This window comes from Helianthus annuus, chromosome 13 (assembly GCF_002127325.2).
Source record: "Helianthus annuus cultivar XRQ/B chromosome 13, HanXRQr2.0-SUNRISE, whole genome shotgun sequence".
In the NCBI taxonomy this organism is placed as follows: domain Eukaryota; kingdom Viridiplantae; phylum Streptophyta; class Magnoliopsida; order Asterales; family Asteraceae; genus Helianthus; species Helianthus annuus.
This window is the reverse complement of record NC_035445.2, coordinates 9,891,741-9,963,829: the sequence shown is the minus strand read 5'-3', so window position 1 is coordinate 9,963,829 and position 72,089 is coordinate 9,891,741. Positions and strand designations below refer to the sequence as shown.

Genomic DNA, 72,089 nt, shown 5'->3' with positions numbered 1-72,089 from the left:
GTGACTCCACACCCCGAGCTTGCTCCCTGCAACCATACCGCCTGCCCTAAATATGTTTGACAGGTGTTTTAATCATCCATGATTCTATCCAATGTTGAATATTAGGGGAGGGGTGGTGATCCCTCATCATTCACTCATCACTCACAACATCCAATCAAATTTCGTTATGTCATCAACTATTATTTCATCACTCACAACCTTTTTTAGCGGAAATGGTCATCACTCACAACACCAACAATAAACCCTCACAACCCAACAAATCAAACAACACCTACCATTTACAAAATCGACGGGTGATAGTCGATTATGACGGTGGTGTTTCACGCATAATACTTTCATCACGGAAATTTTTTCTACCACCCCGCTTGCCCTTACTACAGTTCACTTTGAGGCAGTAGATGTAAAACTTTTGGATTTTCTAGATGATTTTTATAAACAAAATAACAGCAATTAGTGATGAATTTGAAAATTTCTTTTTTTTACCAGTATTATATATTATAAACTAGGTTATAACCCCGTGTATTACACGGGTTGAATAAATACATTTTATATACTAAATAATATATAAAATTACATTTATTCAAACTTTAACTTCTTATTATTTAATATATAAAGTTATACTTATTCAACTCGTGCAATAAAGTAGGTTTTTAAATATATATATATATATATATATATATATATATATTTATAATTTTATTATTTAGTATATAAAATTTATTTATTCAGTCCGTGTAATACACAGGGTTATAATCTAGTAATATATATTTAAAAACCTTCTTTATTGCACGAGTTGAATAAATATAATTTTATATATTAAATAATAAAAAAGTTATATCTATAAGAACAATGAGATGGTTAATCATGCATCATGTGCACTAATTTTAACGTTATTTTACTAATTTCGTGAAAATAACGTTAAAAGATGGGATGGTTAATCATGCATCATGTGGTAGCGTTGATAGCCAAAAGACAAAGGGGTACATGCACTAATTGGCATTTGTCTCAATTGCTGAGTGTTATGTGTCTTATGTCCAAGGCTTGATGCAAAATTACAATCGAGCCGAGGGTCTTATTGGAAGCAGCCTCTCTATTCATACGGGGTAGAGGTAAGGCTGTCTACATCTCACCCTCCTCAGACCCTACCTTAGCTTTGCTATTGGTGGGATATACTGGGTATGATGATGATGATGATGATGATGATGATGATGATCTATAAGAACAATATTGTACAAGTTGAATAAATGTAATTTTGTATACAAAATAAAAAAAGTTATATTTTTAAAACCACATGTATTACACGAGTTGAATAAATGTAATATTATTTACCAAATAATAAAATAATACATCTTTAAAAAACCTCCTTTATTACACAGGTTGAATAAATGTAATTTTATATACCAAATAATAAAAAAATTACATCTTTAAAAATATGTGTATTACACGGTTTTTATAAATGTAATTTTCTTTACTAAATAATAAAAAATATATATATCCTTAAAAAACCTCGTGTATTGTACGAATTGAATAAATCTAATTTTATACATCAAAAAATAAAATTACGATTTTCGCCCCCGTGGTTATATCACTTTTACCCTTTTAGCCCAAAAAATAATTTTTTAACATCTAAGTCCCCAACGTTTTTTTTCTAACCTTTTTGGCCCCTAACGTCTTTTTCTAACCCTTTTGATCCCTAACATTTGATGGATGGGGTTAGTGTTAGGGGCCAAAAGGGTTAGAAAAGAAGACGTTGGGGGCTTAGATGTTAAAAAATTCTTTTTTGGGCTAAAAGGGTAAAAGTGATATAACTATAGGGGCCAAAATCATAATTTTCTCTAAATAATATTATAAATAAGAAGAAAAGATTAAACTAAATAATAATTATCCATAAGATATTAAACTAAATAATATTTAATAGAATAGTTATCTATAATTAATTAGAAAAGATTAAATTAAAATAATAATTATCTATAAGAGATGCTCTATTATGATGACAAGTGTCTCAAAAGTGGTTTCTTTTATTATATAGTATAGATTCTATATTGAATATAGTTTACGAAGGAAGGACATAAATATTGATTTTAAATTTATAATAATATATAGTTTTTTCATATTTTATTATTTTAATATTATAATAGTTTATTATTATATATATTTTACTGTTTATTCCTTTAATAAAACTATATTTCTTTTATTATTTAATTTTTGTTTTCAATAAATCATTTTTTAAATCATATTTCCTTTATCAGTTAAGTTAATTTGATATTTCTTTAAACTTACGTTCGTTAATCTTTTTTTTTATAAAAACTTAAGTACGTAGTTTTGGTTATTTTTTTCTCTAGACATCCTGGTATTAGTTTTTTTAAAAAGAAAGTTATATTCAAAATAGAGTATTTATTTGGTATCTTAGATGATAAACTAAACCAATTCTAACGGTTTGGCTTTCTAAACAACATGTTTTATTTATAAATAACATTTTTGTTCCGTTTCGCCGCAACACGCGACCGTTAACAAACCTAGTTACTTTTAAAAGGTGTCCGATAAATTAAAATCACTCAACTGTTCAGGGCTGTTTATTTTCACATATGTTTTAGGTACAAATGTGTGATGATATTCAAGTATGATACACATAGGAATGAACTCATGTCGTAGGTTTGCTTGTATTTGATTTATGTTTGGAAAACAACACAATTCGATAAATCAATAAAATTAAACTTTAGTACCATGTGTTGTGAACATTTATAATGTGACTCTTCGACGTTTCCGCCACAAGTTTCCACATGGTCAGGGTGTTACACATGTCTTCTATTCAACAGCCAAACCCAAGATCTTTCATAGCTAATCGCGCCATCACACATGCAATCGGATTCATCTGGGTTTTGATGAATGAGCCTGTCTGTTTGGAGCTGCCAACGATAAATATCGGTGGTGGTGAGAGTGTGGATGATGAAGATGAACATGGAGATGTTGGTGAGTCCATCAACTTTTTTTTATCAATTATATATTTTAATCATTATTTTAAACGTCGTTCATCATGTTTTATTATTTCCTTTTTTATTGGACAATATAATCATAATCTTATACCATCTTAACCGGAAAACTTATCATGGCATATAAATCGTAGAGATAAAACATGTAATTTAAAAAAAAATGAGAATTATTGGAGAAATACTGGACAAACCCCTTTATTTATTTATTATTACTAGTTTTTCCTTGATGTCGCGCATTGCGGCGAAACCGAGCAAATGGTAATGTAAAACAAACATGATTTGAAAATAAAACATGTTGTTTAGAAAGTCATACTATTAGAACAATTTAGTTTACCATCGTACCGTTTTATAATACCAAATAAATACTTTATTTTGAGTACAACATCGTTTTTAACAAAACTTATAACGAAATGCTTGGGAAAAAATCAAGCACGACTACGTACTTAAGTTTTTAGAAAAAAGTTATAAACGTAAATTATTAAAGAAACTAGTAAGGAACCCCGCGCTTCGCGACGGGTTTCGTCTGTAATAAGAGCGGTTGGTATTCTCGTGTTATTTTCAAACTAATTTGCTAATACAATCAATATATCAATGAACAGTGAACAATCGACTACACACAAACGAATTGACCTTAGAATAAGTAATTAAAAATAAGCAATTTTGAAAACCACATTTTAATAAAATTCATCAATATAAAGAGTTTGAAATATGATTTATTTTGTATTTATTTCAAGAAAAGAGAATTTATTAGAAACACAGGATTATAAGGTTTTTTTTTTTAAAAAAAAACGGCTTAAATAACGTCAAATCCGCATTTGGTGATGTGACACCCGGCTATTTAGGCTGTACCGAACAAATGTAACACGTGTCGTGAATGAATTAAAAGGCTGTATTTGACTGATATTAATGTTTATGTGTGATATTTGATGTGTTGGTAAATCCAAACTTTGATAAAAATTATGTTGGCAATAATAAGATAAACGCTTATCGCGTAACGAACAGAATGCGAAACGAACGTCGGTGACCGCTCGATCAATGTTAAAATCCTAAAAATAATCTGTTATGATTAGAGTAGTAATTTTAATCATGTTCGGAAGGAAAAATAAATTAAAACGCTAGGAAACTCTATTTTTCGAGTTTAAGCGCGTACTGCGCGTACTGTCAACGCAAGGCAACTGATAATTGTTTCAGTAATATTTGGCGAGTTTATTTTTATAGAATAATAAAAATAATTTAAAACGTCATAAAACATGATTAAAACGCTAGATAAAATATCCGGTGACCAGTAAAATACCAGTTTTTGGCTAACAATTCATATATATATGTATGTATACGATTTGTATGTGTGTGTGGGCAAGAGGTGGTGGCCCTAGAGGGCTCCCTCTCTCTTCTCTACTCCATGTGTTGGCCTTGGAGATCACCCATGATGATTACAACTTTACAAAATCCTTCTAAAATCTACCAAATCCAAGAAACCATTTCAAATCAATTCATTCTCTCTGTCATACATAGCAGCGGCCGAACACCCCTATATCCATACATTTTCAAAAATTTCAAACCATTTCTTGAAGATTTGAAGGCATTCCAAGGTGTTTTCAAGCTTATATGAAGGTTTAGAGGTGATTCCAAGGAGATTCAAGCAAGAACAAGGCTTCATATCATCATTTTTGTTAAAGCCCACTAAGAATCTTGAAGGTATAACATTTCATTTTTCAAATCTTATTCATGATTCATGGTGATGAAGATGATAGTGAAAGTTTGTCTTGTTCTTGAACCTAAACATCAACTTAAAAACTAAAACAAATGGGGTTTTGAATAAAAATGAAATGGATGAATAAATATATATGTGGGTATGGCCGTATGTATGTATGTGTATATATATGAGACTGAGTTTTGACTTTGAATGTTTTTTATTGATGTTATTCATAAGGGATTTGATGCATGTATGATCAAAAGTTGATTTTATAAAGGTTTATATGATTAAAGATGAATATGAAAAGTGAAATTTTTGTAAATATATTGAAATTAAAGTGTGGCATTTTTGTAAATATATTGAAATTGGGTCTTCTTTTGCAAGGTTTTCACAATTTCCCTTTGTATATACACGCCTGTCACACCCCAACCGATGGCGGAAACATCGGAGTGAGACGAAGACAGATTGCTCATTACACATAACGCTAATCGTGACAATAGAATTAAAGATAAATTGATTTCATTCATAAATAAATGTTACAATACATGAAATTTGAAATACAACATGTTAAATACAAGAAAACAATACAACAACAAATATGAAATTTATACAACGTATTTGACCTAAGACGTCTAAATGTGTATCCAAGCATCAACACTACTTCGATTTCAAAGCATTGTCATCCTCAACCTGTAACATGTTTAAAATAAAGTTCAATGCAAAAGCAAAGGCGAGTATACAAGTTTGATACGTACATAGCATAAAAAGATGATTAGACAATTCCTCATAGCAAGCATGTGACACAAGATAAACCTTAAATTTGGCATGTGTCTAACATATTAAACCAATGATGAAACGCAATATGCTCATGACATAACCACAAGTCTACGGGCGGTGCGTTAATCCTATAGCACTATATATGTCACGGATAGGACCGTACGAAGTTAATGATAAGTCTAACACAAGATGTTATTAACCCAAGTTTAAAGTATCAAGCAATCACGTATACAAGCATGTTATAGGAATCTTTGTGCATTTAAGTAAAATGTTCATGTGTAAGTTTTGGTAAGTAAACATGTTACACCCCAAAAAGTGGTAAATGTAAAAAGGAGGATTCGAGTATACTCACAAAGTTGCATATGCTTTCCGATTATCCTATGTGATGGAGTTGTTGCGATTAGAGTGTTGAGTATGTTCGATTTGGAGTTTAAGAGGGGTTTACATATGGTTTAGCCGTTTAGGGATTCGAAGCTTAAGGACATGAAAGTAAGCATATGAAAATAGTCATCTAGCACATATGATACTTGTTCTTGACACTAGGAAACTCCATGGAGTTAAAATGTTTTGATGGAACAAGGTTCCGTTAGAATCGTGACAAGTTATCAAAGTCTAAGATGATATAACCTAGTACCTTGACATATGAACACTAATTCATCATCAAAGGTTCGATTATTTGGATAATATAATAGTATTATATAATGTTCATATAGTTATATAGGTCAAGCATGAGGTAGAAGATTAAAGTCTTCATTTAGGCACCTCTAAGTATCATGGAATTCATACATGAGTAGGAAGAACAAAGCTTCCATTTAGGTACCTCTATTGTTCACCACTACACTTGTTGTTATGAACAACAAGGAGGGTCACGAACTTACAAGAAACAACAGAATATGAACAACTAATCTATGAAAGAACATCAAGCAATGTGTGGATTTTCAAGTAGGTTAGCCCAAGCTAATCCTAAATCACACAATAATCAAGTCTTGAACTTGAGCATCACTTGTGGGTTAAAACCCTTGAACAAAACAGAAAGTTTGTGAGGTTTATACCTCTGATTTTGAATGTCTCAACCTTGTTTTTAATCCTAACTAACCATAGAAGTGGCTATAAGCATAAGGACATAGGTTTGAGATGAGTTTCCTCAAGTTTAAACAAGTTAATCAAAGTTTGAAACAAGAACAGAAAAATCAGTCCACTTTGGAGCCCTTTTGGCAACATTCCAGGCTCTGGTTTTCTAGGGAAACCCCATGGAAACGTAGCTGAGGTCAATACAAAGTAGTAGGAAAAAGAATCGAGTGAATCAGATAAGAATTGAGTGAGTTGTGCTCACTTTAGTGAAGTGGTATAAATTTGCTCAAACTTCTGCAATCAGCTACGGTTTGGAGTGTTTGAGAGTGAATGGAGAGTGTTTAGAAAGTGAAAAATACTTGGAGGAGGCTTGGGTTATATAGGGGATGGATTAGGGTTTCATTGGGTTGGGCTTTGGAAGTGTTTAGTAGGCTAAATAACTCAAAACAAGGAAATTAAGTGGGTTGATGCAAGGCTGTTAACAGCCCTATAATTTTTATTTTATTTAATTTTTTGACATTAGAAGGTATATATTTGATGTTTAATAAAGTGTTACATGGTGTCTAGTATGTATGTAACTTGTAACAAGGTCCAAAATGCATAAATGATGTGTTTTAATTTAGCAAAAAGTGTTATAACATAGGTGTGTATAACACATGAAATGTAACAAGTATGTATGGTTTATAGTTTGGTATGATCAAGTGAATAAAGAACATATAACTTAATCTTATAATCGAATAACTAAGTGTTTAAATGTATGAAGATTTAAGGATTACGAATACACGATCATTGTTTACGAGTTAAGCTTACGTTTATACGAATTACGAACCATGTATCAAACGAGTGCACGTATCAATGTATAAACATGTATAAATGATGTATAAAAGATTCGTTTCATTATGATCATAGTCTCGGATTTTACAACGATACAACGAAATACGATTACAAGGAATACAAGATTTCAAAAAAAAAGAATTTCAAGCAATGGTTTCTAAATATGGAAAGTATGAAAACGCAGGGCATTACAGTCTCCCCTGCTTTAGGAAATTTCGTCCCGAAATTTATTCAAGAGGAAGACTTGAAAAAGTTTTGGCAAAATTGAGACTTGGAAATTTTGGAACGGTTTGAAAAGTACGAAACTTTGGAGAACGACAAGGTAAATTTGTAAGGGAGTTCGTTGTCTAAAATAATTTGAGGTACCAAACATAGTTGAAAATGTGTAGCTGCATATATAGGTAAAGTGAGTCTAAACAAGTGTAACACCTCGAAAATTTATGTCCAATAATGTATCGACACGTGTCCTGAGCTTTAAACGTGTAAAAGATTGTGTATGAAGGACTAAAGTTGACAAACAGAGAAAGTATATGAGTATAAGGGTTCAAAATGTCAACAATGAATTAATATACTTTAAAATAACCCTACATGATGTTTATACCCTTGAACGAATAAATCATGGATCATACAAAGCTAATTGTGAAAGAAAGTGAGAGATTACAAACTACAGGGGCTAAAAGTGTCAACATGTTTAAAGTATACCTCTGAGTGACCTTTTAGCAAACCCGAAGCTTTGTAAAGATTAAATATGCTCACTAGAATAAGTGATAAAAATTTCACAAAGTTTCGTTCTCGTATGAGAAAGTTATGACAATATTCGTATACGAGGGGTTAAAAGCGTCAACGTTGAAATTTAAGACTTTTCGGTGATCGTATGATAACCGGGGACTTAACAAAGTTGGTTTATGACTTGGGGTCCTTAAAAGTCAAGTTTGGGGGATAAAAGTGCAAGAAACCTTGTTAAAAACGAGTTTAGAAGGACCAGGGACCAAAATTGCAATAATTAAACTTGCTGACCGGAGAGCCACCCTCACACGGGCAGCGTAAGGTCAGGCCCAATCCTTACGCGGGCTGCCTGAGTCCCCCAGCATCAGAAAATAAGCACAACTGCCAGTTCAGTCCGTTTAACCGACTTATGAGCATGGTTTTTCGATTCTAGGGGCATGTTTGATGGTTTTTCATGCCTAGGGACACTTGTAATGATCTGGAATCATCCGTTAGGCTTGTTTGGCATGATCTTGTGGGATTAAAGTCCCTATATAAGAACTTCTATGTTGCAATATTTTGGGCACTCACTTGAAATCATTTAAACTCACTCTTTGAGGATTCCTGGAGCTCAAGACCTCTTCCTAGTGATCATTAGTCGTACATAGGACCTTGCTAAGTATTCTTAACCTTCCTTAATTCAGTTTAGCTTAGTTTGTTAGCGTAGAGTCAAACCGTCGTAATTAAGATTTGACTTCGTCATTAATCCTAATTTGTCCAGTCAAATTTCAAATTGAAAGTACCAATGAGTTGGTAATTATGTGGGTTAAAAGGGCACCCTCTGATTCCCAATCTAACTAGGTCAATTGTCGAGTCAAAGTTAATCTCAAAAAGTCAACAGAAAGTTTATTTTCAAATTAATGCATAATTAGCAATGTAGAAGCTATGCAACCTGTTTTGTCATTATTATAACTTGGTAATTGATGTAAGAACATGTCTAAACATGTTCAACTCGACAATTTTCAGTTTAAGCTCGGTTCGGAACCGAAAGTCGCAAAAGTAGACTTTTGCTTTGACTTCCAGTTCTGACCCATTAGAGCATAGTTTAGAAATGTCTTAGAGCCTTATTAGGATCAGGTTTCATATAAGTATAACCCTCTGTGATTATACAACTTGGTTCATTAGTCATCTGATTCATATGCATGTTTCCGTTAATTAGGTAAATGTTGACTATTATGTCCTTTTCACCTTAAAACGTGATTTTTGAAAATATAAAAGAATAGAAACCTTAGTTACTGATTTATAAACTTGTACCTAAAATTTGACATCAGTTTGAGGTCTAGATTAAGAGTTATGCTCATTAGCGTAATTAGAAAGTTTTTTGGTAATTAATCGGCGTAATTAGCATATAGCCTATCTAAACCCGATTTTTGATACCAAACTTTTTACCCACTGATATAAAATAATATTTTGGGATTTTTGGAGATTTTTATTTATTTTAGGGCTAAGCATAACATAGAGTTCTAAGCTTGATCCGGTAATTGTCGGTTTTGCCATTTTAGGCTATAAAATGAGTTTTACCAATCCTTTTGATACCAAACCTTTTTCTATTGATCTAGTATGATAAATAGAATATTTTAAGCCTTCTGGAATAATAAAAATATCAGCTTTTCTTATAAAACCTGAAAATCGCTTAAAATCGCCTTTTTACACGTTTTAAGCGCATAGTATGTATTAAAACTATTTTAGATATATAAGACTTGATACCTACTGATGTTTCAAGTGAATTTCTACACTTTAGCAGTAAGCAAAAGTTTTAAACTCAGATTTCCAGATTTGACCTTTAAACCTTAGGTGAAATTACCAAAATGACCTTTCGGTGCATAGTATGGTTAGAAATGATAAATTTCACATATAGGTAATACCATACTGATATAACTTAGTAAATTAAGTATTTTTACTGACTATGTCAGACCCGAAACTCAGAATTATATTTAAACCCTTTTATAACCTTTTTAAATGACCAAAATGCCCTTACGGGGCATAATTTGAGTTTAAATCCGTTTTGGGTATAATAGAAGATATCTTACTGATGTCACAACATATTTAAGGCATATTAACTTAGGAAACCTGCATATGACTCATTTGGTTACCCGTTACGCATTTTCGCGTTCGCTCCGGCTTATGTGACTAGTTTGCATAAACTAGCCGAAACGGGTCAAACCATATCGTTTTCATCTCAAAATCCAGAATGTGTTTAAGTTACCCATATTAAACAAGCATACAAGCTTATCGGGTCAAAACCACGTCCTAAACCGGTCTTCGCCTTATCATGCGTTTGAACCGTGTCTTCCTTTTGAAAAACTAACCGGTCTAAGTTTAAGCTTAATTAAAGACCTGTTAGGATTCTAATAGGTTATTAATAACCTTCGTTCCAGATTAGGAGCCCAGTAAAAGCTACGTGCACTTGCTGTATTTGATTTATACTTTGCTCAGGTAAATACTCTTAACTTATTTTCCCTATACGGGCTTGGGATACAGTACTATAAAAGTACCGCTTAGTCGGGTGTGTAGTCGTTTAAATCGGATTGTGATTAATGTATTTACATGACCCTTTTAATATGTATTATTTGGTGTATGGCCTTTGGGGGTTAAATGACCATGTCCTGGATATCCTTGGCATCATTCAAAGAAATGGCCACGACCTAAGCACGGGGTGTAGGCGTACACCTGACAGATGCATTATGTAAAAACTGGTAATCCACTTAAAGGAATTAACCTTGTGGGCATTATACCTGTGGCGTGTCAGTTAATCTAGATCGGCCCTACAAACCGGCCCTGATGGACGACAAATAAGTAAAACTGTATACAAGATTATTTTTAAATAATTGTCCCAAGTTATAAAAGATATTTTTGCCTAAGGGCATTCAAACTAATTTTCAAACTCTTTTCAAAAGGAGTCAGTTAAGTTGTATTTACCAGTGTAAACTGACGTATTTTCCAAAAAGGCTAAGTGCAGGTACTATACGTAATAGGCTGGCTACTCCAGGCATCAATAATCAAGTCTCGCAAGCTCTAGATGTCAAAGTCTGTTGAACAGTTTTCCTTTTTATTTGATCCGCCTGTAGATCTGTTTCAACTATCTTGTGATACTTAATATTACAATTTATTCAGTTGAAATAAATCTTTCTTTTGCTTCCGCTGTGCATTTAAATTGTGTTGTTTGACTATGATGATATCAACTACGTCACGATACTCCCCACCGGGCCCACCGGTAATACGTGGAAATATCGGGGTGTGACAGGTTGGTATCAGAGCCAACACTGAGTGAATTAAACACTAGCCTTTTGTGTTTAATCTCAGTTACACAATTGCACGTTCCTCGATTCTCGAGTCTAGACAAGAACTTAGGACTAATCCTAATTCATTTTATTTTGTCCTTTATTTGTTTCCCTTGTTATTTTTCTGATTAGCCCTTGCATGGGCAAGTCATTTTGGTTAGAAGTCCCGTTTTGGGCAACCATGTACTTGTCTAAATTTTAATGGAACGGTTAGATTTAAAATATCATTCCTATTATAAGATCTACCACTATAATAAAATGGCAAAATCTAAAAAGGACAAGACCTAGCCATGTGTCACCTAAAGACAGGGCCAAGATGGTAGTTCCTCAATTAGATTCAGATCCTTATTAACATCTCAATTTAGGATTGTTCTGCGTTAAATATTAAACAAAATCTTAAAGGTAAAACCTAGCCTAAATGTCGTTGCAGACATGGCCAAGATGGTAAAACGTATTCAAAAGATTCAAACCCTTGTTAACATCTGAAGATATGTTAACATTAGTGACAAAGATGTGATTCGATAAAATTGCATAAGTCATCCTTAAATTGGATTACTCCAATTTTCCTTATTAAAATAATCATCCCTCTAAAGATGAAGAGCCTACGGGCTATAATTAACGTCCTTGAGACAAAAGACAGTAGTAGCCTACAACTCCCTGTCAAAAAAAGGTAATGAACTTTGATTCAGCCTTAATACCTCGATTTTGTAAAAATCCTGGTTTAATAACTAAATCTGTCCATGTGACTTGCCTTTTTGTGCTATTATTAAATTATAATTAGGGATTACAATAAAGATCCTGAATATGTATATGTTTAGCAAATTAACCAAAAATAGTTATTAAAACCATGGTTAATAAATCGTCAAGAACGATAGTACTGTATAGGCTTCTATATAAACTCTGTCCTTATTTCTTTATGTAGAAATTAAAGCTACATGGCTAGGTCAGAAGAGGGAAACAGTCATCCGGTAGAAAATCATGAAAATACTAAGATACATGTGACCAGAGCAGAAATACAAGCACTGATAGATAATGCTGTTGCAAAAGCTATGGAGCGACAGTATAATGAATCTAGTGGGATGCATAGTAGAACCTCTTCGATACCCCACTCTAAATCTGTCCCTAAAACTCATTCTGAAACTCACAGCAAGCCACCCTCTAAGAAAGATGAACCCAAGAAAGAGGATGTTCAACATTCCTCAAACCAACACAGTGTTCCATCTAAGAGGATAGTGTTCGATGGTGAACCGCGTACCAAGTCCTGTACCTATAAATACTTTGTTTCCTGCAAACCCCGGGATTTCACTAGGGAGAAAGGGGCAATTGATTGTATGACTTGGTTAGATGAAATGGACACTGTTGTTGATATCAGCGGTAGTGCTGAAAGGGATATAGTGAAGTATGTATCACAATCATTCAAGGGAGAGGCATTAGCTTGGTGGAAGTCTCTTATTCAAGCTGCTGGGAAGATTCCACTCTATAATCTGACGTGGGATCAGTTTGTTGCTCTCATTAAAGAGAATTACTGCCCTCAGCATGAGGTTGAAAGGATTGAGTCAGATTTCTTGTCATTGGTGATGAAGAATTTAGATTGTCAAGCTTACCTCACCAGTTTCAATACCATGTCTAGACTGGTTCCGTATCTAGTAACCCCGGAACCCAAAAGGATTGCTCGCTTCATTGGGGGTTTATCCCCAGAAATCAAAGCCAGTGTTAAGGCTTCAAGACCCGTTACTTTTAGGTCGGCAACTGATTTATCCTTATCCCTCACCTTAGATGCGGTCAGGCTAATCGCTCAAGAACTCTGAGGAGAGTAAGAGGAAGCGTGAGGATGATACCTCACGAAGATTTGAGAAGAAGCACAAAGGTAATGCGGACCACAAGAAAGAGTCTGGGTCCAACAAAGGCAATCAGCGAACAGAGGAAAAGACAAAGTGCACGACTTTCCAAAAACGCCACTTTGGAAAATGCAGGCTTGAGACCAAGTCTCAATCAGGACCACCTGCATGTGGGTTATGCAAGTCTAAAGAGCATAAGACTGTTGACTGCAAGAAGATTAAGGATGCCACGTGCTATAACTGCAATGAGAAAGGGCACATTAAGACCAACTGCCCTAAATACGCCAAGAAGCCTGAGAAAGCCAAGAAGACCAATGCTAGGGTCTTCCAGATGAACGCACAGGAAGCGATTCAGAACGACAATGTGATCACAGGTACCTTCCTCATAAATGATGTCTATGCAAGAGTGTTGTTTGATTCAGGTGCTGATAAGTCGTTCGTAGATAATAAGTTTTGTGAGTTGTTAAAATTGCCTGTTAAAACCTTAAGTGTGAACTATGAGGTGGAGTTTAGCTGATGGAACCATAGAAACCGCATCAACTGTATTAGATGGATGTGTTATATCCATTAGGAACCACTCTTTTCCTTTGTCCTTGCTTCCTTTGAAGTTAGCCGGTTTCGATATAGTAATAGGCATGGATTGGCTATCCTATAATCAAGCTCAGATTGTGTGCAACAAGAAGCAAGTAGTAGTCAAGACTCCGTCTGGTGAGTCACTTACCATTCAGGGAGATACCCAGTATGGACTGCCTGAGCAAGTGTCTATGCTCAAGGCATCTAGGTGTCTGAAGAAGGGTTGTGTCATTTATATGGCACAAGTGACTGTTGATGAGCAGAAGCCCAAGGTTGAAGATATTCCAGTCATTTCTGAATACCCTGAAGTATTTCCTGAAGAACTACCTGGTTTACCACCAGATAGGCAAGTAGAATTTAGAATTGACATCATCCCTGGAGCAGCACCTGTTGCGAGAGCGCCTTATAGGTTGGCACCAACAGAAATGAAGGAGTTGAGGACACAACTAGATGAGTTGCTAGCCAAAGGTTTTATTAGGCCTAGTTCGTCCCCATGGGGAGCGCCAATATTGTTTGTCAAGAAGAAGGATGGATCGATGCGTTTATGTATCGATTACCGTGAACTTAATAAGGTCACTTTCGAGAATAGATATCCATTGCCCAGGGTCGACGATCTGTTCGATCAACTGCAAGGAGCTAGTTATTTCTCCAAGATTGATTTGAGGTCAGGCTACCATCAATTGAAGGTTAGAAATGAAGATGTACACAAGACTGCGTTTAGGACTCGCTATGGTCATTACGAGTTCCTAGTGATGCCTTTTGGGCTCACTAATGCACCAGCAGCATTCATGGATCTCATGAATCGTGTCTGCAAGCCATACTTAGACAAATTTGTTATCGTCTTCATTGACGACATTCTGATTTATTCAAAGAGTCAAGCTGACCATGAGAAGCACCTCCGTTGCATTCTTAGACTGCTTCAACAGGAAAAGCTCTATGCCAAATTTTCAAACTGTGAGCGTGGTATCCAAGTAGATCCCGCTAAGATTGAAGCTATTATGAACTGGCAAGAGCCGAAGACGCCTACGGAGATTCGCAGCTTTCTAGGACTAGCAGGATACTACAGGCGATTTATCGAAAACTTCTCAAGAATTGCAGCACCCCTGACTCTTCTCACCCGCAAGAATAGCAAGTTTGATTGGGGGCCTAAGCAGCAAGAATCTTTTGATATTCTGAAGCAGAAGTTGAGCAACGCTCCAGTATTGACGTTGCCTGATGGAATTGATGAATTTGTGGTATCTTGTGATGCATCACACACCGGTATGGGTTGTGTGCTTATGCAGAAAGGCAAAGTTATTGCCTATGCTTCACGTCAGTTAAAGGTGCACGAGAAGAACTACACCACCCATGACTTGGAGTTGGGTACCGTTGTATTCGCACTAAAACTGTGGAGGCATTACTTATATGGAACTAAGTGTGTGATCTATTCTGATCACAAAAGCCTTCAACATTTGTTCAATCAAAAGGACTTGAACATGAGGCAGCGACGATGGATGGAAACTTTGAATGATTATGATTGCGAGATAAGATACCATCTAGGCAAGGCGAATGTAGTCGCTGATGCGTTAAGCAAGAAGGAAAGAGTGAAGCCTATAAGAATCAATGCCAAGAGCATTGAGATAAAGAATAATTTGAATGAAAGGTTGTTAGCTGCGCAGAAGGAAGCTATCTTGGAAGCTAACTATCCTGATGAAAAGCTAGGAGTAACTGAGGAGCAGTTATCTTATGGCAAGGACGGAATTCTGAGGTTAAATGGACGAATATGGGTTCCAGTTTATGGAGGACTTCGGGATGTTATCCTCTAGGAAGTCCACAGTTCTAAATATTCCGTTCATCCTAGAGCTGATAAGATGTACCAGGATCTGAAGGCGAATTATTGGTGGATAGGCTTGAAGAAGTCTACAGCTGCCTATGTAGCTAAATGTTTGACATGCGCGCAAGTCAAAGCTGAACATCAAAAGCCGTCAGGTCTGCTACAACAGCCTGAAATTCCCACTTGGAAATGGGAAATGGTGACAATGGATTTCATCACCAACTTGCCAAAGACCAAGAAAGGAAATGATACTATTTGGGTGATAGTAGATAGACTGACTAAGTCAGCACATTTCCTACCCATTAAGGACACACTCATAGCTCCGACATGTTAGCCCAATTATACGTGGATAAGATTATATCGCTTCATGGCGTACCAGTATCTATTATCTCCGATAGGGATACTAGATACACATCACATTTTTGGAAAAGTTTCCAACAGTCTTTGGGCACGCGCTTAAATTTCAGTACGGCTTACCACCCTCAGACGGACGGACAGAGTGAGCGTACAATCCAAACTTTGGAAGACATGCTTCGTGCATGTGTGATTGACCTAGGTGGTAGTTGGGATAACCACCTGTCATTGATCGAGTTTTCCTATAACAATAGCTACCATACAAGCATTCAGGCTGCGCCTTTTGAGGCATTATATGGTAGGAAATGCAGAACGCCTATTTGTTGGGCAGAAGTAGGAGAAGCTCAATTATCAGGACCTGACATAGTCTTTGAAATGACGGACAAGATTGTCCAGATTCGTGACCGCCTGAAAGCTGCTAGGGATAGGCAGAAAAATTATGCTGATAAAAGGCGAAAACCTCTAAAGTTTGAGGTTGGTGATAAGGTTTTGCTAAAAGTATCACCCTGGAAGGGAGTGATGCGATTTGGTAAGAAAGGTAAGTTAAGCCCAAGGTATATAGGACCATTCGAGATCATCGAATGTGTAGGATCAGTGGCTTATATGTTAAACTTACCTAAAGAGCTCAGTGGTATTCATAATGTATTCCACATCTGCAATCTGAAGAAATGTCTAGTTGATGAATCGCTAGTAATACCACATACAGATGTGCACATAGATGAGAGCTTGAAATTTGTGGAAAAACCTTTGTCGATTGAGGATCGACAGGTAAAGAAGCTTCGAAGGAAGCATGTGCCTATTGTAAAGGTCAAATGGGATGCCCGTAGAGGTCCCGAATACACGTGGGAGGTAGAATCCACAATGAAGGAAAAGTACCCTCACTTATTTCAGTAAATCTCGAGGTCGAGATTTCTTTTAAGGGGGTGAGGATGTAACACCTTGAAAATTTATGTCCAATAATGTATCGACACATGTCATGAGCTTTAAACGTGTAAAAGATTGCGTATGAAGGACTAAAGTTGACAAACAGAGAAAGTATGTGAGTATAATGGTTCAAAATGTCAACAATGAATAAATATACTTTAAAATAACCCTGCATGATGTTTATACCCTTGAACGAATAAATCATGGATCATACGAAGCTAATTATGAAAGAAAGTGAGAGATTACAAACTACAGGGGTTAAAAGTGTCAACATGTTTAAAGTATACCTCTGAGTGACCTTTTAGCAAACCCGAAGCTTTGTAAAGATTAAATATGCTCACTAGAATAAGTGATAAAAATTTCACAAAGTTTCGTTGTCGTATGAGAAAGTTATGATAATATTCGTATACGAGGGGTTAAAAGCGTCAACGTTGAAATTTAAGACTTTTCGGTGATCGTATGAATAACCGGTGACTTAACAAAGTTGGTTTATGACTTGGGGTCCTTAAAAGTCAAGTTTGGGGGTTAAAAGTGCAAGAAACCTTGTTAAAAACGAGTTTAGAAGGACCAGGGACCAAAATTGCAATAATTGAAACTTGCTGACCGGAGAGCCACCCTCACACGGGCCGCGTAAGGTCAGGCCCAATCCTTACGCGGGCCGCCTGAGTCCCCCAGCATCAGAAAATAAGCACAGCTGCCAGTTCAGTCCGTTTAACCGACTTATGACTGAGCATGGTTTTTCGATTCTAGGGGCATGTTTGATGGTTTTTCATAGGGGTGCTAAACGGGTCATGTTCGCGGGTTGGTGGGTTCAACCCGACCCGAACCTGAAAATTTTATACGAACCTGAACCCGATCCGAACCCGAAAATTGTGTCATACCAATGAACCCGAACCCGAACCGAATATTCATAGGTTGACCCGAACACGACCCATTCAACTCGAAAACTTTTAGTTTTTAATTTTTTTTACACAAATTAATGTATTAAATTTAAAGTTTACTTAAAAAACACAAATATATATAATACAATTACATTTAAGTTATAAAATCTTATATGAATTTCTTTTTCTTTGTTATAATTATAGCATAAAATACATACCCAATTTAATTTATAACATAAAACATATTGTAAAAAAATATTACATAATATAGAGGGGTTAAACGGGTCAACCCGCCAACCTGACCAGGTTGACCCGAACCCGACCCGTTTAGCTAAACGGGTTCGCGGGTTCAACCAGAAACTGACCCGAACCCGTTTAGACTAAACCTAAACCCACAAATTTCGTGTTAGTTCGTGTCGTGTTTTCGGGTCGTGTCAGAAATTCACACCCCTAGTTTTTCATGCCTAGGGACACTTGTAATGATCTGGAATCATCCCTTAGGCTTGTTTGGCATGATCTTGTGGGATTAAAGTCCCTATATAAGAACTTCTATGTTGCAATATTTTGGGCACTCACTTGAAATCATTCAAACTCACTCTTTGAGGATTCCTGGAGCTCAAGACCTCTTTCTAGTGATCATTAGTCGTACATAGGACCTTGGTAAGTATTCTTAACCTTCCTTAATTCAGTTTAGCTTAGTTTGTTAGCGTAGAGTCAAACCGTCGTAATTAAGATTTGACTTCGTCATTAATCTTAATTTGTCCAGTCAAATTTCAAATTGAAAGTACCTATGAGTTGGTAATTATGTGGGCAATAAACCCTTAAAAGGGCACCCTCTGATTCCCACTCTAACTAGGTCAATTGCCGAGTCAAAGTTAATCTCAAAAAGTCAACAAAAAGCTTATTTTCAAATTAATGCATAATTAGCAATGTAGAAGCTATGCAACCTGTTTTGTCATTAATATACCTTGGTAATTGATGTAAGAACATGTCTAAACATGTTCAACTTGACAATTTTCAGTTTAAGCTCGGTTCGGAACCGAAAGCCGCAAAAGTAGACTTTTGCTTTGACTCCAGTTCTGACCCATTAGAGCATAGTTTAGAAATTGTCTTAGAGCCTTATTAGGACCAGGTTTCATATAAGTATAACCCTTTGTGATTATACAACTTGGTTCATTAGTCATCCGATTCATATGCATGTTTCCGTTAATTACTTAAATGTTGACTATTATGTCCTTTTCACCTTAAAACGTGATTTTTGAAAATATAAAAGAATAGAAACCTTAGTTACTGATTTATAAACTTGTAGCTAAAATTTGACATCAGTTTGAGGTCGAGATTAAGAGTTATGCTCATTAGCGTAATTAGAAAGCTTTTTGGTAATTAATCGGCGTAATTAGCATATAGCCTATCTAAACCTGATTTTTGATACCAAACTTTTTATTTGATCCGCCTGTGGATCTGTTTCAACTATCTTGTGATACTTAATATTACAATTTATTCAGTTGAAATAAATCTTTCTTTTGCTTCCGCTGTGCATTTAAATTGTGTTGTTTGACTATGATGATATCAACTACGTCACGATACTCCCCACCGGGCCCACCGGTAATACGTGGAAATATCGAGGTGTGACAACAAGTTTGGATAACTTAAATTGGAGATATATTAAAAATGGGACGTATTAAGAAGGAAGATTTTGACAAACGGTTTGTATTTTGTTGGAAAGTAGGGTAGTTTACAGGGGAAGTTTTAAGGATAGTATAAAAATCACACTTTCGCAAAAATTGTTTATTGAGAGGAACGAAAAGGTTTGGTACTTTGAATAAAGCGTTAAAGGTATACTAAGTACATTTACACAAGAATAAATAATAGGAAGACGGTTTTAAAGGTAATGAGATAAGTTAGGATTTGAATGTTTAAACAAGCTTGATTGTGAACGGGGTTCGTATGAAAGAAAGGATAATGGAGAATAATAGGAGTATGGGGCGAACGATTGACTCTAAATGAATGCAAGTATATGAATGATATAAGTATTAGATAGACGAAAGTAGCGTGTTAAAGATGTAGTCTCGTCATGGATAATCGGATATAATGTTTTTGTGTGTTGTTTAAAGTTTGAATTTGGTCCAAAAGGTCTACAAAAACACTGAGTTTCTCATGGCATGTCTTACGAAAGTTTGGTAACATGATGAAAACACTTATATATAGGAAGTACCAGCGGCGTATCCACCATGTTTTGACCACATTACGTCCGTTTCATATTCGGTGTCATGTTACGTTCCGTGTCTTACCATACACAGTAGTACACTATATGGTTCTCATGCGCTTATCACTATAATCCCGTGTACCCCCGTGATTATTTTGATTGTCGCATGATCCGCATAGCTTGTACTAGTTGTGTATGAATTAGGGTATACATAATTTAAAAAAAAAAAGAACGTGTACGTATAAGAATGTAGTATATAAGCAAGTCCATGCTTAAGTATGTATGGGACCCACGTAAGTGAATCCCTCGGATTACGCTCGCATACGGGTACGAATGTATGAATCATGAGTACTAATGAAAGTATCAGTATAAGTTAAATATATGTATATGTATGCACACAAGTATGAGTATAAACACAAAACGTACCGATAGTATGAGTATACGTATACGTGTAAGTATAAATACGCATGTGGGTGTAAGCATAAATATAAAACGTATAAGTATGAGTGTACGTATAAGTGTAAGTAAATACGCATGTGGGTGTAAGTATAAATATAAAACGTATGAGTATGAGTGTACGTATAAGTGTAAGTATAAATACGCATGTGGGTGTAAGTATAAATATAAAACGTATGAGTATTGAGTGTAGGTATGAATAATAAAGATTGCATAAATAGTATAAATTGAGTCGAAATTAAGCATGTGAAAACGATCAAAGAGTTGAGTATGCAAATATGAATGATATAGATGAAATTGTCGCGAGATATCGACTAAAACGTGTACGATTATATGCATGTATCGTGGTTTAAGTGAAACGTCCAGTTTATCAAATCATAATAGATTGAGTTGATTTGGAAGGTAGAATATAGTTTGTAAATGTAAAGGAACATAAAGTACTCATTGGTTATGCATAATGTATTTTGTAATGAATGAAATGCTACTTTTGTTTTAAAAAGAGTTTACGTATGTTGAAGGTTGTGAGTCCCTATGGAGTCTTCTTGCCCACGTGTTTTGAAATTTGAATGACTAATTAAGCGGTGTAGAATAAAGTTTTCGAAAATAATAGGTTTGCCTCATTTGCGTCAAAACAAGAAATTTGAATTTTGGAGGTTCTTATGAAAACGTTGATCCTTAGAAAAGGAATTTAGCAAAACGGACTTAGTGGTTAATGAAAACAGTTTTAACAAATGATTTGTTGATGTTGAAAAGCGTCTTTGGTAAAACGTTCGTATAATATCTATAAGATCTTATAAGTACATGAAAAAATTAATTTGAATTCCGATTGAGAATGAAAGTCTTTAGTATGGTGATATAACGTGGGTGTGTGTTTTAGTGATTAAGTCGAATATGGAGTTCATGGGCAAGAGATTCATTGGACTGATTGAATTGATAGGTAGCATTTCGTAAGGTTTTGAAATTCGGGTAATAAAACGTTTTAAGACATGATTAAGAATCTCGTATATATGAGTTGAGTGAAAATAGATTGTAGAATAAAAAGTACGTTTGATAAAACAATGTATTTTGAAATCGGTACAAGTAGGTATTTTGAATAATGATAAATGATTTAGGTATAAAACATGATTGGGTTTACATAATAAAATATTTTGAAGGAAAGTTTCAGTAACGATCACCTAGGTAAGGGAATCACCCCTAACTCGTTGGCGAGGTCGTTTTAAGGAAAAAGGGAATGGAGTTAATCGTCAAGGTAAGGAAATCACTCCTAACTCAATGATATGTCTCCATTTTGGCATTATAAAGAATGTAAAAAAGTTGAGTGACGTTTTGAAATCATGCATAGGTATAAATGTATGAAAAAGATTTAGTATGATGTGTGTGTGAGAGAAGAAAATATGAAAAGTAAATTCGAATTTGAAAGATTGCATCGTTTAAAATAAATAATAGAAACACAATTTGATTAAAATTTGGGATGGTTCCAAAACGGAACTTTGACTAACCAAAGTGGCCGAAAAGTCTTTCGAATTTGAGGAGCATGATTTGGCCTAATAGGTGGAATACTCTCCCCGACAAGTCGGTTAACAGTATTTACCCTTCCGGTTACTACATGTCCCAAATCAATCGAAATTTCGAGACTTGGCGGGATTTATGAAAAATTCAAGGAATGGAACTAGTCGATAAGGTGCGGGTTTCACCCCTAACTTTACGATTTCGCATCCTAAGTGTGGTTGGTACTCCTCAGCTCAAAATTTAATTTCAACACTTTGACGAGGGTCCACTAGAATTTGAAAGCGGAAATTCTCCATCAAGGTGAGGATCTCACTCCTAACTTGGTGGCAAATTAAAAAGAATAGGTGGATTGAGAGTCGTTCACCAAATTGTGGGTTTCACGCCTATTTTGGTGAAGTCGTCTCTTTTGTATATTATGAGTGTTTTCGAGTTTAGTATAAATCAAATAAAAAGACTTAGGAAAGGCGCAAGTTAAAGGAATGAATAAACAAGTATAAACACATAAGAAAGCATATCAAGAATAGCACATGAAGAATAGAACAATAAAACAAGTATTAATGCATAATAAGACAAGTATTAACACATGAGAATAGTATATCAAGTATTAACGCATAAGTGACATATATGTTTAAACATCAAAAGAGAATAATTAAGGAGAAAATAAAGTATCATGCAAGTGGTTCAAGCAAAACATAAGAATAAAGCTCTAGAACTATAGACTAGGTAAAAAAAAACATGGCAATTTTTCCTAATTCCCTATAGTTATGGCTCTGATACCAATCTGTCACACCCCAACCGATGGCGGAAACATCGGAGTGAGATGAAGAAAGATTGCTCATTACACATAATGCTAATCGTGACAATAGAATTAAAGATAAATTGATTTCATTCATAAATAAATGTTACAATACATGAAATTTGAAACACAACATGTTAAATACAAGAAAACAATACAACAACAAATATGAAATTTATACAACGTATTTGACCTAAGACGTCTAAATGTGTATCTAAGCATCAACACTACTTCGATTTCAAAGCATTGTCTTCCTCAACCTGTAACATGTTTAAAATAAAGTTCAATGCAAAAGCAAAGGCGAGTATACAAGTTTGATACGTACATAGCATAAAAAGATGATTAGACAATTCCTCATAGCAAGCATGTGACACAAGATAAACCTTAAATTTGGCATGTGTCTAACATATTAAACCAATGATGAAACGCAATACGCTCATGACATAACCACAAGTCTACGGGCGATGCGTTAATCCTATAGCGCTATATATGTCACGGATAGGCTCGTACGAAGTTAATGATAAGTCTAACACAAGATGTTATTAACCCAAGTTTAAAGTATCAAGCAATCACGTATACAAGCATGTTATAGGGATGTTTGTGCATTTAAGTAAAATGTTCATGTGTAAGTTTTGGTAAGTAAACATGTTACACCCCAAAAAGTGGTAAATGTAAAAAGGAGGATTCGAGTATACTCACAAAGTTGCATATGCTTTCCGATTATCCAATGTGACGGAGTTGTTGAGATTAGAGTGTTGAGTATGTTCGATTTGGAGTTTAAGAGGGGTTTATATAACATCCCTATTTTTATATAAGAATTATAGGTTTGGTTAAATTTATTAACCACTAGTAACTAGTAACTAGTCTATTTTTATAAATAAATATTCAACCCAAATAGTTTTAAACACTATTTTATATAGTTGGTTGAAATATTATTCTAATTAATTGGCCTGTATATGGTTGACCTTTCTAATAAAATAAAAGTATATGAAAAACTTATATTATTAGACAAGTATATTACGGGTAAGTCGACTGTTAGAAATATGAAGTAACTAGACGAGCCCAGGGAACCGTTTAATAATTAAATTATAAAATAGTTTGTATTTTGAACCTACTCTATTTTTCATGAAACTTAGACCCAAATGTAGACAAAAATATTCTCTTTCTAAAGACATATTTATTGTTTTATACAACATTATATTTTACAAGTTATACGCGCCAAATAAGTATAGCAGTTAAATTAATTATAATATATATATATATATATAAATAATAAAATAAATAAATCTAAACTTTTAAAGTTGGTGAAAAAATGTACATATCGAAATATAGTCATAGTCAGAATTAGTCCAAAATAAAATAATAATAATATAATAATATTTTTAACTATACATTTAAATTCAAAAGGATGGCTACGTGGAGAAGAATAATATTTTTAGATACACATGTAAATTAAAAAGGATGGATACGTGTAGAGAAGGAGAAGCCTCCAACGAAATTTCTAAAACTATAAATAGGGAAGGGGAGGCACTACATACCTTTGTTCCAATCTGTCTAACAGTTTGTCTCTATCTCTCGAAATTTCTATGGTATTTTTATTTTTATTTTCTTATTCTCATCTATAATAATAATAAGGCTATGCCTCGTTTTAAGTATTGTAACTCCCGATCACCGCTACCCTTTCCGATTGATCTGAGCCTAATAACATATGTCAGGGCTCTGCCCGACTAAGTTGTTGGGGTTCGATCTCGGACATCGGGAAAAAGGTTGAATTAGGGGTATTATACTTAACACGAGTGCATTATATATTTTTAAATAGCTTAGAAGTTATACCCAAAATTTATACCAAGAGGTTTTCTAGTTGAACCCTAAAGTTACAAAGTGGGCCCATTCTCTTTTCTTACCGTTTTATTCTCTTTTTGTGATTCACCCAAAACTATTATTTATTATTCTATTTTGTAAACAACTCTCATCAAAAATCATATCTACTATTTTATTTACCCAATAGGAAACCCTAGTTGAGACACCCAAGTAAGTATGCACAAATCCTAAAATTTTCATAACAATCAGAATCAGGATCAGGGCTCCTAAAACACAAGGGGGGTAAACCCTAGCTGATAATTATCTTCATAATTCGCTGTAAAATGTGAATTTAGTCGTACAATCAACTCAGCCAAGCTACCCCTAAACGTGTCCACCCTAGGCTAGAAAATAGACCCGTCGCGCCACGCGACGGGTGCACATGTTCCTGTCGCGACACGCGAGGGGGACGATTTTCCAGCTATAAATAGTAGGCTGTGGGACTTGAATTTCTGCGTTGGAACGACGTTAGAATTCAATTCGTACGCCGAGTTATAGTTCGTTTACTACCAAACACACACATAAGCTCGATTTCTGCTACGATACAGGGTATTAACTCGATCGCTGCTACGATTCGATGTCCGATCGATTGAAACTATCCAACAGATGTTTAAGTGCTGCCCACATTAGGGTTATACTTTGTCATTCGTCGTGATTTCGACTTGAATGTTTGAGTGCTGTCCAAATTCGGGCTATACTCTGTCATTCGTTGTGAATCCGCTGGATGTTTAAGTATCGCACTTTGTCATTAGTTGTGAAGATTTTAATCTCGTGAGTTTATCGTAAATGCTGTATTAGTTATTTACCTAGTTTCGTGTGCATTATCGCTTAAATTAGGTTATCAGGCTTATCAGTAGACTAAACTCTACCCATACACTTACAATCAAAGTAAATGCTAATTCTCAGAAGAAATTGAATCAGAAAGCTTGTTAATTCAATACTGCATGCTTATAATGTGAGTCATTCTCTTTTTATCAACTGTTTTACAATACTCCAAATTGTTTTCAGAGTTATAATTACAGTGATTAAGTTTATGTAATCACCAAATTACAGTCGGTATGTGGGGTATTGTGCACATTACTACTGTTGTTATCACTTAAGGTGGGCGAACCTAATTAGTGATATTCGTCACCATTGGGGCAGCCAATGGGGGATATGACCACAGTCACCGAAATGAGTCGAGTGACAAATACTGTAGGTAGTTGGGTTGATATCAGAAACATTGTAATCTCTCTTAATACTGTAAATTATAACAAATGAGTCGTTTTAGTAAAAATGAATGATTCACTCAGTATTTCCCCGCTGACAAAACATTTTTAAAACGCGTTTTAGGTAATTACAGTAGATTGGAGTAAAAGATGGATACGGCACTGAAAGGCATCAAGAAGTGGCTTATTTTATTAATTAAATCAAATATTGTTTTATGTAAATCAAATTTATCTTTATTAAAACTACCATTATAAAACATGGAATTTATTCCATCTATTTAAATAAACAAATCCGGTGTTTTCTAAACTCTGATATTTTTCCTAACTCACGGTCCTGATGAAATTTCCGTTGCAATGTTTTTCAAAATACACCAGTACCACTAGGCTGTTCGCGACTTCCGATTCCGTCCAGGGTGGGTCGGGGGTCGTGACAGAAGGTGGTATCAGAGCCACTACTTTAAGCCTATAAGTGTTGTGATAATAATACTTAAGCTTAAATAAAAAGAGTTAGGAGATTGCTATTAAATGGTAGCACAGCTGATAGCAGTTAGACTTGAACATAAGAAAAGATGCCTTAGTATAAGCTAAGCCACTTGTTTAAGCAATTAGGTGTTGTAATGATACCTAAGTTTAAACGGAGAATTAGGAACTTAATATTATCTGATAACACTCCGGATGATATTTAGACTTGAACTTAAGAATTTTGCCTTAATATAAGCTTCAAGATAAATTACTTATATAAATATAATGTAATGACTATTGATATACCATAAGAATAGTAATTAGAATATTGCAAGATATGATAAATAAGCAATAAATTACTATTAATTCTTGCTTATTGATATTACTTGGTCTAGAATAAAGATATGTTATGGAAATACAAATTTCCTTGATTCTGGATAAAAGCCCTAATAAAAGAGGCATTTTTAAAATCTTGAAAAGATATTATTTATGGGAAATAGAAAATTTTCTCCGGCAAAACAGGGTATAGAGTAGCAGACTCTCCAGCTTGTCCGAATATACTGAGATTACCTCTCCGGCGCGAACTGGATAAGACGGGGTACATAGTATGTCAAACAAGTGACAAGATTTCCCTAAATAATATCATGATTTGATATCTGATTTGTTTTTGAAAATATGAATCTGTTAAATACATTGACCTGATAAATGGTATGTTTATTTCAGCATGTGAAATATGTGATTATATAGATAGGTATATCTATAAGGAAAATCCAAAAACCATAAGGATTGACAATTTGAAATAAAGCACAAGCATATGTGTCTAGATTTCCTTATCAGGAATCTCTTTTCCAACATCAAACATTATTTTGTTTGATCATTTACCTCGTAACTCGTACAATGAGAACCCTTTAAAGTTGGGATATCATCAAAAGTATAAGAATTTCCAATACGTTACCATAAACCATTAACGCAAGTAAGAATCATATAAAGTTGTGCTAATACACAAGAAAACACATGAAACTTAAATTATACGTGTCACACCCCCAAAATCCACCTGCGGAATATCACCGCTTGGGAGCGTGACTGACCAGGATCAAGCCACCAATCATATTGAACATGTAATTAATATCAAGTAAAATAAATGCAAACCAAACATTCAATACGATAGGTGTTCAAAACATAATTATAGTTTCAAAGTGTAGCGGAAGCATAAGTATGAAAGCCCAATGTATAACGTAAGTTCAAATGTTTAAATGTTTCAAAATGGCATTCACGATCCATGCTCCACAACGACCTGCTCCTCCCTGTGCAAGCTTCATATGTACCTAAGGTCCTGCAAGGCATGCAGCAGAGAGTTAACAACTAGTTGAGCGAGTTCACAGTTTATAGTTCAGTAATTGTAATAGTATAGTAAGCCTTGTGTTCGTTCATTAAGTCATGTATCGTATTAGTTCGTATCGCAGCCCTCTAGGCATGTGTGCGAAGATTAAGGAAAGTTCTCAAGTATTCTAGATAGGAATATTTGTATCGCGGCCACCCGGCATCTGTGCGAAGTTTAGTGAATAGTTCGCAGCCCTTTCTAGGCATGTGTGCGAAGATCAGTCATATTATCGCGGCCAACCCTGGCGTGTATGCGAAGATCAGTTCTATTAGTATCACTAGTCTAGCAATATCTTAACCAATCACCTTCCTCACCCGAGGATCATATCACTACGTTCCATTATCTAGAGAAGTACAAGTAAATAAACCAATCCCATTCCCACCGTGGGAACCCTATGCCTTGGCTGTGTGAACTCACCTTGGTTTGCTCGGTATGTTATTGCTTCTAGAGTTAATTAGTGTTTAAGTCCGTTGCACATGATCTAAGGTACATTGCACATAAATCCGATGTGAGTATTTTACTTTCAGTTAGTGTTTACAACTCTTCGGTGTTCAAACAATAACATACGGTAACGTATCGCACAGTAACATGCAGTATCATTCAGTAACATGTAGCATCATATCAGACAGTATCACATAATCGCATACAGTAGTAGACAGTAGCACGCAGTAGTATGTTGTTCTTCACACGGAGTTCTGAACTTGGCATCAATATAAACTCAGTCTTTTCAAACATTAACAACAGTGAATCATGTGTGCATACATTTAAAGCTCGGACAACACATCATACACATGAAATTTGGACATATAAACATCATTCAAACTTCGGACAAGGCTACCCCCTCACAAAAACTCGGACTAGGCCACTAACAAAACTCTGACCCCACTTGTTTCCTCTCAAAAGGTCGGATCAGGGGAGAAGGGGCATAAACTCGGACCAAGTGGCTCCCTGCACAAAATTCGGACTAGGGGACCCTACTTAAAACTCGGACCATGTGTGGGGGGCTTGATGCCCTGAAACTCGGACATGGGGGGGTGTTTCACTTCACAAGATCGGACAAGGGGTCTCCCCCCTTAAAGCTCGGACTCCCCTTATCATATTAAAAGTCGGACCTACATGCTTCAACTAAAAAGATCGGACACATATACATATCATATAAAAGTCGGACTTGGTAGGGCTCCTCACAAACTCGGACCTTGTTTTTTATCATAAAAATTCGGACACCAAATACATAAAGTTCTGACTTTTGTTTCCTTAATAAAGTTCGGATATATCATACAATCTTTAATACTCGGACATGCATTATATCATTAAAGGTCGGACAATGTGATTACTAATAAAGGTCGAACCACATAACAACAAGTAAAAGTCGGACCTTAAGTCTTTCACATAAAGCTCGGACAATGCATGTTGTTAATAAAAAGTCGGACTAGTCTTTATATATAAAGGTCGGACTTTTAATCATGAAACTCAGACAAACACTAGTCATACACACGAATATTCAAGTTCAATTGTGATTGTAACAGTTACGTTCATACATTCAACAGTTACGTTCTTGGTTTCTACGATCCAGAAACCCTAAAATTCCTATGCATTAGCAGAAACCATAATCAACCAATCGATTATTAACAACAAACAGTCATTACATGGACAATCTATCGAGCATACAACCAATCATATTCATTCCTCAGTAATCAGAATCCCTAAACACAGAAACATTACATGTAGAACTAGGGTTTTTCATGAATCACACAATCAACAATTAACAATAAACAATCACTAAACAATTACCTTGGATTGATTCTAGATGAATTGAAAGACCAAGATTGATGCAAAAGACTTGTGCCAAAGATGAAGCAAATGATTGCCAGAGAAGATCAGAGAAGTGAAAGTACGTGCTTTGGTTTTTGTGTAGTGATTAGTGAATGATTAGGGTTAAGAACAATTTAAGTTTCACTAATAGCACTAAGCACCCTAAAGAATTTTCTATCACATATCACATGCACAAGATATACAATTTACAGTTTCACCACCACATTTAAGTATTTGACAAATCATTCATAAGTAACAAATAACTATGCTCAAACACAATATGCTTTATTGTATCAAAACGTTACAGTTTCACAGCAAACTAATTGTGCAAATAAATAACTAAACAAACAATGAACGTGCAATAAATGCGAAATTGGAATCTTGGAAACTCGAGTTGTCACATTATCCCCAACTTGAAAGAAATTTCGTCCCGAAATTTAGCATGCGGTTACTGAGGAAGCTAGGTAAGTTGTATCGTTTACTGATTTTCCTGGGGTGTCACATCATCCCCCCGTTGATTTGGAATTTCGGGACGAAATTCTGTAGTAGTAGCTTCAGCCTCAGTAGTGGTTGCACGGTTTCCAAATAACTGGGGATACTTGAGTTCCATTTGATCTTCTCATTCCCAGGTATACTCTGGGCCACGACGGGAGTTCCAACGAACTCGTACAAGAGGTATTCTAGTGTTCTTGAGGACCTTAACATCCCGGTCCGTGATTTCAACTGGTTCCTCGACGAACTGCAACCGCTCGTCGATAGTGAGTTCCTTAAAAGGAACTATGAGGGTCTCATCTGACAGGCACTTCTTCAGATTCGACACGTGAAATACATTGTGAACTGCACCGAGTTCAGCTGGTAGGTTTAGTCTGTAGGCTACTTTGCCTATTCTTTCAATGATTTCGAACGGTCCAACATACCGTGGGTTGAGCTTGCCCCGTTTACCAAAATGAACCACACCCTTCCAGGGTGAGACTTTGAGTAGCACTCGATCCCCAACTTGGAACTCGAGCGGTTTTCTGCGTTTATCAGCGTAGCTTTTCTGGCGATCACGAGCTGCTGCCATGCGTTGTCATATCTGTGCAATCTTTTCCGTGGTGTCCACCATAAGTTCTGGACCCGTGAGTTGACTATCCCCCACCTCTGCCCAACAGAGAGGTGACCGGCATTTACGCCCGTATAATGCCTCGAATGGAGCGGCTTGTATGCTGGTGTGATAACTGTTGTTGTATGAAAACTCCACTAAAGGGAGATGCCTTTCCCAGCCGTTGCCGAAATCAATAACACATGCCCGAAGCATGTCTTCTAGGGTTTAGATCGTGCGCTCAGACTGCCCATCCGTCTGAGGGTGATATGATGTGCTCATGTCTAGCCGCGAGCCAAAAGCCTTGTGCATTGCTTGCCATAGTTCTGACGTGAATCGTGCATTGCGATCCGAAATGATAGAGGTGGGCACCCCGTGCCTCGAGACCACTTCTTTCAAGTAGATGTCTGCTAATGTGGAAAACTTGTCTATTTCTTTGATTGCCAAGAAGTGAGCAGACTTGGTAAGTCGATCCACGATCACCCAAATAGTATCATTCCCACGCTGAGATCTAGGTAGGCTTGTAACAAAATCCATGGAAATTTCCTCCCATTTCCACTATGGTATCTTTGGTTGCTGAAGTAAGCCCGCTGGTTTCTGATACTCTGTCTTGACTCTCGCACAAGTCAAACATTTGCCGACGTATGTTGCAATGTGGGCCTTCATACTAGGCCACCAGTATGTAGTTCTGATGTCGTGGTACATTTTATCCGAACCTGGATGTACCGAGTAGCGAGACTTATGAGCTTCATCCATCACAAGTTCTCGTAAACCGCCGTATAGTGGGACCCAGATACGTCCTGTTACATAGTAGGCACCGTCTTCCTTCTGTTCTAATCGTTATCTTGAGCCGCGTAAGGCTTCAGCCTTGACATTTTCTGGTTTCAATGCTTCCACCTGAGCATCTCGTATCTGTGCAGGAAGATCAGACTGAATAGTGAGCTGTAAGGCTCGTATACGCCTAGGTAGAGTATCTTTTTGACTGAGAGCATTAGCCACAACATTGGCCTTGCCTGGATGGTACTTGATGGCGCATTTGTAATCATTAAGTAACTCGACCCATCGTCGTTGACGCATGTTCAATTCCTTCTGCTTGAAGATATGCTCGAGACTCCTGTGATCGGTGTAGATAGTGCACTTGGTACCGTACAGGTAGTGTCGCCATATCTTGAGCGCGAAAACAACAGCTCCCAGCTCTAAATCGTGCGTCGTATAGTTCCGTTCATGAACTTTGAGTTGCCGCGAGGCGTAGGCAATAACTTTATCACGCTGCATCAACACACAACCAAACCCCTGTATCGATGCGTCACAATAGACCACAAAATCATCCGTGCCCTCTGGCAATGAGAGAATAGGTGCGCTGCATAGTCTATCCTTCAGGTACTAAAAACAGTTTCTTGTGTATTACCCCAACGATAGGTAACACCTTTCTGTGTCAGCATTGTAAGCGGCTGTGCGATCTTCGAGAAGTCTTTAATGAATCGTCTGTAGTACCCCGCCAAACCCAAGAATTGGCGTATTTCCGTTGGTGTACGCGGTGCAGGCCAGTTCCGTATCGAATCTACCTTGGATGGATCGACATGAATCCCATCCCTGTTCACCACATGGCCTAAGAAGTGGACTTCACGAAGCCAGAAGTCGCATTTTGAAAACTTGGCGTACAGTTGTTCCTTTCGAAGAAGTTCCAAGATAAGACGTAAGTGCTGCTCGTGTTCCTCCTGACTCTTGGAGTAGATCAGAATGTCGTCGATGAAGACAATGACGAACTTGTCAAGATAGGGTTTGCACACCCTATTCATAAGATCCATGAAAACTGCAGGCGCGTTCGTAAGCCCAAATGGCATGACTAGAAGCTCGTAGTGACCGTAGCGAGTTCTGAATGCTGTCTTGGAGACGTCCTCATCCCGGACTCTCAGCTGATGATACCCTGACCTTAGATCAATCTTGGAATAGTAACTCGACCCTTGCAACTGGTCGAATAAATCGTCAATGCGTGGAAGAGGATAACGGTTCTTCACTGTGACCTTGTTCAGTTCGCGGTAGTCTATACACATCCTGAAAGTGCCATCCTTCTTTTTCACGAATAATACTGGAGCTCCCCAAGGCGAAGAGCTTGGACGAATGAAGCCTTTATCCAAGAGCTCTTGTAGTTGCTTAGACAGTTCTTCCAATTCCGTTGGAGCTAAACGATATGGTGCGCGAGCTATAGGCGCTGCTCCTGGAGCTAGCTCGACTTGAAACTCGACCTTACGATGAGGCGGTAGACCAGGTAAATCTTCAGGAAACACTTGAGGAAATTCGCGTACAACTCGAATATCCTCTATTCTTTTCTCTTTCGTCGATGCATCAGTAACTAATGCCAAAATGGTAGTATGACCCTTTCGTAAACATTTCTGAGCCTTTAGGAAATAGATGATGCCAACCACAGCACCACTCTTGTCGCCTTGAACTTCGAGAGGTTCCTTACCCGAACGAGGAATACGAATGATCTTCTCCTTACATAGGATCTCTGCTTGCTGCTTGGATAACTAATCCATACCCACGACGATGTCGAAACTACCCAGAACTATAGGGATAAGGTCGATGGAGAAAGTCTAACCAGCGAGGATAAGATTACAACCCTGAACTATGTGTGTAGCCTCTAGACTTTTACCATTAGCTAACTCTACGACATGTTTGGTTTTTAGGGGAGTTGGTGCACGTTTTAACATTTGGCTAACATTCAAAGACACATAACTTGTATCCGCACCCGAATCAAATAAGACAGTAACATAAATATCGTCGAGAAGAAACTTACCCATAACCACATTGGGATCGTTCCTTGCGTCACCTCGACCCAGCACAAAAGCACGACCCCTAGCTTCATTGACGTTGTTGTTCCCACCGTTGTTGTTACCATTGCCTTGGTTGTTGTTGTTGTTACGATTCTGGTTCTGGTTTAACTGGGGGCAATCACGCTTGAAATGACCTTCAGCCCCACACTGAAAACATCCCCTGTTGCCCCGCTGTTGCTGCTGCTGATGCTGGTTTTGTGGAGCTGGTGGTGGGTGTTGCTGATTCTGATTTGCAGGTCGCGAACTCCTGCAGTCTTTAGCTTCATGCCCTATCTTGAGACATCTCTGACAACGCTCCTTACGACACCGTCCACTGTGGTGTCTGTTGCACCTATTACACAATGGGTGAATTCCCCGATATCCACCCTGCCCCTGATTGCCTGAAGAGTGCTGACTGGGACTCTGATAACTGTCAGTCTTTCGCTGCTGAACCTGTGACTGAACTGAAGCTGAACCTTTACTAGAATCCCCATCCCACTTTCTTTTGTTGTCACTGGGAGTAGCAGAAGTAGTAACAGCAGTAGTGGTAGCACTGATGCGTTTTGGCAGCTTGTTCTGTTCCACTGCCTGATCCGTAATACGATGAGCAAGGCGCTGAATAGCTTGGATATTATCAAGCCGATGTCACATGGCTCTGAATCTCTGGCGCTAACCCCTTGAGGTACAACTCAATACGCTTAATTGGAGGGTCCACCATAGTTGGATACAGCACGGCCAGCTCGTTCGACCGTTTAGTATAAGCTTCGATTTCTGACCCAGTCATTTTCAGATGGTAGAACTCATCTTCCAACTTGTGAATATCTTCCCGTGTGCAGTATTCACGCTTAATCAGCTCCTTGAAATCATTCCAAGGGGTGGCGTTAGCAGCTGCCAACCCTAGGATCTGTACTTGCGCGTTCCACCAAGTTAGCGTTATTCCTTCCAAAGTACCAGTGGCGTACTTGACCCTGCGAGCCTCAGGGCATTCACACATTTCAAATACTGACTCTAGCTTCTCAAACCAATGGAGGAGTCCCACTGCCCCCTCGGTGCCACTGAAGGTGCTTGGACGACAGTCCATGAAGTTCTTGAAAGTGCAGACGGGCTGCTGAGCGTGTTGACCTATTGTGTACGAATAGGACAAAGTTAAACACAAGAGTTAATGTAGAATCTAAAGATCCTAGTATGAGTTACGACTGTAGGGTATACCTCCTGCGTTTGCAGCTGCAAGTGCCGCAGCAACTTGTTCATTGATAAGAGCCGTCAACTGGGCTTGAGTCATGTTAATGCGTCCAGCCATTGTTCTTCATAGTAAAAGTAGTGTAAGTGAGAATGGTTCGCGAGTAGTGCGATGACAGAAGAGTGTAAGCACATAGGTGTTCTCAAGCAATAACAAATAGTGAGCAAGGTAATTTAAGCATACTACGAGAAAAGTTCTATGTAATTCTAGCATGTAGGCAATAAACATAAACCTTATTACCTAGGAGGTTGAGTCTTGCACGTGGAGCGAAGCGTCGTTGTGGATCGTTGAGAGCACTGTTCTGGTTATAGTCTAGTTTCAATAAAAATGTTTTTTCCCATATTAAAACCAAGTTCTCTATAACCAATGGCTCTGATACCAATCTGTCACACCCCCAAAATCCACCTGCGGAATATCACCGATTGGGAGCGTGACTGACCAGGATCAAGCCACCAATCATATTGAACATGTAATTAATATCAAGTAAAATAAATGCAAACCCAACATTCAATACGATAGGTGTTCAAAACATAATTATAGTTTCAAAGTGTAGCGGAAGCATAAGTATGAAAACCCAATGTATAACGTAAGTTCAAATGTTTAAATGTTTCAAAATGGCATTCACGATCCATGCTCCACAACGACCTGCTCCTCCCTGTGCAAGCTCCATATGTACCTAAGGTCCTGCAAGGCATGCAGCAGAGAGTCAACAACTAGTTGAGCGAGTTCACAGTTTATAGTTCAGTAATTGTAATAGTATAGTAAGCCTTGTGTTCGTTCATTAAGTCATGTATCGTATTAGTTCGTATCGCAGCCCTCTAGGCATGTGTGCGAAGATTAAGGAAAGTTCTCAAGTATTCTAGACTAGGAATATTTGTATCGCGGCCACCCGGCATCTGTGCGAAGTTTAGTGAATAGTTCGCAGCCCTATCTAGGCATGTGTGCGAAGATCAGTCATATTATCGCGGCCAACCCTGGCGTGTATGCGAAGATCAGTTCTATTAGTATCACTAGTCTAGCAGTATCTTAACCAATCACCTTCCTCACCCGAGGATCATATCACTACGTTCCATTATCTAGAGAAGTACAAGTAAATAAACCAATCCCATTCCCACCCTGGGAACCCCATGCCTTGGCTGTGTGAACTCACCTTGGTTTGCTCGGTATGTTATTGCTTCTAGAGTTAATTAGTGTTTAAGTCCGTTGCACACGATCTAAGGTACATTGCACATAAATCCGATGTGAGTATTTTACTTTCAATTAGTGTTTACAACTCTTCGGTGTTCAAACAGTAACATACGGTAACGTATCGCATAGTAACATGCAGTATCATTCAGTAACATGTAGCATCATATCAGACAATATCACATAATCGCATACAGTAGTAGACAGTAGCATGCAGTAGTATGTTGTTCTTCACACGGAGTTCTGAACTTGGCATCAATATAAACTCAGTCTTTTCAAACATTAACAACAGTGAATCATGTGTGCATACATTTAAAGCTCGGACAACGCATCATACACATGAAATTTGGACATATAAACATCATTCAAACTTCGGACAAGGCTACCCCCTCACAAAAACTCGGACTAGGCCACTAACAAAACTCTGACGCCACTTGTTTCCTCTCAAAAGGTCGGATCAGGGGAGAAGGGGCATAAACTCGGACCAAGTGGCTCCCTGCACAAAATTCGGACTAGGGGACCCTACTTAAAACTCGGACCATGTGTGGGGGGCTTGATGCCCTGAAACTCGGACATGGGGGGGGGGGTGTTTCACTTCACAAGATCGGACAAGGGGTCTCCCCCCTTAAAGCTCGGACTCCCCTTATCATATTAAAAGTCGGACCTACATGCTTCAACTAAAAAGATCGGACACATATACATATCATATAAAAGTCGGACTTGGTAGGGCTCCTCACAAACTCGGACCTTGTTTTTTATCATAAAAATTCGGACTCCAAATACATAAAGTTCTGACTTTTGTTTCCTTAATAAAGTTCGGATATATCATACAATCTTTAAAACTCGGACATGAATTATATCATTAAAGGTCGGACAATGTGATTACTAATAAAGGTCGGACCACATAACAACAAGTAAAAGTCGGACCTTAAGTCTTTCACATAAAGCTCGGACAATGCATGTTGTTAATAAAAAGTCGGACTAGTCTTTATATATAAAGGTCGGACTTTTAATCATGAAACTCAGACAAACAATAGTCATACACACGAATATTCAAGTTCAATTGTGATTGTAACAGTTACGTTCATACATTCAACAGTTACGTTCTTGGTTTCTACGATCCAGAAACCCTAAAATTCATATGCATTAGCAGAAACCATAATCAACCAATCGATTATTAACAACAAACAGTCATTACATGGACAATCTATCGAGCATACAACCAATCATATTCATTCCTCAGTAATCAGAATCCCTAAACACAGAAACATTACATGTAGAACTAGGGTTTTTCATGAATCACACAATCAACAATTAACAATAAACAATCACTAAACAATTACCTTGGATTGATTCTAGATGAATTGAAAGACCAAGATTGATGCAAAAGACTTGTGCCAAAGAAGAAGCAAATGATTGCCAGAGAAGATCAGAGAAGTGAAAGTACGTGCTTTGGTTTTTGTGTAGTGATTAGTGAATGATTAGGGTTAAGAACAATTTAAGTTTCACTAATAGCACTAAGCACCCTAAAGAATTTTCTATCACATATCACATGCACAAGATATACAATTTACAGTTTCACCACCACATTTAAGTATTTGACAAATCATTCATAAGTAACACATAACTATGCTCAAACACAATATGCTTTATTGTATCAAAACGTTACAGTTTCACAGCAAACTAATTGTGCAAATAAATAACTAAACAAACAATGAACGTGCAATAAATGCGAAATTGGAATCTTGGAAACTCGAGTTGTCACAATATGTCCACAAAGGTCAAAGTATATCACATACGAATTCCAAGGCAAAGACCTTTGGAAAATATAAGTTAGGCACGATGACACCAATGCTAATTCTGTCAGTAGAAAAACTACTAATAAAAAAGAAGCACCTTGCCATATGATCCTACAACTGACATAAATCTCGCTGAGGTACGTTGTAACAAGATTTCACAATTATCGGTGCACAGTCTAACCAGAGTCATAATTATTATCACTGCAAAAGGAGTCATATACCTTTGCAAATTCCCTATTTTATTTTATTCAACATTCCCTGGTAATGTCACTTAACAACAGTTATCACACGAAATTCCAGATAAAGTTTTTATATTTCTTTTCGTTGAAATTCTGACTTCTGCATATAATAAGTTGACTTTCGCATTTCTACTTCCTCTAACAGTCATCATATCATGAGGATTTCTTTCATAGTAGCGAATATTGATCTATTTCATTTCTTGGTAAATCCACACGTTACACATGCTCTGTTTGTTGCGCATATGATTCGCTTGCTTTATGAAGACCACTGGAGGGCTTCATTCGATTTATCAAAACTCAAATATCATTTCGCTTTTTGCACTACGAATCGCATTATTGTAAAACAGTGACTCTTTGACATCGAATTAATGAATTTTGTTAAACCATTGAGGTAAAGAATTTATATTTTATATATATAAAAATTATATTGAGATATACTCTCATTTAAATTTATATATTATTAATAATTTTATTATTAGTAATAAATAACAGAAGTGTTAATATTATTTTTAGATACTAGAGTTATTATCAGGGGCATGTATTGAATAGCCTAGCCTAGCCTTAGTTAGGCATGGACTGGCCACCTATGCTTAAACAAGGCAGCACTAACCAATATCCAACCATGATAATAACTATTTAATGTATATAAATTAAGTCATCATACTTATTTAGTAAATTTTAATTATAAGAGTTAACTGCCATTTTCGTCCCTGTGGTTTGGTCACTTTGGCCATTTCAGTCCATTTTTCAAAAATGCGCCATTTTCCTCCCCGACGTTCTAGAAAGGTGCCATTTCAGTCCAAAAATCATAACCCAGTTAAGTTAGTTTGTAAATAAGGACTGATTGTGTAAATTTGTTAACATAAAGGACCATTTAAGTAAAATGTATAAATATTTATATAATTATAAAATCTATAATATATAAACACACAAATCACTGCTCTCTCTCTACTCTCTCTCTAAACCACCACCACCATCACCTTCACCTCCACCGCCGGTCAACCACCGCTACAGAACACCACCGCCGTCATCATCCTCCGCCGTCATCATCAACCACCATCCCAAAAACACCACCGCCGTCATCATCCTCCTCTCCTCATCATCAACCACCATCCTAAAACACCACCACCGTCACCAACTGAATCGGCAACGCCGATGACAGAGAAGGTTACGGCGGCAGATGATGACCAGCAGCAGAAGCCCTAACGTTCGCCTCTGTTTCAGGTAGTTGAACTCTCCGATCACCGTTCTGCTCAGATCCGTATGATTGAACAAGCCCTAACGTTCGCCTCTATTTTAGGTAGTTATCAATTGATTTATTCTATGTTTGTTATCGGTTGTTATAAGATTTGTAATTGTTAATTAGGTTTTTGTGAATTAAGTTTGACTTATAGCTAATCACCTCTGCAAGTCTCGCCGGAAAAACCATCGCCGGAGCTTAGTCGAGCCGCCATTCCAAACGATACCGGATCGGTTTTACTTGTTAAATCAGTATCTTATTACTTATATTATGTTTCTGCAAGTTTAATTACATTATAATCATGTTTTGAATCGAAATCGGATCGGGTTTGACTTTCGTTGACTGTTTTGGGGAAGACGATGAACAGTAACATGTTCAAATATTTGAATTTTCATTGACTATTTTGATGGTGGTGGTGATTGCAGACCATTCATGTCCATCTCCGTATTCTCCGATTCACTCCCACCGGCGGCCAAACCTGCAACTATCATCATCTTCCATTAATCTTCTTCATCATCGTTGAACCACCCTGTTCACCGTGACATCCTCTTCTCCGATCAAACTACATCTCCAGCATAGAGAGAGAGAGAGAAAGTAGAGAGAGAGTGGTGGCAGTGGCTGTGGTGGCTGTGGTGGTTGTGGTGGCTGTGGTGGCAGTGGCTGTGGTGGCGGTGGTGGCTGTGGTGGCGGTGGTGGTGGTGGTGGCAGCGGAGTGGTGGTGGTGGCAGGGCTAGTGGTGGTGGTGTTACAAATTTACACAATCAGTCCTTTATGTTACAAATTTACACAATCAGTCCTTATTTACAAACTGACTTAACTGGGTTATGATTTTTGGACTGAAATGGCACCTTTCCAGAACGTCGTGGAGGAAAATGGCGCATTTTTGAAAAATGGACTGAAATGGCCAAAGTGACCAAACCACAGGGACGAAAATGGCAGTTAACTCTAATTATAAATATACCTTGTACTGTAAAGAGAAAACATATTTTCATAAAACAATAACAAAAATTAGAGGGACGAATAAAATTATATAAAATTGTGTATCACATGTTTTGTGCTAACTATGTAACATATTTTCATAAAAAGAAAAAACCATATAAGAATAATATAGTAGTCATCAACAACGTTGGGTTAGGAGAACATTGTAATATATAAAGAATAGTCCCTGTTTTCACTAATTTACAACATTTGTAAATACATTCACAACGTTATATAGTTTCAAAATGAAAATAAGTAATCACATAGAATCAACCCATTAAGTGTTATATATTTACAAAATATTTTACAAATACTTTTGTACAATAAATATTTTTCCCCTTTTATTTACAACTTTCAACGTTATAAATAATAATGATTTATTTTACAAAATAATAATACTGTTAGTGCACTACATCTGTTGATTTCGTCTAGGTGTCTAGGATCAGGTCTTACATCGTATTGTATAGCATAGGGCATGAAATACGAGAAAACATGTGTTTGTATGGGTTGTATAGGCTAGGTCCGCTCATAGGGACATTAGGATTATGGTTCGCTCATTTGTCAATTGTGGTCCGCTTATGTGGACTAAGGTGGTCCGCTCTTATGGTCATGTGACACATAAGCGGACCCAACTGCCTATATATAGATGTTGTTCGAGCGGACCTCAGTAGTTGTTGTTGGATTCCACGCCGAAGCTCTGCCGGTGTGAAGATTGAGCTGTAAAACGTTTCAAATCAATAAAACAAGCAGTTAGGAGGAAGAACAAGCTATATCTACTTGCATTTCTTATTATTCCGCATCTGAAACGCAAGAGACAACCTCTGAACGACTCGTTCGGGTTAGCAAACGATCCTACAAGTGGTATCAGAGCTTGGGAGGAGGTTTTCTGCAGATTGTAGCTGTTTCTCATCGTTTCTTATTACTTCTACACCTTCTTTCTTATTTCGAAGAGATTTCACGGTTGAATTTCGGTCAAAAACTCACTGATTGTGCATTACCATACAAAGACAAACCCTTGGAAGTTTCAGGTCAAAATACAGCTTAAAAACAGGTCAAATCATGTTTGTTATGTGGTTCGCTCGTACTGACGTCATCGAGATCCGCTCTTAGATCACAGTCTGGTTCGCTTTTCTGGTTGTGGTTGGTTCGCTTATTTGTACACGTTTAAGTCTGGTTCGCTCCAAAATAGTAGTTTGGTTCGCTCGAGGATACAAATTTGTTTCTGGTCCGCTCCAAATTGGTATTGTTGGTTCGCTCCAAAGTACACTATCAGGTCCGCTTATTTGATCATCTCGGTCCGCTCCAAGGTACTGGTCTGGTCTGCTTTTTAGTCAAGTTTGGGAAGGTTCGCTTATAAGGGTCCGCTCCAAAGTACATTGTCGGTTCGCTTTTGTGACCAAGTTAGGTTCGCTCCAAAGTGATCTGCTGGTTCGCTTGTGTGTTGGTCCGCTCCAAAGACCAAGTCTGGTTCGCTCAAAAGTACAATTCGCTTTTGTGAACATCTAGTTCGCTTATTTGGATCTTTCTGGTTCGCTTTTCTGTGATTTGCCTTGAAAAACGTGCTAAGTCAGTATGGATTCCGAGTTTTACAACGCTTTTGCTACATCGACTACTCCAGCCGCAATTGCTCAAGCAATGAATTTAGAAAACGAGACGGGAACGACTCAAAAGTCCCCTAGATTGATGAGCATTGAGGAGTATTATGGGTGGAAGGATCGGTTTGAAAACTGGGTTCAGGCCAATCATCTCAGATCATGGGAATGCATATTGAAGAAGTATACTTTGCCTCGAACAGATTTGCAAGTTATTAAAGAGATATCCGAGTTTACCTATCAAGAACGAGCAATGTATAGAGCCGAGAAAATGATGATTAGTTTGTTGCAACAGGCTATAAAGGAAGATATATTCATCTTGTTACAGCACGACAAAACTGCTAAGTCGATATGGGATGCTCTTAAGGTTAAATTCGAGGGAAGTGAAAACATGATCAAGAGCAAGAAAGCACTGTTAAAGAAAGAATTCGATTTATTTAGTAGTTTGCCGGGAGAGGATACTAAAAAGCTAATCGAGAGATACTGTCACTTGGTGCGATCGTTATCGATGTCGGGAGTTGAGAAAGGTCGTGAGGAATGGGTGTATAAATTGGCTGACGCGTTACCTCAGAAAGAGTGGGGAACATATTTGATGATTTTAAAGAATACTGGTGTGTATGACGGGCTGACTATTTCACAGTTCATTGAGAAGATTGAAAGTCAGGATCTTGAGCAGCAAAAGATCGCAAGGATGAATAGTCCGAGTGGTCAACAGGATGAGAAGATGTACTATCGGGGTAGTGTTCCAGTTACTGAGTCTGAAAGAAGTCCGAAGATTCAAACTGCTTTCAGTGCTGGTGATTCATCTGAGAAAGCTGATCAGGGGTCGAACAAGAATAGCAGCGGGTTTTCATCGTTTCCGAGTGTGAATCCGAAAGAGACTAACACGAGTTTTCAGTCTCAGAGTACAAAAACAGGAAACGGATACGTGATTCAATGCAACATAGCTCTCAACCTTCCAGAAGGTCAAAGCTTCTTTGAAGACACTGCTAAAGATCACATGGCACTTCTGGGTTCAGTTCTGTTATCCTATGAAGGTCTTGTTGCTGGTCGGATCGGAAATCCTATGCTCACCAAAGAGGATTACGATCAAATAGACGCTGAGGAAATGGAACTCATGGATATCAAATGGTGTCTCGCAAGTGTTCTTTGACGAGCTGAGAAATTCAAAACCATTACCGGGAGAAATGACTTTCTAGATGCTCATGTTTCAACTTTAGGTTTTGATAAATCTAAAGTTACTTGTTTTCGATGCAGAGAGAAAGGACATTTCAAGCGGGAGTGCAAGGGAAGAGAAGCTAGCGGAGCACAGAATCCATTCGGGAAAGATGATTACTATCGCAAAGCTATCTATCAGCAAGTTGGTCAATCCCAAGAACCACAGACAGCTCACGGAAGAAAGATTGAAGATCCCAAGAGAGCTTGTTTGGTAGATTTCAGCTGGAGTAATTACATATCATCTGAAGCCACAGCAGCACGCATTATTGATCAAGATGATGAGAAACTACCAGAAGGTTTCAGTTGGGATATGTTTGTGGATGAGAAGGGAGAGTTCAAAGCCTTCATTGCTAAGATCGTTCAAGAGCCAGATTTGTTTGCTACTTGGATGAAATCAATTGGAGAGACTGTGAAAAGTGAAGATGAAAAATCTGTGTCATCTGATGAAAGTTCAGACAGTAACGATAAACTTTCAGAACATTCTGGGGAAGTTTCAGAAAGTTCAAACGAAGGGTTACAGGGTTCAGATGAAGATTTACAGAGTACTGATAAAAGTGTACAAAATGAAAATGTTCAAGAAAAAGAAGTTGTTTTTGATAAAACACCGACTGATTCTGATGTATCTGATGGTGATTCTGATAAGTCTGTAAAATTTGATCAATCACCAGATCACAGCAGCGGTGATGATGAGGAAGAAAAACATATAAATATTGCAAAAACTCATCTATCTCCTGAAAGTTTTCATTTCTATTTTGCAGAAAGAATGGAGAAATTGAAGGAGAAACGAGCTGCTAAAGAACAACAAGCTGAATCTGAAAATGATATTCAAAACGCTGAGAATGTTGCTGAGAAGATTACTGTGATTGAAAAAGAAGAAGAAAAGGTGATCGAAGTAGAAAAAGTGGTTGAAGTTGTTAAAACAATCGAAGTTGAGAAAATTGTTGAAGTCGTCAAGCCTTGTGAGAAGTGCTTGGAAGCTTGCAAAAATTGTGCAGCTAAAGACGACATCATAACTGAGTACGAGAAGAAAAAGGAGCAGTTATTGTTCAACCTCAACTATGTGAAAGAATCTTACGATGTTTTGAATAAAACAGTAACTGGCCTCCAAAAGACAAACTTAGAGAGAGAACAAGCACTGACGATGTTGAATGCAGTTTTAATGACAAAACAAAAAGCAATAAATTTCTACATCGAAGAGAGTGCTAAGTGGAAGCAAGAGTTGGAGACGGAAAAGATAGAGAATGAGAGAATTAGACGCTTATTGCAAAGTTATTCTAGTTCTGATTATCTCATTGATCGTATTTACCCAACTGTTGCAGGTATGGAAGTTTTCAAAGATGAGAAGCTGAAAGAGAAGAAAGACTGTGGTAAGAAATCGACTGTTAGTTATAACAAATGTCCGCCTCCGATTTGGGATGGTTATTCTCCTAGGAGACCAAATGAGGAGCAATTGGAAAAAGCAGTCAATATAAAGCTTAAAACCGACACAACTGACGTTTTACCAGATAATATTGATGTCACGTATACCTCGTCCGATACTGATCATGAGTCTGAATTAATCAAAAAGGTGGTAGATCAGGTGTTGGATACTGATGAGGAGTCTGAATCGAAATCTGGGTCTGGAAAGTCAAACTCGTCAGTCAACAGTCAAAATTCGTCGGATAAACGGTCTTACAGTAAAGAATTTTTATTGTCAAAAGCAGATTTGAATGATGAAACATTCGAAGTTGTGTATACTTTGAATGGTTCGGACAAATTATATTACAATAAAGAGTTCCCAATAATGAGTATTAAAACGGAACTAATAAACAAAACTTTCAAACTTATAGAAGTTAATATTCCAGAATTAAAAGTTTTGAAAAGTTTTGAAAAATCTTAAAAAATATACTTCTAGAGTTCAGCAACGTTTAAATAAGAAAAAGGGCAACAATTCTGGGTCTGGTTTTCAAAAGAAACCTAACCAGAATCGTAGCTACAAAAAGAAAGGCCTTGGTTTTGTTCCACCAGAAAATGATAAAAATATGAAAAATTCTAAAACAAAATCTGAATTTGTGTCAGGTGGAAGTGCTGAGGAGGAACAGCAGAAACCGTTCTGGAGACAGTCTAATAAAGAGTTTCTTGCTGAGAGAAAGAAGAATGGAGCTGATATTTGTTATCAAAGAGAGACTAGAACCTGTTATAGATGCAATGAAACTGGTCATATTGCATGGAATTGCTCGAAAAATGCCAAATCAAAACAAGGAGTTTCTCAGAAGTTGAAAGAGAAAGTTGTTGATGTTGACACACCAACCAATAGACCTAAAATTTTTGAGAATTCAAAATTCGAGGTTGGTGAGTGTTCAAAGAAGAATAAATATGAGAAGAAAGGAAAAGACAACCAGGTGTGGGTTGCGAAGAAAGGTGAAGTGAATGTCGGCGATGAATCTGGTTCCACAAAGCCAGAAGAGCCACAGGTTGAGGAGAAAATTTCAGTGAATGATGAAGAGTTTCCATCATTGAAGTTTGAAGAAGTGAAAAAGAAAGTTGGAAAAACTGAGATTTCGAATCAGTTCTACAAAGAAAAGAATGATTTTGATGTCGAGAAAACATTCAACGGAAATGTTAAAAAGATTTTTGGGAAAATGTTGAGTGGGAGAGCTAAGGGAGTAAAAGATTTTTATGCTACGAAAAAGGCAACATACAACCCTACGGCTCAAGAGCTGAAGGCCATCAAGTCTGAAAAGACTTGGATGGAAGTCTGCTTCCCATGATAGTCGAAGGACTATGCCGGAGATCCCAAGTTTATATCGTGGATCAGGAATCGGCATCTTTCTAGTGTTTGAACAGTTTGTTTTGAAAGATATTGAATAGTGTTTTTAATGTTTTGCAGGTTGAAGGACTACGCCGGAGCTTCCAGGTTGTTAATTGAGAAGCAGGAATCGGCATCTTTCTGAATAATTCAACAAAATGGTAAAAAGGTTTCTGTAGAAGTGTTATTCCTACAGCATAACCTACAAATGGTAGTTTTTGGGTATCTTCAAGTGGTAATCTTGATCTTACTAGTGGTATTTGTGGTTATATTGTGAGATGTTTGTATTTTTACAAGTGGTACAGAAGGTTCTGAAATGCAAATGGTAAATCAGGGACATTAAATTGTACTTGATTTACTATTCATGGCAAGAGAAGCACAAGATGATGAACCACATCCCCGTTTTAAAAATGATAAACCTACAAATGGTTTTTATCAACACAAATTCATTTTCCGGAAAAATCATTTTGATTAAAACAAACTTAAGTGTTTTGAAATCTAAATGAGAAAATGATTTGTGATAGGGGGAGTTCGGATTGTTTATGCCTAGTGAATGGCGATTTGATGTGATTCGATGTCAGTTGTCAAGTTTCTGTACAGTTTGTTTTGCATTTTATGTTTCTTTTGGGTTAGAGTCTAGTTGTTTTCAAATTTCCTTTGAAATGTGTTTGCATTTTAGGGGGAGTAGAAATTTTAGAAAATCCAAAAACATTTGAAAATTTGAAAAAGCCAAAAACATGATAAAATTCAAAAAAGAGTTTTGTTGCGAAAAAGAGGAAATGATAGTACACCAGTGGACTATCACGGCACGCTAAAGAAATGTAAAGTTAAAATGTGATAAACAATCTTACTGCGGATGTGTCAGTAGATTTTCGCACATTTAGTAAATTGAAACGAGATATAAACCTAAATTCAAACTTGCTTGATTCGTGGGTAACTATTCTTGAATATATGGGTAACCCCCGAAATCTTGTTTGAAAGGTCCCATATTCTGAGATACTAGGTCTTTATGCTCAGTGATATCTGGGGTATTATCCCGGGACTTCTGCTGAATGGAAGTTCTGACCTAGTCCCCGGATAATACTTTCTGCTAAAGCTTTGAAACATAAGCTTCGCCCTCAGCATGCTGATGAAACAATAAAATTGATAGTCGCTGCTGTTGAAATTCAAAAGATCCTCTAAAGGGGACCCACCAAAAGTCGAGCCGTCATCTCTCTGCTGAACGGAAGTTCTGACCTGAGCTCTCACGGTTTCGCACCTAACCCCTTTACAGATATCAGCTGTGGTATACTCACCTGTAAGACTGAATATTTGGGATCTGGATACAGGAGTATATTCAAGTGGAGTGATACACAATTAAGTTTAAGTCTCTAAAACATTAATATCATATCTCGAATCAATTGAAATTTGTGTTGAGAATTTAAGAGGACAAACATACTGGCAATCTAGGTAAATTGTTTAAAGCTTAATATGAAATCAAGCTTAACGGTATTGGTGATAGGTCTCATAAGCTGATATGATCCTCTTGCACGAACTCACAAAAAATATTGTTTGTAAATATTACATTTCTGTATGTTTTTGTTTACTAGTAGTGTTAGGTAATATCTCTCAGAAAATTCAAAAAGATTTTGTGTGTGTTTTAGCATAATTTTTGAAAAAGTCAAAAAGATTTTCGACAGCTGATGTTGGAGAACTGATTTTCAAAATTCCGAGTGCTAAACATGATGAGCAGCATTTGAGGGGGAGTGTTTGTGTAAATCTAACTGTTTTCGTTAAATCTAACCTTCTTCAAGTGGTTCATCATAGATATTTGAGAGAAAGTCTGAGTTGTTGTGATTATATGTTTGTTTAGTGCATATGAGAGTCAAATGTTGATACATAGTTATTTGAAATATTTGTGAAAGAAAGTTTATTTCGGGGTTGAGATTGTGCAGGTAGCCAGGTTTCGATGCCTGAAGATCTCTGATGGAAGAGAGCCAAGTTTCGATCCTGAAAATCAATCCTGAAAGCATGTGTAAAGTCAGGTTCTGATCCTAAAGATCACGTCTACCATTGATGATGATGAACTTAAGGAATCAAGAGATCTGATCAAGAGAATTAGAGTGGTTTAAAGCCAGACAACGATCCTGAAGATGTTACTAAAGAACAAAATGATGCCAGTAAATCGAGAAGGGGAGTCTGAAGATTGAAAGAAGATAAAGCCCAGAGACTGATCTAGACTGAAGATGTGAAGACACAGTTTTAGAGTCAAGATGTATTGGCGACTCCATCAACATCAGAGGGGGAGTCTGTTAGTGCACTACATCTGTTGATTTCGTCTAGGTGTCTAGGATCAGGTTTTACATCGTATTGTATAGTATAGGGCACGAAATACGAGAAAACATGTGTTTGTATGGGTTGTATAGGCTAGGTCCGCTCATAGGGACATTAGGATTATGGTTCGCTCATTTGTCAATTGTGGTCCGCTTATGTGGACTAAGATGGTCCGCTCTTATGGTCATGTGACACATAAGCGGACCCAACTGCCTATATATAGATGTTGTTCGAGTGGACCTCAGTAGTTGTTGTTGGATTCCACGCCGAAGCTCTGCCGGTGTGAAGATTGAGCTGTAAAACGTTTCAAATCAATAAAACAAGCAGTTAGGAGGAAGAACAAGCTATATCTACTTGCATTTCTTATTATTCCGCATCTGAAACGCAAGAGACAACCTCTGAACGACTCGTTCGGGTCAGCAAACGATCCTACAAATACTAAAATATTTTTTAATATAATAACTTCATTGCGGTGTTTTGTAATATATATTACATATAAGTTATTTTACATAATATAGTAAAATACTACAATAATATTTATTTCAAAGTAGTAACCATTTACATATAGTAAAAATGCGTAACAAATAATATGTATTACATTTGCTTTACAAATATAGTATAATGGTTGGTCATGCCAAAACAACTTGTTCTTATTATATATCGATCTCTAGGACATAGTATAAAAAAAATGGTCACTAATAGTATACTATCACATTGTTTCACAATTAAAACAACTTGCAACTCTAAACAATGATACACTAACTCTATTATCTTTTTGTGTATCTTTGCAATTCACTGATCTCAGCACATTGATTTTCTCATATCATAATTTGACAAATCATTTTCATACTTTTATTTCATTTGGAACCTGTTAATTCAAAGTCCTCCTTAATTGCCAATCAAAGTAAGCTTTCTTTTGACAAATAATTTTATTAATTCTAAAAGTCCTTCACCTTCATTTTAAATATCTATTGATCATATATCTTTTGGCTTAAACCTAGTCACTTTGGAAATTATATCATTTCATCTCATTCATTTGTCATCAATTTCTTGAACTAATTCAGTTGATCCATTGAGTCCTACTTATTGTACAACTCGTATTCACAAAATTTGATATTTTGATTCTGTGTCATCTACCTTCATATTGTTCTATTGACTAAAATATGACATAAGTCTAAAAGAAATATCATAACCCAAATCTCGAGGACGAGATTTAAAACAAGGTGGGGAGAATATAACATCCCTATTTTTATATAAGAATTATAGGTTTGGTTCAATTTATTAACCACTAGTAACTAGTAACTAGTCTATTTTTATAAATAAATATTCAACCCAAATAGTTTTAAACACTATTTTATATAGTTGATTGAAATATTATTCTAATTAATTGGCCTGTATATGGTTGACTTTTCTAATAAAATAAAAGTATATGAAAAACTTATATTATTAGACAAGTATATTACGGGTAAGTCGACTGTTAGAAGTATGAAGTAACTAGACGAGCCCAGGGAACCTTTTAATAATTAAATTATAAAATAGTTTGTATTTTGAACCTACTCTATTTTTCATGAAACTTAGACCCAAATGTAGACAAAAATATTCTCTTTCTAAAGACATATTTATTGTTTTATACAACGTTATATTTTACAAGTTATACGCGCCAAATAAGTATAGCAAGTTAAATTAATTATAATATATATATAAATAATAAAATAAATAAATCTAAACTTTTAAAGTTGGGTGAAAAAATGTACATATCGAAATATAGTCATAGTCAGAATTAGTCCAAAATAAAATAATAATAATAATATAATAATATTTTTAACTATGCATTTAAATTCAAAAGGATGGCTACGTGGAGAAGAATAATATTTTTAGATACACATGTAAATTAAAAAGGATGGATACGTGTAGAGAAGTCCAACGAAATTTCTAAAACTATAAATAGGGAAGGGGAGGCACTACATACCTTTGTTCCAATCTGTCTAACAGTTTGTCTCTATCTCTCGAAATTTCTATGGTATTTTTATTTTTATTTTCTTATTCTCATCTATAATAATAATAAGGCTATGCCTCGTTTTTAGTATTGTAACTCCCGATCACCGCTACCCTTTCCGATTGATCTGAGTCTCATAACATATGTCAGGACTCTGCCCGACTAAGTTGTTGGGGTTCGATCTCGGACATCGGGAAAAGGTTGAATTAGGGGTATTATACTTAACACGAGTGCATTATATATTTTTAAATAGCTTAGAAGTTATACCCAAAATTTATACCAAGAGGTTTTCTAGTTGAACCCTAAAGTTACAAAGTGGGTCCATTCTCTTTTCTTACCGTTTTATTCTCTTTTTGTGATTCACCCAAAACTATTATTTATTATTCTATTTTGTAAACAACTCTCATCAAAAATCATATCTACTATTTTATTTACCCAATAGGAAACCCTAGTTGAGACACCCAAGTAATTCTGCACAAATCCTAAAATTTTCATAACAATCAGAATCAGGATCAGGGCTCCTAAAACACAAGAGGGGTAAACCCTAGCTGATAATTATCTTCATAATTCGCTGTAAAATGTGAATTTAGTCATACAATCAACTCAGCCAAGCTACCCCTAAACGTGTCCACCCTAGGCTAGAAAATAGACCCGTCGCGCCACGCGACGGGTGCACATGTTCCTGTCGCGACACGCGTGGGGGACGATTTTCCAGCTATAAATAGTAGGCTGTGGGACTTGAATTTCTGCGTTGGAACGACGTTAGAATTCAATTTGTACGCCGAGTTATAGTTCGTTTACTACCAAACACACACATAAGCTCGATTTCTGCTACGATACAGGGTATTAACTCGATCGCTGCTACGATTCGATGTTCGATCGATTGAAACTATCCAACAGATGTTTAAGTGCTGCCCACATTAGGGTTATACTTTGTCATTCGTCGTGATTTCGACTTGAATGTTTGAGTGCTGTCCAAATTCGGGCTATACTCTGTCATTCGTTGTGAATCCGCTGGATGTTTAAGTATCGCACTTTGTCATTAGTTGTGAAGATTTTAATCTCATGAGTTTATCGTAAATGCTGTATTAGTTATTCACCTAGTTTCGTGTGCATTATCGCTTAAATTAGGTTATCAGGCTTATCAGTAGACTAAACTCTACCCATACACTTACAATCAAAGTAAATGCTAATTCTCAGAAGAAATTGAATCAGGAAGCTTGTTACTTCAATACTGCATGCTTATAATGTGAGTCATTCTCTTTTTATCAACTGTTTTACAATACTCCAAATTGTTTTCAGAGTTATAATTACAGTGGTTAAGTTTATGTAATCACCAAATTACAGCCGGTATGTGGGGTATTGTGCACATTACTACTGTTGTTATCACTTTAGGTAGGCGAAACTAATTAGTGATATTCGTCACCATTGGGGCAGCCAATGGGGGATATGACCACAGTCACCGAAATGAGTCGAGTGACAAATACTGTGGGTAGTTGGGTTGATATCAGAAACATTGTAAACTCTCTTAATACTGTAAATTATAACAAATGAGTCGTTTTAGTAAAAATGAATGATTCACTCAGTATTTCCCCGCTCACAAAACATTTTTAAAACGCGTTTCAGGTAATTACAGTAGATTGGAGTAAAAGATGGATACGGCACTGAAAGGCATCAAGAAGTGACTTATTTTATTAATTAAATCAAATATTGTTTTATGTAAATCAAATTTATCTTTATTAAAACTACCATTATAAAACATGGAATTTATTCCATCTATTTAAATAAAAAAATCCGGTGTTTTCTAAACTCTGATATTTTTCCTAACTCACGGTCCTGATGAAATTTCCGTTGCAATGTTTTTCAAAATACACCGGTACCACTGGGCTGTTCGCGACTTCCGATTCCGTCCAGGGTGGGTCGGGGGTCGTGACAGTTTACATATGGTTTAGGGATTCAAAGCTTAAGGACATGAAAGTAAGCATATGAAAATAGTCATCTAGCACATATGATACTTGTTCTTGACACTAGGAAACTCCAAGGAGTTTAAATGTTTTCATGAAACAAGGTTCCATTAGAATCGTGACAAGTTATCAAAGTCTAAGATGATATAACCTAGTACCTTGACATATGAACACTAATTCATCATCAAAGGTTCGATTATTTGGATAATATAATAGTATTATATAATGTTCATATAATTATATAGGTCAAGCATGAGGTAGAAGATTAAAGTCTTCATTTAGGCACCTCTAAGTATCATGGAATTCATACATGAGGTAGGAAGAACAAAGCTTCCATTTAGGTACCTCTATTGTTCACCACTACACTTGTTGTTATGAACAACAAGGAGGGTCACGAACTTACAAGAAACAAGAGAATATGAACAACTAATCTATGAGAAAACATCAAGCAATGTGTGGATTTTCAAGTAGGTTAGCCCAAGCTAATCCTAAATCACACAATCATCAAGTCTTGAACTTGAGCATCACTTGTGGGTTAAAACCCTTGAACAAAACAGAAAGTTTGTGAGGTTTATACCTCTGATTTTGAATGTCTCAACCTTGTTTTTAAGCCTAACTAACCATAGAAGTGTTTATAAGCATAAGGACATAGGTTTGAGATGAGTTTCCTCAAGTTTAAATAAGTTTATCAAAGTTTGAAACAAGAACAGAAAAATCAGTCCACTTTGGAGCCCTTTTGGCAACATTCCAGGCTCTGGTTTTCCAGGGAAAACCCATGGAAACGTAGCTAAGGTCAATACAAAGTAGTAGGAAAAAGAATCGAGTGAATCAGATAAGAATTGAGTGAGTTATGCTCACTTTAGTGAAGTGGTATAAATTTGCTCGAACTTCTGCAATCAGCTACGGTTTGGAGTTTTTGAGAGTGAATGAAGAGTGTTTAGAAAGTGAAAAATGCTTGGAGGAGGCTTGGGTTATATAGGGGATGGATTAGGGTTTCATTGGGTTGGGCTTTGGAAGTGTTTAGTGGGCTAAATAACTCAAAACAAGGAAATTAAGTGGGCTGATGCAAGGCTGTTAACAGCCCTATAATTTTTATTTTATTTAATTTTTTGACATTAGAAGGTATATATTTGATGTTTAATAAAGTGTTACATGGTGTCTACTATGTATGTAACTTGTAACAAGGTCCAAAATGCATAAATGACGTGTTTTAATTTAGCAAAAAGTGTGATAACATAGGTGTGTATAACACATGAAATGTAACAAGTATGTATGGTTTATAGTTTGGTATGATCAAGTGAAAAAAGAACATATAACTTGATCTTATAATCGAATAACTAAGTGTTTAAATGTATGAAGATTTAAGGATTACGAATACACGATCATTGTTTACGAGTTAAGCTTAAATTAATACGAATTACGAACCATGTATCAAACGAGTGCACGTATCAATGTATAAACATGTATAAATGATGTATAAAAGATTCGTTTCATTACGATCATAGTCTCAGATTTTACAACGATACAACGAAATACGATTACAAGGAATACAAGATTTCCAAAAAAAAAAAAAGAATTTCAAGCAATGGTTTCTAAATATGGAAAGTATGAAAACGTAGGGCGTTACAACGTCGTTGTAGTTATATATCATGAAAAGTAAATTGAAGTGTGGCATTTTTGTAAATATTTTGAAATTTGGGACTTCTTTGGGCTACTGTAGCCAAGAAGCTACCCAAATTGTATTATATAATAATGTCAAATTAATCGATATATTAATATATGTCCTAAAAAAATTATTAAAAAAATGGTAGAAGAAATATATGGATTTAAAAAGTAAATATAATAATAAACTATTATAATATATTAAATAAAAAATTAATAAAAAGCTATATATTATATATATTAATTATATATATTATATATATTAATTAATTATATATATTAATACAAAGTTTAGATGAATAGTAATCTAAATTTTAAATATTATTATAATTATAACTTTTTTTAATCTTTAATATTTTATTATTATAACCTAATTTTTTTAATACTATTATAGCTTTCTTAATCTTTAATATTTTATTATTATAATTAATTTATTTTGTTTCCTCTTATAACTAAGATATGATATTTCATATATTAACATCGTTTATCATTTTATTTAAAAGTTTCGATGAATAGTAAGCTAAATTTTAAATATTATTATAATTATAAATTTTTTAATCTTTAATATTTTATTATTATAACCTAATTTTTTAATACTATTATAGCTTTTTTAATCTTTAATATTTTATTATTATAATATCATACTTGTATAATAGTAACATATAGTATTTTAATATTTTGCTATTATAATTAATATATTTTGTTTTCTCTTATAACTAAGATATGATATTTTATATATTAATATCGTTTATCATTTCCCCAGGAATTTCAATTGCGCTCATATTCATCTGGTCGAGATAGATGACAGCGCCTTTTTCCCCTCTTCCTGGCCTTCACCTCTCGCCCGGCCCGGAAATAGAGAATCCAGCCCCCTTCTGATCCATTCATTTCTGCAAGCAGGGAGGATCCAGAGCTAAGCCCCCTCCTATTCGAGGCCGAGTGGCCTTGCCCCACAAGCACCCAACCTTCTTTTTGCTCTTCCTTCGGGTTGCCTCCACGAACGCGCCACCTAGGAGCCCTACTCATATTCCAAAAGCGCTACTTCAATTCAAGTGCAAGCCCCCTTCTATTGCATAACCTAAAAAAGCTATAAACAAAGTACAAAAGTGGTTGCGGGAACGATACGCTTTGGTTACCAGCGAACGCTTCCAAAGGCGACCAGCTTTCAATACTAGTTGTTACCTTACGCTGCCATTTTTCTAATATTCTTGAATAGCATGGCTGGGGGCTAAGATAACTCAAATGGGAGAGCCGTGTTATGGGTGACCTTATTGCACGGTTCAGAGAGCACTTGTGTATGTGATGCAAGTGAACGTGTACGAAAAAGCTGTCGTAAAGTTTCGTTGTTCGTTCCGTCGTCGACCCTATCTATGTTTCTATGATGGCCCAAGAACACGCTCATTCTTCAGCCGTAGAGAGACTTTTGAATTGCGAGGTACCATTACGAGCTCAATATATACGAGTGTTATTCCGTGAAATAACTCGAATTTCAAATCATTCACTTGCTTTAACTACTCATGCTATGGATGTGGGAGCATCAACTCCGTTCCTGTGGGCTTTTGAGGAGCGGGAAAAAATTGTTGGAATTCTATGAAAGAGTCTCGGGAGCCAGGATGCATGCCAGTTTCATACGACCAGGTGGAGTGGCACAAGATCTGCCTCTTGGCTTATGTCGAGATATTGATTCCTCCACACAACAATTTGCTTCTCGTATCGACGAATTAGAAGAGATGTCAACCGGAAACCGTATCTGGAAACAACGATTAGTGGATATTGGTACTGTCACTGCACAGCAAGCAAAGGATTGGGGATTCAGTGGTGTAATGTTAAGAGGTCGTGCGACATGAAGACATTGATAGCAATATGGGGGAAGTTCCCATCAGGCAACAACGGTTCTGCCTGACCCTACTTAAGCATGCATATTATGTCAGTGAAGACTTGGTGTGAAGCCTTGGAGCTTACGTTAGAAGAGCAAAAGGCCGGGGGCTAGGGTGAGCTGAGGGGGGACAGCGTAAGTGAGCGAATGTGTGTAAGCCCATGTGACACCCCGCGAAAACGTTCAACACAACTAGCTTCCTCAGTGACTGTTTTGCTAAATTTCGGGACGAAATTTCTTTCAAATTGGGGATGATGTGACAACCCGAACTTTAAAGGTTAGTTACATTTTAATCTTGTGATCTTAACTCCGTTAAACTTAGACGCTTGTTAACTGGGTTATATAACTTAGTGGAACTTGTTGGGCCGTATATATATGGGTTTATAGTTATACCTTTCTAGTAGCACCATATCGGGCCCAAAAGGGTATCTCCTGAGCCCAAGACATGTTCTTTGCATGCTTGATTGAGTTGGCCCAATATAGGCAGCCGAGATAACTAGGTTGACCAGCCCACTTGGGTGTTATTAACAATATAATCTGATTTTTTTTACGTACCATAATATCATTATATCGCATAGCAACAAACCCTACATCCTCTCCCCTGATCGCACGACTTTAGCAGAAGAACCACCCCCCCTTCACCTTTGTCGAAGCTTCTTCCTCTTAGCGATCAACATTCGTGTCTAGCACAGATAAATTTTTTGGTTAGTTCTGCTGGGTTTATTCAATTCTCGATTCATTGTGTTTATTTTATGTGGATAAACATATGGTTATTTCAAATCTTGACTTACTGCTAGTTCTTGACAGACAATTGGTTATTGTATGATTGATGTTGGTTGGTTAATATGGCTAGGTTGTATCTGATCATGTTCAATATATGGCTTATTGGCATAACAACAGACGACATGATTAATGTTAAATAATACCCATGACGTTCCATGAATATATGTTGCTTGTTATTATAGAATATAACTGGCATACGAGTTAGGGTTCATGTGCATGAATGTGATCCGATAGGAATGTGTTGAATTGCTGAATCACTGTTTTGAGATCCCTACTGGTAAATGTTGTTGCTGTTAATATGATTGTTCCAGTTCTACTTCTCGGCCCACACCCTAAAAGCCCTCATGCACTCTTATGTTATGCGTAATATATGTGGTTTCGTCCCCATTATTTTTTTTAGTCGCACATGAGATTTCAAACCCTAGTTCTCTTCTACTTTTCATTCTTGATGATCGATGACAGCCACCCATCCGAAGCACTTCTCCCTTTCAGACTAGACACTTCATATCTCGGTTAGTACATGAAGTTATTCTTGTTAATTTACTTGCTGACTCTTGATGATGGCATGGCTCATGTTTGTCGTTTTCTGGATACATGGAACGATCTAGATGTAAGAATAAATTAGGACTTCTTTACATCAACTAGAGTGTAATCTGTTTTATCATGAAATAGTAATATGTAAACATTGGTGTGGCATGATAATTGTTTGATGATTATGCACATGCTGGGGACCCTACGGTGGTGTGTCATTAGAGGATATTCATGATTATGTAGTGTTTATTGATTATGATTAAAGAATGCTTTGTGACTTGGTGGGTATAACTGTTGCCGATTTGTCTTGGAATTGTAGGCATGTGATTTGTATTGAAAGTGCAGCCAAATAATATAAAGATCACTTCATGATTTTCGACCATGTTGTTCATATTTGTATGTGAATTGTCAGGGGGAATGTGGTTGAATTAATATTCATATATTGATATTGGTGCATGAACTATTGTTTTATTCTTAGTGGAATTGAATATTCATATATTCATATATCGATTGGGTATGTTGTTTTATTCTTAGTTGAATTGATAACTTGGTTGAATTAATATTCACATATTCATATATGTTATGTATCGATTGGTATGTTAAGTATAACTGAATATCAATCACTAAATTCGTATTCAGGTTAAGTAGAAATGCATGTGTGTATTACATATACAATAAGTGTGCTTTATGTGAACAACGAATCTGTGAACTAAATGTACGTGAAAGATGGGGCCTGTGTGCATGTAGAACTGACTGTTATTGGTAACCATGTTAGGACGTGATTGATCAACTGATAAACGAGTAACTAATCATACCGAGCAAACCAAGGTGAGTTCACACTTTCTACAAGGCATGGGATTCCCAGGGTGGGAATGGGATTGGATGATTTATTTGTGCAAACTTAGTTAATGGAACCTAATGATATGGTCCTCAGGGTGAGGATGGTAAATGATAAGATACGGCTAGACTAGTATACCAATTGAACTGATCTTCGCATACACGCCAGGGGTTGGCCGCGATATTATGACTGGTCTTCGCACACATGCCTGGGAAAGGCCGCGAACTATACATACTAAAACTTCGCACACATGCCAGGGTGGCCGCGATACAAATATACATAGTCTAGGATACTTGGGAATTTTCCCTAGTCATCGCACACATGCCTAGAGGGCCGCGATATGAACTAATAAGATACATGACTTAACGAACGAACACAAGGCTTACTTTCCTATTACTATTACTGAACGGTTTACTGTGAACTCGCTCAACTTTGTTGTTGACTCGTTGTTACATGCCTTGCAGGTCGTTAGGTATTTCAGGAGCTTGCACGAGGAGGCGTGGACGTTGTGGGACATGGACTGTTGAGTTCCATGTTAAACTTACGAACTTTTATACTTTATTTTGGTTTTGAACTTAATGCTTCCGCTGATAACTTTAACTTGGTTGAATTGTTTTGACACCAATTATATTGTTTGGATTGGACTTTTATTTACTTAATTTATATTGTTCAATATGATTGGTGGCTGGATCCTGGTCAGTCACGCCTCCAAGCGGCGATACTCCGCATGTGGATTTTGGGGGTGTGACAGCCCAGTCAAGCATAACTGTTCTAGGCGGGGTGGGCCGCCCACCTTCGAATGGTGTTGGTCCTACGGACTGTGAACGGATTCGCCTCTGGCCTCTGGGCACGTCGGAACCGCATGAGTTCACCGGGGTGGAGCACGGTCCGCCAAATTTTATTCTAATAATATAGTGCCATGTTTTATAAAACTTCGAATGTACTATTGCGACATGTTTATTACATCTGTGTTTCGTTAAACTAAGTCGATATTGTTCGAACAATTACCTTTTACGACTTTGGTAGCGGTATTGAGTACCTTTTTATATCATATGCTATAGCGAGTGTCAGTGATGAACAAAACTGAAACCAGCCAAACAACATCGGTACCATGTCGATTTTGGCCGAACATCGGTGTCGATATTTGTACTTTTAAAATCTTATCAATATTTATTTTTATAGTTTTCTATCAATTTAAACATCTGTCGATATCCCTTTGGGCATGTCATGACTTTTTTTGGGTTTATATTTCGATCGCTAAACAAAGTACTGATTACGGTACCGATACCTTATTGAATTGAACCGATACCGACCGACTTTACGCCGCAACGCGCGGGGAAAGACCACTAGTTATTATAAAAATAAAGTTACTATTCATCGTACTTTATCAACAATATATATATATATATATATATATATATATATATATATATATATATATATATATATATATATATATATATATATATATATATATATATATATATATAGGGGACCGCTAGAATGAGAACCACCCCGAGTTGTAAGAACCACGAGAACCGCGACCCGCGGGTGGCCGTTGACCACGAAATTTTTTTTACACCTAGATCCGTATATTTTAAGACCGGGTGTAAATTTTGGGTTCAAACGGCACGCCCGAGGGGGTAGTTTTTTACGCCCAAAGTTTGGTTAAAAAAAAAAAGAAAAAATAAAAAAATTAAAAAAACCCAAACTTTAGGCGTAAAAAACTACCCCCTCGGGCGCGCCGTTTGAACCCAAAATTTACACCCGGTCTTAATATATACGGATCTAGGTGTAAAAAAAATTTCGTGGTCAACGGCCACCCGCGGGTCGCAGTTCTCGTGGTTCTTACAACTCGGGGTGGTTCTCATTCTAGCGGTCCCCTATATATATATATATATATATATATATATAATTGTTGTTGTTGATATTTATTTAAACTCTATAAATTAGCAACACTTTTATGTATATAGGTGTTGTATTTAATGCTTAGGGGGTTTTAAAAAATGATTTTTTTGCTTTTAATCCAAAAGTATTTGATAAATTACTTTTAATCCAAAACTATTTGATTTTTTTTTTTTTATTTTTAATCCAAACTTTTCATCTTTTGTAATTTAACCTACCACTTTTTTACCTTCAACTTTGGTCTCATATACTTTTTAATTTCGCAAATTTTTCGTTTTACGCTTTGTTCTAAATTTTCTGAGTTAATACAACGCAACGTGCGTGCGTGGTTCAACGTTTTTACGTTTCGTTCTAAATTTTACGAGTTAACACAACGCAACGTGCGTGTGTGGTTAAACGTTTTTATGTCATCTATTTTTTCCGTTTGAACTGATTCATCGTAATTGGCTATTTGTCATAGTTTTACGCCCCGGCCACAACGCGGGTTGCTTAATAGTAATTATTTATAATTTATAATTATAATTTTCAGTCTTTTTATTTATGCATTTATCAGTTATCGGTTATTTTATTATTAGAATTTTTTTTATATAATTTCGAATCTTTTTATTTATGAAAAAACGCAATCTCTACTCTTATGCCGGGCGACGAATGAATATCTTCATCGGAAAGTTTAGGATGACTTCCCTCCGGCTACCCTATTCACCTCCTTCCGCCGTCTCCTTTCTCTTACACCGTCGCCTATTTACCACCTTCCAGTGTTCCGCTTCCACACAGTCCAAAAAGGAGAAAGTAATCGTCATATCCGGTCCCACCGGTGCCGGGAAAAGCAGGCTCGCATTAGAACTCTCTAAAAAACTCAACGGTGAAATCATCAGCGCAGACTCTGTTCAGGTATTATTCGGATTATCTCCTTATCAGTTTTAGTTTGTAGCGCTTTCTGTTCAGTTGAGTGGTGCATAAACTATTGGAAATCGTTAATTAGCTCTTAGTAATGAGATTGTTGAATGAAAATAAGTTAATTATGAGAAACTTTGTATGAATTAAGCTGGGAGAATAGGGTTAAGTGTGTTTACTGAATCAGTGTTGAGTTAAAATGATACCCAAACCTTTTTAAGACCTAAAGGGGATTTTAAAATCAGGACCCTTTCGGCTAAAAAAACATATTTATATATTTATTGTTTCATAGTTGTCAAAGGCTCACTCAAGGCGCAAAGGTGAGCCTTGGGCTAGGTGCAAGGCGTTTAAAAAGTGAGTGTGCGAGATAAGCAGGGCACGGATAGCGTTAACGCACCATTTTTAGGGGCTTGTTCAGGTCTTGCTCAGGCAATTTTTGGATTTTTCAGACCAACTTGCCTGGAATTTGCAAAATTTTGCAGGATGTGGCCGGAATCTCATTCTGACCGAAATGTGGTCAGAATCTGGCTGGAATCTCGCCCGAAGGTCACCGGAGCGTCTAGATGGTAACAAGGCGTTTTACTTGCGCCTCGCCTCACCTCGCGTGAAGGCCTAGACGTGCGCTCCAAGGGCTTTTGACGACATAGTTTTGTTTAGGATCCTAATGCCTGGGATATGATGACACATTTTTTTTTATATGAATTTTAAAAGGCACACAATCACACAATTACATCAGAAAGTTCGAGAGATTGAGAGCCGAGGGAGTTATGATCAAAGAGGAAGAATCGAATGCGGATCGAATATAGTCAAGCACTCAAGCCCTAAAAAATTTGGGTGCCCTTAGGCTTTAGGCTTTAGTTTTTTTTTTTTTTTTGAGTAAAATGCCAAAATGGTTCCCGAGTTTAGGTCACTTTTGCCACTTCAGTTCAAAAAAGAAACTTTTTGTATCTGGGTCCTTAAGATTTCATTTTTGTTGCCATTTCCATCCAAATGGCAAACTCGGTTAAAGTGTATCGTTAACTCCCATGGACGATTTTGGCAATGCTCAAACCTTAGGGACGATTTTGGCAATTTACACATATATTCTTTTATTTTTTTTAATTTTTTTTTATCTTTAAAAAAATAATTATAAATAATATATATATACATACACACACATTTGTATATACACACTTATATTTTTTTTTCTTTTTTACCTTTAAAATAAAAAATAATACATTAACCATAATATATATATACATACACACACTTATAATTTTTTATATATACACATATTGGTGAAGCTTTATTGGGGTCAGGGGGCTCCGGCCCCCTTCGATTTTTGCTCGTAGTGATAATTTTACTGAAAATTTCTAAAACTTTTTTATAGTGTAAAATATTGGATTTTTTTAAGAGTCCGACCCCCACCGATTTGAATTTTGAGAGTCCGAACCCCACAAAGTTTTCGTTCAAGCTCCGCCATTGTATACACACACACACACCTTACACACTCTTTCTCCTCTATCATCCTCTCTTCTCCACCTCCATCACCACTACAACCGCCGCCACAACCACCCCCTTTATCTCGACATGCATACCTCATCTCCCCTCGTACCAAACATCAGTACCACCCGTCTCCCCCGTTGTTCCAAACATCATTAATTTATTATTATTATTATTATTATTATTATTATTATTTAAAGGTAAAAAAGAAAATTTAAAAATAATGTGTGTAAATATATAAATATGTGTGGGGTGGGGTTCGGCTACAAAGTTCAAATTTCCTAAAAAGTGTAAAAAGTCATAAAACACTATAATCTCAGCCATAAAACACACCTAAAACCCACAAATAACAGAGTGAAGATTACTAAAACACCATATTCAAACCATATTAGTCTATAAAAACTTCAAAAACACAATCGTAGAACTATGAATATAAAACACAACATGCTAATGAACATAAAACACAATAATGTTTGTCATTCGATAATCAGAGCCTTATCATCCAAAACACAAAACACAACCCACATATATGATGTTTTAGTAATCTTCATTTTGTTATTTGTGGGTTTTGGGGGTGTTTTATGGTTGATATTTTTGTGTTTTATGACTTTTTACACTTTTTAGGAAATTTGAACTTCGTAGCCAACTCCTAGCCAATGTGTGTATATGTAAATATATTCTATTTGTAATAGTTTAACTTTTTTTATTTAAAGAAAAAAATAAAATTTATAAAATTAAAAAACAAAAGAATAAATGGGAAAGTGCCAAAATCGTCCCTGAGGTTTGAAAATCGCCAAAATCATCATGGGAGTTAATGATACGTTTTAACTGAGTTTGCCATTTGGATGGAAATGGCAACAAAAATGAAACCTCAGAGACTCAGATACAAAAAGTTGCATTTTTTGACTGAAGTAGCAAAAGTGACCTAAACTTAGGGACCATTTTGGCATTTTACTCTTTTTTATACCGTCGAGCCACCTTTGATTGCTAGTAGGTGGGGGGTAGGGAAGGATGGTCATCTATCGTCAAATTGAGTTCGAGGGTATCAGATCTACAGTAGTTTGTTGATTTCTATTGGTTGTGGTGCTCTTTACTGTAAGATTTTGTTTGTTACTAAAATTTTTTAGTTGTTTTGTTTTATGACAGGTTTATCAAGGCCTTGATGTTGGATCTGCAAAACCTTCTACAAGTGAAAGACAGGTAATTCTAAGTTGAGATACATTTACGATCCTTAGATTCAAATAGATGCTTCTCACCTTGGTTTAAAAAGGCGTACCTGATGCGCGAGATGCACAATGCGATTGGGAAAGCGCCTCATGCACATCCGGGTGAAAATCGGTCAAACTTGGGGTCTTTAGGAGGGTGATATGCTAAAACAACCAAATAGATGAAGAGATTATGAATGGCTTACTTGATAAATAAAATGCAAATAGGTAAAACGGATTAGAAAGATGCAACCTTGGGTTTTACATAGAGTCAACGCCTCGGCTATCGGGACATGAAAAAAAAAATACTATTTCACAAATATTTTTTCATCGTTCACATACTATAAATGTGACGTGAATTTATGGTTACTTATGGGCCACGTTTGTGCAGGAAGTGCCACATCATTTAGTTGACATCTTACACCCCTCCGAAGGTATATAATCTAGCCTTGGTAATACGTTTAAGATCATTCTTTTACTCCACAACCTAAACAGCTCTTCCAGCCAGATTACTCTGCTGGAAACTTTTATGACGATGGTAGGCAAGCAACAAAAGATATTCTTAGTCGAGGTCGTGTTCCAATAGTTACTGGAGGAACCGGACTATACTTAAGATGGTATATTAATCGAATATTAACCTTTCAGTTTCATTGAAATTTGCTTTTCTAGTTAATGAAACTTCGTTTTTGTTCATGTTTAAGGTTCATATATGGGAAACCTGATGTTCCAAAGGCAACTTCGGAGATTAGTTTGGAAGTGCAGTCTGAGCTTGCCGGTTTTGAGAGAACCTATGATTGGGACGCTGCGGTGCAGTTGGTGACCAATGCAGGTGATCCTACTGCTCAATCGTTGCCTGCTAATGATTGGTACCGTTTACGTCGCAAGCTTGAAATCATCAAGGTCGGTTTTCGTTTTAGCGTAGGGCAATTTGCATATGTATAATGCATGCAAATGGGGGAGTTTAATTTTTCAAAACAGTTTTTTTATATTATTCTTTTTTTTTTGTTACGGACCACATAAAGGTTGGATTGACCCAGAACAGTTTTTGTTCAAAAATGTTAACTTCCTTTTAATAAATAATTAGCATGTCATATGATCACAGAAATTATATTATTTATATAATATTTTTTTTATTAAAAATAAATAAGGAGTTTTTTTCAATAAAAATACATTGTTCGTTTTCGAGCCGAGGGTCTCTCTGGAAGCAGCCTCTCTATCCTTATGGATAGAGGCAAGGTCTGTCTACATCCCACCCTTCCCAGACCCTATAAGTAGCTTGCTATTTGTGGGATTTACTGGGTATGGTTGTTGTTGTTGTTGTTTTCAATAAAAATACACTTTGGGTGACATTTGGTGCATTCGGCTCCTTTATATTGTTTCCATTTAAGCCATATTTTTTGTTTTCCCCATTTGACTTGTTATAGATAACTAGTGGGTTACCACCCACGCCCTGCAGCGGGTTCGAAACGTAGATAAAAATAAGCAAATCGCGAGAGTTAAAGTTGTTTGATGTTTTAGTTAAGGGGCTAAACATGTCATTATTAAAGTTGAGGGGCTAAACATGTCATTATTAAAGTTGAGGGGCTAAACATGTAATTAAAGTTGAGGGGCTAAAGTTGGTTAATGCCAAAGTTGAGGGGCCAAAGGTTTTTGATGGAAAAGTAGCATATTTATAGTATATAGAATAACATAACCTGAGTAAATGGGTAAAAAAACCTCTTACCTGTTTGATACACGTATCTGGCATTCAACAATTTTGAACTGTTGTTCTATTTGGATGCAAAATACGAACCGTTTTGGAACAATATATTTATAGTTCATTATCATTTTTGTAGTCTAGCGGTATGCCTCCATCAGCTTTTCCAGTACCTTATGATTCTTTCAAAGGAGAAACTGCTTCACATTCCACAGACCTTGGCATTGACATTTCGACTAATGGAATTCTGGATGAAAAGCATAAGGATTTGGATTATGATTTTATTTGTTTTTTTCTTTCAACATCAAGATTGGATCTTTACAGGTCGATTGACTTCAGGTGTGAAGATATGATTTCAGGTATACCTTTCAAATAACCATTGTAGGTGCAAATTTCCATATACATGTTAATTTGAACGTGTTTGCTCCCCTTTTTTAACGGTTTTTATTGAGAAAATTACATTAAATGGTAACTTAGTTTAGGCAGATTTCTATTTTGTGTAACAAACCTTGTTTTCACCTATAAACCGTTACATACTTTCAATTAGGGGTGCTAGATGGGTCGTGTTTGTGGGTTGACGGATTCAGCCCTACCCGAACCCGAAAATTTTAGACAAACACGACTTGAATCTGAAAATTGTGTCATACATATGAACCCGAAACGACCCGAATATTCACGGGTTGACCCGAACTTGACCCATTCAACCCGATTTTTTTTTTTTTTTTGCAAATTAATATATTAAAATTAAAATTTTACTAAAAAAACACAAATGTATGTAATACAATTACATTTTAATTATAAATCTGATGTCAATATCTCTTTTTTAAGTTATAATTATGATATAAAATACACACCTGACCCAATTTAATCTATAGCAAAAAACATATTGTAAAAAAATAAAATATAATATAAAGGGGTTAAATGGGTCAACCCGCCAACCCGATCGCGTTGACACGAACCCAACCCGTTTAGCTAAACGGGTTCGCAGGTTCAACCTGAAACTGACCCAAACCCGTTTAGACTAAACCCAAACCTGCAAATTTCGTGTCAGGTTTGTGTCGTGTTTTCAGATCGTGTTAGAAATTCACACCCCTACTTTCAAGTCAGCTCCATGCCAAAAAAGTCAACACGGTCAAAGTTACCTGCGTTAGATGCCACATCATCATTTTGATTGGGTAACTGAGTCAGATTACCCTAAGTAAAAACTTTTGAAAGTTGGTTACAGTAAAATAGTTTTTAAAGTTAAAAAGTAACACACTTTGTTTATTACCTGCCATCTGGTCCAAACATTATCTACGGCATAAACCATCTGGTGCAGTTATATTTGTAGCTTTTAAGTTTCTTAAAAGGGATTATCTTTATATAATTTGATCGTCATGTCATATAATTAGGAGATACTGGCATTTTGTCTGAAGCAAGATGGCTTCTTGATATGGGTCTTCAGCCAAATTCAAATTCTGCCACGCGCGCAATAGGTTACCGACAGGTATTCTTCTTATTGCTTCCTTCTTATGTACATGCTTATTAATTCATTCCGTTTTTATTTCTTTACTATTTATTTTATTTTCGGTTTTATGTTATTCAAATAATTTTAGTCCTATGATAAAATTGATAATTTTGTATAAGTTGCTTCTCTAATATTAGTCGAACACATCAAATCCATAAAGCGGAATTAAGACCAAACGAATAAACGATTGAACAAACCGAAAGAAAGTGATCAAGAGAAATTAGCGATTACTATTGAAGAAATTGAATACAGAATCATGAACGAACTAAAACTAATTATAGAGGGTTTTCATGAATTGAACTAAGACCGTCAACAGAAAAGATGCCTGATTATAGCCCTAGAACCAACTTGGAACTAACAACCAATGTTTCATCTTGACATGAACAGTCCCTGTGCTTCTTTGTTTCTTGTGTTTTTAGACAAAACTTATTATCTTTCTGGAACTTGTCACTTTCTACCCAAAACTTTATAACCTTCAACATTAGTTGACGTTACCTCTCTGTTGACTTTGTTACGTTGACTTATGTTGACCATGTGATTTTCTGACCTCAATTATCCACATATAGCTATTTTTGTTTATATTTAAAACACTAATTATTTGTGAAGCTCAAGAAAAAAAGTCAAAGTTGTTTGTGGATCACCCAAACCGGCTTATTTTGTGACATATAACCCTTGTGGAACATAGATGAGTTCATACCCAATAATTTAGTTATGAATGTTAAAGAGTCTTTGCCTCAATCATGTATCTTTTAAATGGTAAACTGCAGGCTATGGAATACCTTTTGAATTGTGAAAACCAAGGAGGCAGAAGTTCGACACGTGACTTTTATGCCTTTCTATCTGAATTTCAGAAAGCATCAAGGTGATTCTTTTTCTTTTGTATCTACCGTTTGATGGAAATCTTTTGATTTTAAATAAAAGTTTTGTCTGATCTCGATTATTATTGAAGGAATTTTGCAAAACGACAATTGACATGGTTTCGCAACGAGCCAATTTATCACTGGATTGATGCTTCTAGACCCCTTGTATGCCTCTCATCTTCTTAACTACAGCTCATGATTTCTCCAATCTTATAATCGTTAAGTTATACCTTCTTGCAGACAGAGGTACTAGATTTTATATATAATGCATACCATGATCAAACTGGAAAACTGGTGGTCCCTCGGTCACTTGCAATGGACAAAGAAATAGCAGACCGAAGAGAAATTACACAACTAAAAACCTATCGAACTAAAAGAGGGTATGCACTTTACAGCTATAGAGGTGGCAATTTCGACCTGTTTACTTATTAATGGGTCGATTTGGGCTTGGGCTGTGATTCAAGTCACATTATTAACATGTTAATTATTTATATATATATATTTTTTATGAAAGGTCTGTGACCCGTTTTGGCCGAATGATCCACATATAGTTTTTGTCACATTTCTCAAGCTAAGCTGACGTTTAAAGATATACAGGGTTTTCATCAGCCAAGAGGACTGTTCTGATGTTCTTGACTGGATAAGTAATAATCAAAGGCGGACCACCGAATTGATTGCTAATTAGCTTGACCCAACAGGAAAGTTAGGTTTGTTTTTTTGTTTTGTTTTGTTTTTTTTTTTTTTTTTTTTTTTTTAATTCGATTAGGGACAAATCCATGTAAAAGTGTAAAACAAGAAACTTATTTACGACTGAAAACAAAAGAACATTTCTGCTATTTATATTGCAGCATACTCACATCTGTAAAAGCAGCTTTGTTTTTCAATCTTGTATGATGTTCTGGACAGATGATTATCTTTTATATACTATTATGTATAAGGGCGTTATGTGGTTCTCACAGTGCGCACACACACACTTCATTATATAAGTAAACTAGGTTATGGCCCCGTGTGTTACACGGGTTGATTAATGAAAACGATATAATTTATTATTTGTAAATACGTATTATTTTTAATCTACTCTTGATAGTTTTAATTGAACATACATGATAAATTCATAAGTTGCCATTAATAACATTGAATTTTATGGGACAAACTTCTAATAACAATGAATTTCATGAGATAAACATCCTAAAATTAAAAATAAAAAAACAAAGTCATCAAAATTCACACCAACAAAACTTGGGAAAAGTTAATTAAAGAAAGGAACATTAGATTTTAATAATCTCAACTATTCGCCGTTGGCCGCTATCAGTTCCAATTTCAAAAATAACCATTGGTCGTCCCAACTATTAACATATTAGCTTCCAATAGAACCTGACTAACAGAACCGTAACGTTGTTACTATTCGATCGCCGGAAAAACGTTTTTAGCCAGAAAAAGGTTCTTAAAGGTCCGATATAAGGTTACAAAAAGGTTTGAGACGAAAATGTTGAGTTTTTTGGCCAAAAACTTAAGTTTTCCGGACAAAAAGCAGTTTTCTAGCGATGAAAGAATTTACGGCGACCTCAATAATTGGGGCTTTTAGTAGAAAAAGGTTCCTAAAATAAGTAATAAGGTTACAAAGAGGTTTGAGACAAAAAAATCGAGTTTTCCGGCCAAAAACGCTTTTTCGGCGACCGGAGACTAACGACGTTAGGGTTCTGTTAGTCAGGGTCCATTGAAGGCCAATATGTTAATAGTTGGGACCGTCAGTGGTTACTTTTTAAGTTGGGACTATTGGCGGCCAGCGACGAATAGTTGTTATTATTGAAATCCAATATTCCATAAAGAAACATGCAACTATTTTGATTTTTTTACTCACTTTTACTATTTTGTATTTTGTGTGTGTTACTTATTGAAAAGAAAAGTCTTGGTATCAATACATGCATCTCAACCCAATGAAAAATGTTCCCATTTTATTTCTTTTATTATATAACCTTGTGTAGTGTACGGGTCGAATAAATGTAATTTTATATACCAAATAATAAAAAAGTTATATCTTTAAAAACCCTATGTATTATATAAGTTGAATAAATGTAATTTTGTATATCATTAAAATTCCCCTGTGTATTGCACATGTTGAATAAATCTAATTTTATATACCAAATAATAAAAATGTTATATCTTTAAAAACAATGTGTATTACAGGGATTGAATAAATGTAATTTTGTATAACAAATAATAATAAAAACTGTATCTTTAAAAAGCCTCGTGTATTAAACGGGTTGAATAAATGTAATTTTATATATTAAATAATAAAAAAATATTCTTTATTCGAATCTTATGAAAAATATCCAATTCATTTTGCGTTCTTAATAGAATAAATTGATTAAAATAATAAAAATTACAAAAAGTATATTAAACTGTTTTATTATTATAGTTTGTTTTATGCGATTAATAGAATAAATTGATTAAAATAATAAAAACTACAAAAAGTATATTAAACCGTTCTTTATTTGAATCTTATGAAAAATACCCAATTCATTTTGCGTTCTTAATAGAATAAATTGATTAAAATAATAAAAATTACAAAAAATATATTAAACTGTTTTATTATTATAGTTTGTTTTATGCGATTTATAGAATAAATTGATTAAAATAATAAAAACTACAAAAAGTATATTAAACCGTTTTATTATTATAAGTTTGTTTTATGCAACCAATCTATTTATTTAGGGTAAATGATAAAAAGATAAAATTTAGGGATTAAAATAATATATTTTTTATTTAACTCTTATTAATAAATGTTATCTACATCTATTTATTTAAGCGGGAAAAAATTATTGAGATCATCTTATAAAGTGCCATGTGTCCCCCATATGATTTACTTTATTATATATATAGATTTGAATGTGATAGGCACAAGACGATTATCTTTACATACTATGTACAAGGGTGTTGTGTGGTTCTTGCAGCACGCATGCGCGCACATACACAAGCAAGTGAACACAATAATTGTTACAAGTTTACCCAATTTGTTTTTTTTGTGGTTCCTCTTGCTGCTTGCAGCAGAGTTATGTGTGAATTTTGTAGCGATGGAAATGCAAGCGAAAATCTGTCCTTACATATTTATTAATACAATATTGTTGAGTTCTTTCTCAAATAATAAAGTTACTGTTTTAGTCCTAAGGTTTAGTTTGTTTAACCTTTTTGGCTCAAAATTTTTTTGACATACAGACAAACTCCGAGGTTTTATTTCGTAACGCTTTTGTTCCCTAACAATAGCTTTATTACTTTTCTTTATTAAGTGTAAGAGCATTTTGATCCTTTTACAACTCAGGGGTTGTTTATGTAAATCACAAAGTGTGTTTTTTTTTTTTTTTTTTTTTTAATTTAAGGGGCTACTTGTATAATTACTCAAGTATTTTATTATTTTATTATTTCTACGATTATTATTTAATATAACACATTATAAATATACAAGTAAATGCGTATTATTTTAAACCTTTTATTTTTTTTATAAACATCGTTTTTTAATCGCATATCCTTTTTAAACCATGTTTTTCAAAATCATTCATTTTTAACCGTTAGCTTTTTTAAAATCATTAGTTTTTAAAGCGTTTTTAGAAACGTTCTTTTTTAAACTTTTTTTTTTTTCAAAATATTCATTTCTAAAGTTGTGAAAAAATAATCGGAAAACAAAGATAAATAAGTTCTTGATTACTTCCAATGACAATACCAATCTGAATCATGCTCGTCATCGAGAGGGTCATGGAACTCACATTCATATTGGTCGTCGTATACATACTTGTCTTGGAATATCCATTAGAAATATCAAAGGTGTTTAGACCATCCGTAGTGGGACAGTATTTGGGCTTTTTTTGCCTAAAAAATGCTCCAAAACCCCCGCACACCACCCTGGGGGCGTTTTTTTTCAACAATTTGGTTGGGGCGTGCAAAATAAAACTCCTGATGAAGATATGGTTGGCCAATCACAGATAACCTTCTTTTTATTTGGCCAATCACTTTTTTTTTGATGGTTTATTTATTTATTTAATTATTTCACCCCTTTTAATATAAGTGGAAGGTTCAAATGAGAATAACTTTTTTGTAAGAAGAAAAAAGAAGAACTTTCAATCAATAAGAATGCTTCATTTTACTTTATTTAATATTTGCATTTAATTTTAATATAAGGGTATATTGGTAAAACTTACATAAATCATTAATTTGTATTCTCCCCCTTTAATAACTAACTAAACTAAATTTGTAACTCCTTTTCAAAATATATAATTTTTTCAAATAAAAAAACAACTTAATTTAAAGTGTAGAATAAATTACTAGTTGTGTAGGATAAATTACGAGTTGTGTAGGATATATTTTGAGGTGTAGAGGATAAATTTCGACTGTGTAGGATAAAATTGTATAATGTGTAGGATATATGTAGGAAAATTTTGATATGTGTAGGTTTTGTAGATTATATGTAGGATAATTAATGATTAGTTGACTAATTAATTAAAGAGAAAACAATTAATGATATGAGTTATAAATAAAATAGTATTTTACTACTATGCTCATTCTTCTTTTTCTTCTCATATTAAATTTCTTCTCAAATGAACCTTCCCCTTTAACATAATAGCCACATCCTCACTATACCCAATTTAGAAAACGCCCCATAATGCCCCATTGCTTACTGGGCTTCCAAATGGTGCAAAACGCCCAAGGGTATGGGCATTACCACTACACATGGTCTTACGGTCTGGTTTCGATGGTTTTTCTATGTCAACCGTTAGTAACAGTTTTTTATTACTATAAAGCGAAATTGAATCGTTGAAATTTAACACCGAACCAAACCGAACCGTTTTTGGTTTTGGTGTTTGAGTGTTGTTAAATACGTAAAACATAGAAAGATAAATATACCACATGTAAATTTTGAAGTGGTTG

The 72,089-nt window shown here is 36.0% G+C and overlaps 1 protein-coding gene and 1 pseudogene across 1 annotated transcript; both read left to right on the top strand.

Annotated features, from left to right (window-relative positions):
* Window positions 1-54,461: 54,461 nt before the first annotated feature.
* LOC118485451 lies at window positions 54,462-58,517 on the top strand (annotated as a pseudogene).
* A 1,585-nt stretch (window positions 58,518-60,102) lies between these two features.
* LOC110897474 (tRNA dimethylallyltransferase 9) lies at window positions 60,103-68,053 on the top strand. The gene is made up of 11 exons (XM_022144222.2): window positions 60,103-60,416; window positions 63,048-63,101; window positions 63,498-63,540; window positions 63,615-63,723; window positions 63,808-64,006; window positions 64,942-65,161; window positions 66,194-66,288; window positions 67,077-67,171; window positions 67,259-67,334; window positions 67,410-67,549; window positions 67,767-68,053. The coding sequence occupies exons 1-11, from the start codon at window positions 60,135-60,137 to the stop codon at window positions 67,852-67,854; spliced, it is 1,401 nt and encodes a 466-aa protein (XP_021999914.1). The 5' UTR covers window positions 60,103-60,134; the 3' UTR covers window positions 67,855-68,053.
* The last annotated feature ends 4,036 nt before the right edge of the window (window positions 68,054-72,089 follow it).

Bases quoted from the DNA above. Each gene is read 5' to 3' on its own strand.
- LOC110897474 (XM_022144222.2), top strand. From the start codon at position 60,135: ATGAAAAAACGCAATCTCTACTCTTATGCCGGGCGACGAATGAATATC. The intron at 63,724-63,807 runs GTATATTAATCG...TTCATGTTTAAG, and splicing joins ACCGGACTATACTTAAGATG to GTTCATATATGGGAAACCTG. The intron at 66,289-67,076 runs GTATTCTTCTTA...GGTAAACTGCAG, and splicing joins GCGCAATAGGTTACCGACAG to GCTATGGAATACCTTTTGAA.